Source organism: Phyllobates terribilis, unplaced genomic scaffold, assembly GCF_046119375.1.
Source record: "Phyllobates terribilis strain yellow unplaced genomic scaffold, ASM4611937v1 Scaffold_5__5_contigs__length_657084704, whole genome shotgun sequence".
Classification (NCBI taxonomy): Eukaryota; Metazoa; Chordata; class Amphibia; order Anura; family Dendrobatidae; genus Phyllobates; species Phyllobates terribilis.
This window is the reverse complement of record NW_027362765.1, coordinates 442043815-442115903: the sequence shown is the minus strand read 5'-3', so window position 1 is coordinate 442115903 and position 72089 is coordinate 442043815. Positions and strand designations below refer to the sequence as shown.

The window sequence follows — 72089 nt, the reverse complement described above, 5'->3', positions numbered from 1 at the left end:
GAAGGCCCGAGGCAGCCGGACAGAAACGAGGTCACTGGTGGGTATGACAGGCCAGAGAAAGGACACACAAAGGGGGTCCTGTGAAACGCTCCAAAGTTATCTGGGAGTTGGCCGAGCCCCTCACCTGGTGAGCACAGTGTGACGTGGGACGTTATGACCAGCTGGAGTAACGTGGATAAAGAACTGTGAGTAAATACCCTGGACTGCACTACAGGACTCTGTGTCATTACTGCTGCTCCTGCGCACCATCACCCCCAACATCCGCACTCGCTGCCCTGAGGCTATACTCCTCTGCTGCACCCACAACACCAGCCTCAGCGGTCTGTCCTGCAGCGGCGGTTCACTCTGACCGCAATCCACGGGTGGCGTAGTCAGACATTCAACATATAGACTGCCATTTGGTTTGACCGCCCTGGGCACGGACCGGGTTGCCGCCACGGAGACTACAACCCACAGCACCCACAAAAGGTCCGGTTCCGGGTATCCCCACACACACACGGCCCAGGGGGCGCGCCACTTACGTTGGGGTTTCCGTGTAAATTCACCAAAACCGCAATTCAGACAAAAAACCCAGATGGAGCCACTCACTTATGAGGCCGATGGAGTCCCTTTGGACTGGTCTTGGCGGCGTACCATCATTTTAGTCCTTTTTTAGCACACAAGTGTGGACGACCACAGATCTGTGTGCGCCTAAAAAGATGGAGACCACCGGAGCAGACGTCAAATGGACTCTAAAGTGTCTCCATCTGCCTCTTTGTGGTGGGTGGTTCCATTGGTGGTTTCGTCTGAATCACATTTTTGTGGGATTTACACAGAAACCCCGTCGAAAGTGCTCAGCATAGATTGGCGATCCAGTCTTATTCTGGAAGCAATTGAAAGTTATGTACCCCAAAATGTAACCAATAAAACCCCTAATTTATCATACACAAAACCAGTCCTCTCTCAGATCCATCATCTGTCACTGGGACTATAGGGGGTTCCCACATTACTGGTAGAACAAAGACTCTGGAAAAGCGACAGCTCCCACCCCCTCAAATAAAATCCAGTGAATTCTGCGCTCCAAAATCCACATGCCCCCCTCCTTCTGAGCCCCACAGCGCCTAAACCGCAGTAAGCGGCCACATGTTTGGCATTATTGTAGCGGGGAGAGCACTTTATTTATGGAGTGTGTGTCACCAGGAGAAATGTATGGGGGCACTACACTTTATGGGGGCACAATGTATGGGTGTTAAACTGGCATATTTGGAATTCTCCAGAATAAAGCCTGGCGTGGATGTTACATAATAGTCTCTGCAGCAGTAGATGAATTCATTGAGATGTGTAATTTCTACAATGGGGTCACTTTTGGGGTTTTTCTGCTGTTCTGGTACCTTAGGGGCTCCGCAAATGTCGCCCACAAACTATTCTACCAAAATCTTTGCTCCAAAAGCCAAATAGTGCTCCTTCCTTCTCAGCCCTGACGTGTGACCTAACAGTAATTTCTGATGACATATGGGGCATCATCGCTTTCGGGAGAAATAGAATAACAAATTATGGGGTTTGTTTTCTTCTATTATCCATTGCAAAGATTACAAATTTGGGGCTAAAACTACATTTTTGTGAAAAAAATGAAAATTTTCAGTATGACGACCTAATGTTATCAAATTCTGTGTAGTACTTGTGGGTTCAAAATGCTCACTATACCCCAGGATAAAATCCTTGAGGGGTGTAGTTTCCAAAATGGTGTCACTTGTGGGGGGTTTCCACTGTTTTGGCACATCACGGGCTCCCCAAACGCGACATGGCTTCCTCTAATTATTTAAGCAAATTTTACATTCAAAATGTCAAATGGCGCTCCTTCCCTTCCGAACCCTGCCATGCACCAAAACAGTGGTTTTCCCCCACATATGGGGTATTGGCATGCTCAAGAGAAATTGCACAAAAATTTTGTGGTCCATTTTCTCTCGTTACCCTTGTGAAAATAAAAAAATTGGGTCTGGAGTAAACTTTTTGTGAAAAAAAGTTAAATGTTCATTTTTTCTTTCCTTGTTGCTCCAGTTCCTGTGAAGCACGTGAAGGGTTAATAAACTTCTTGAATGTGGTTTTGAGCACCTTGAGGGGTGCAGTTTTTAGAATGGTGTCACTTTTGGGCATTTTGTGTCATATAGAACCCTTAAAGTAACTTCAAATGTGATGTGGTCCCTAAAAAAAATGGTTTTGTAAATTTTGTTGGAAAAATGAGAAATCGCTGGTCAACTTTTAACCCTTATAACTTCCAAACAAAAAAGAATGTAGGTTCCAAAATTGTTCTGATGTAAAGTAGACATGTGGGAAATGTTATTTATTAACTATTTTGTGTGACATATCTCTCTGATTTAAGGGCATGAAAATTCAAGGTTTGAAAATTGCTACATTTTCTACATTTCGCCAAATTTCCGTTTTTTTCACAAGTAAACGTAAGTCTTATAGAAGAAATTTTACCACAATATGTCACGAAAAAACTTTCTCAGAATCAGTTGGATCCGTTGAAGCGTTCCAGAGTAATTACCTCATAAAGTGACAGTGATCAGAATTGTAAAATTTGGCCCGGTCATTAAGGACATAATTGGCTCCGTCCTTAAGGACATCCAATTGTAGAAAATATTATTATTCCAAGATCTGTTGTTTGTGGGAAAACCCCTTTAAGTTTTTTCTGCGTCAAAATAAAATATCTGAAGTTGGTATCTTGCAGGGTCGGAGTGATCCACACAACAAGACATTTCCAAATACATCATTACATCCTCCTGTTCAGTTGAGTAGCGGTGCAACAATTGAAATTTTCAGGATTTTCCTTTTAGTATATATGAAAAATGCTTGATAGGTGAGAGCCCCACCTCTGAGACCTTTTGGCTATAGGTAAAGTCTCTGCATTAAAGAAGCACTCCTCCCATCAAAGTTTTTATCCTCTAATATGTATTGCAGTAATCATATTATCTAGCACTGTGTTCTTACAATTGCTCATTGTGGCTTTCTACCCAGTTAATTCTTCTCTTTTCCATTAGGTCTATGTCCTCACGTGATTAAAAACAGACGAGCTGAATCCTTCTAAGCTCTATGTAGAAACACGAGGTCAATTTTCTCCTGGCCCCATCAGACGCCCGGAGGCTCAGCAGCACATAGGGCCCAGCATCGCCGACACTCCAGGAAGGCCCGAGCTGCCTGCCATACGGGTGAGCACAAAGACGTTTTACTCAGGGACGAGGGCCACAGCATACCTATAAGCAGCAGGGCCAAAGAGATTAGCGCAGAGGGAAGGCCTACAACTTCACCTGGAGAGGTGGATTCCCAAGTTGCTTCCAGGCCGCCCGGACCTCTACTACCAGCTAGTACCCGTGCCCTGGTCTGCCTAACCACCGCAAGTAAAGATAAGAGGAAACCGCCATTAAGTTGTGGACTGGTCATTATGTAGCACCCTGAGGACTCGGCTGCTACAGGGGTATTGCACCTCGACCCAGAGGTGTGGTATTCCACTCCCGGGTAAGGATGGAGTGTGGGACTGAGCTCAGTAGGCTGCATGCACTACATACATCCCATTTCCGGGGGACAGAACTACGGTACTCCCACCAAGTATATGTGCAGGTACGACAGCGTCTGTCCCTGGCTGGAGTGGGAGGGGGGTGGAACATCCCAGTAGTGTAGGGGCAGATAGGGGGAGTACTCTGGGTAAAGCTAGGAGCTCATTGGGTGCTAGTCACCTGGGCTCACACATAGAGGGAGTATATAAGGTGGGCACCATCTTAGGACAGGGTCAGTCAGTCTGAGGAGGAGCAGAGCAGAGGAGCTCAGCCAGGAGGGCTGACAGGGAGCTGTGGCTCTGGCTGGGCCCAGCTCCAGAGCCAAGCCTGCAGAGGAGAGAGGAGAAAGAAAGGCCCAGAGTGGAAGACCAGAGGGAACCCTAAGAACCCAGAATCAGACCAAAAAGGGTGAAGGGTTGGCGGACACGGGTACCGGAACCCGAACTGGTGGAGGCCACTGATCCTCAGCCAGGAACCGGAGGTCGTGGTCAAGATTTGCCACGACCCTCACCAAATCCACCAGAAAGGCACACGAAGCATAGGGTCAGGGAACCCAGAGGAGGTTTGACCACTAAGAGACCCGAGGGAGCCGGCCAAAGGTGGATCCCTGGTGGGAATGGCCAGAGACAGAGAGGGAGAAGGGAGCTCAGGACCACGCTCCAGAACTGCCTGGGGGTTAGCCGAGTCCAGGACCTGGTGGACGCAGCACGGCTCGGGTGGTCACTCAAGGCCAGAGTGACTGAGAGAACACTTGTGAGTAAAACCCCTGAAACTGCATCTCCTGACTCTGACTCTTCTTACTGCACCGTCACAACCCCCCTCATCTTCACCTGCTGCCCTGAGGCCATACCCCTCCCGTTGGGGGTTATACCACCGCGCTGCACATCCTTATACACCTGGCCTCAGTGGACTGTTCTGCAGCGGCGGCTTCAAAGCCGCACTCAACGGGTGGCGTAGTCGATCAAGTTAACATCTACTGCCTTAGACTGCCACTTAGTTTGACACCCTGGGCACGGACCGGGTCACCGCCACAAGGACTACTACCCCTACCCAGATCCGGCTCCGGGTATCCCCTGAACATGGCCCAGGGGGTGCGTCAACTTTGGCGTAGTCGGCAGGATAACGTGCCCGCAACCACCGGGTACTGCGTGCCTGAAGAAAAGTTTATCTGTACCGTAGAAAGGGGTCTCCCGCCAATTCCGGAGGGTCCCCGCCATCGGACGCCATCACGGGTCGTTTCCCGTCGGTTGCCCGCCATCTGCAGCTTTTTCCCGCCATCCACGGAGTTTCCCGCCGCTGGGGGACGATTCCCGCCATCTGAGGGGATTTCCCGCCCTGGCAGAGCGGACGCCATTGTGGGCGTGCCAGAGGGTGGTAAGAGACGACCTCCCATCGTGGGCCAGGACCAAGAATGGCGCCAAAAACGAAGACCGCCCCCACCAGCAGAGGCTGCGATGCTAGCGATGTCCATCAGCGTGGGGGGTCTGCCCCTGGAACTGACAATCACCAAGTTGCCCCAGGACCGCCCTGAGTGTGGGCGGATACAGAACAAAAGAGCGAAGATGGGTGCAGCCTGGAGGAGTCTGGAGGAGCCGTACCCGGAGATGGAGGGAGAGGCAGGCAGCACCGACCCTGTGGTCAGGAGCCTGATGCAAGCCACCACCCCACAAGACCTAGTGGAGATCCTGGCCCAGCTCCCCCGAGACCGGGAGCGTGCACAGACCGCGCTGGAGGGCCTCGCACGGAGGATGGCCCAGGTGCAGCGAGAAACGCTGATGGAGTGGAGCAGGGAGATGGCCCAGCAGGCTGGAACCCGCCAGCGGAGCACACCACCCGCAACGAGGAGCACGCCTGCCCCTGAAGAGGATGCAGAAGGGACGGAGGCCGGAGACGCCGCCGCAGAGGGAGCTGAAGAGACGGAGGCAAGTAAAGGGGACGTCACTACCCCAAGCCCAGCCACCGTAAGCCTACCCCCGCTCCCCGTCGCAGAGCCCGAAGACCCACAAATCGTGCCCGTTGCCGCACCGCTACCGCTCCAGACTAGGCCCCAAGCAGGAGCCGCGACCACGCCCCCTGTGACGTCACGCGCCTCAACCCTGAGCGCGGCCAAGCAGGAGACGCCACCGGCCTGGTCGCAAGGCCGAGTGTCCCCGGGCGCCGCCGTCTTCACGGTGCCCTTTACCTTCAGGGTACCCCAAGCCTGGTCGCAAGGCCTAGTGATCCCGGGCGCCGCTGCCACCACTGCGCCCTCAACTTCCACTGTGCCGCACCTGGGTGAAGACTTGTTTGCCCAGCACACTTGCCCGGATGGGCAGCCCTTTTCGTGGCCACCGGAGTACCACCATCCCCGACTCCGGAAAGAAAGACCCCTGGATGAGCCCCTAATCCCAGCTCCGGCGCCCGTCAAGATGACCCCGTTCTCGTTAGAGGAGGCGCAGTTTGAGTGGGACCCCGCAGGAGGAGACCTCATCGGGTTCACTCAGGAGACCCGGGCGGCCGCAACTGAGCGTGCGGAGTGCTGCCGCCAGCAGTTGGAAGTCTTTGAGCGAGAACGGAGAGAGAGACGGGTCCGCGAGGAGCGGCTGCAAGTAAAGAGTGCAGAACAAAAGAGCCGGACCCGAAGGAACCCCCGTGCAGCCCACGGTCCCCGTGCCACCGGGACTGTAATCAAATTCCAACTGCAGCACGGTTGGGGCTTCATCAGAGATCATCACACCCCCGGCGACGTCTTCGTGACCAGAAGAGATGTCGAGTCCCACCTACCGGAGGGACACAGAGGTCGTGATCTTTACCTGGGTGATGAGGTCACCTTCACCCGGCACCAATGTGCCAAAGGACCCTATGCCCTTCATGTACACCGACTGACAGAGAAAGAGCTGAGGTGTCAGGAGGAGCAAGAGGACCCGGACGGGTCTGAAGAATACAGGGAGGAAGCATCAGGAGGACGCCGCTACTAAAGTACGGTAAATGGAACTGTAAAATAGTTACCCGTTAGGGTACAGGAACTGTTACCATTATAGTCCCCGTTGGGACCAGTGAACTGTTCCAGTGTGTCCCATCTCCCCACAGGCTGAGGACTGTGAGCAGCCATCCCTTTTCCCCACTGGCCGAGGACTGAGAGCGGCCATATCCCTTGTAAATAGTTGCGCTTCTTAAAGCGCCCCCTACTGGTTTTATAGGAAACTGTTTTTTCTACCAGAGACTGTGGCACTTACCTGGTCACAATTTGCACAAGTGGCCAGAGGACAAGAATGTTTATTATGAAAGAGTTTTATATGAAAGAAAAAGTTTATCTTGTTTAAATCTGATAATGTTTAATGTTTGATATGTTCTTGTATGTTTTGAAAAAAAATTGTATGTTTTTGGATATTTTATTCTTTTACAGCCCGAGGACGTGCTGTGATTTACCAGGGGGGAATGTAGCACCCTGAGGACTCGGCTGCTACAGGGGTATTGCACCTCGACCCAGAGGTGTGGTATTCCACTCCCGGGTAAGGATGGAGTGTGGGACTGAGCTCAGTAGGCTGCATGCACTACATACATCCCATTTCCGGGGGACAGAACTACGGTACTCCCACCAAGTATATGTGCAGGTACGACAGCGTCTGTCCCTGGCTGGAGTGGGAGGGGGGTGGAACATCCCAGTAGTGTAGGGGCAGATAGGGGGAGTACTCTGGGTAAAGCTAGGAGCTCATTGGGTGCTAGTCACCTGGGCTCACACATAGAGGGAGTATATAAGGTGGACACCATCTTAGGACAGGGTCAGTCAGTCTGAGGAGGAGCAGAGCAGAGGAGCTCAGCCAGGAGGGCTGACAGGGAGCTGTGGCTCTGGCTGGGCCCAGCTCCAGAGCCAAGCCTGCAGAGGAGAGAGGAGAAAGAAAGGCCCAGAGTGGAAGACCAGAGGGAACCCTAAGAACCCAGAATCAGACCAAAAAGGGTGAAGGGTTGGCGGACACGGGTACCGGAACCCGAACTGGTGGAAGCTACTTATCCTCAGCCAGGAACCGGAGGTCGTGGTCAAGATTTGCCACGACCCTCACCAAATCCACCAGAAAGGCACACCAAGCATAGGGTCAGGGAACCCAGAGGAGGTTTGACCACTAAGAGACCCGAGGGAGCCGGCCAAAGGTGGATCCCTGGTGGGAATGGCCAGAGACAGAGAGGGAGAAGGGAGCTCAGGACCACGCTCCAGAACTGCCTGGGGGTTAGCCGAGTCCAGGACCTGGTGGACGCAGCACGGCTCGGGTGGTCACTCAAGGCCAGAGTGACTGAGAGAACACTTGTGAGTAAAACCCCTGAAACTGCATCTCCTGACTCTGACTCTTCTTACTGCACCGTCACAACCCCCCTCATCTTCACCTGCTGCCCTGAGGCCATACCCCTCCCGTTGGGGGTTATACCACCACGCTGCACATCCTTATACACCTGGCCTCAGTGGACTGTTCTGCAGCGGCGGCTTCAAAGCCGCACTCAACGGGTGGCGTAGTCGATCAAGTTAACATCTACTGCCTTAGACTGCCACTTAGTTTGACACCCTGGGCACGGACCGGGTCACCGCCACAAGGACTACTACCCCTACCCAGATCCGGCTCCGGGTATTCCCTGAACATGGCCCAGGGGGTGCGTCAACTTTGGCGTAGTCGGCAGGATAACGTGCCCGCAACCACCGGGTACTGCGTGCCTGAAGAAAAGTTTATCTGTACCGTAGAAAGGGGTCTCCCGCCAATTCCGGAGGGTCCCCGCCATCGGACGCCATCACGGGTCGTTTCCCGTCGGTTGCCCGCCATCTGCAGCTTTTTCCCGCCATCCACGGAGTTTCCCGCCGCTGGGGGACGATTCCCGCCATCTGAGGGGATTTCCCGCCCTGGCAGAGCGGACGCCATTGTGGGCGTGCCAGAGGGTGGTAAGAGACGACCTCCCATCGTGGGCCAGGACCAAGAATGGCGCCAAAAACGAAGACCGCCCCCACCAGCAGAGGCTGCGATGCTAGCGATGTCCATCAGCGTGGGGGGTCTGCCCCTGGAACTGACAATCACCAAGTTGCCCCAGGACCGCCCTGAGTGTGGGCGGATACAGAACAAAAGAGCGAAGATGGGTGCAGCCTGGAGGAGTCTGGAGGAGCCGTACCCGGAGATGGAGGGAGAGGCAGGCAGCACCGACCCTGTGGTCAGGAGCCTGATGCAAGCCACCACCCCACAAGACCTAGTGGAGATCCTGGCCCAGCTCCCCCGAGACCGGGAGCGTGCACAGACCGCGCTGGAGGGCCTCGCACGGAGGATGGCCCAGGTGCAGCGAGAAACGCTGATGGAGTGGAGCAGGGAGATGGCCCAGCAGGCTGGAACCCGCCAGCGGAGCACACCACCCGCAACGAGGAGCACGCCTGCCCCTGAAGAGGATGCAGAAGGGACGGAGGCCGGAGACGCCGCCGCAGAGGGAGCTGAAGAGACGGAGGCAAGTAAAGGGGACGTCACTACCCCAAGCCCAGCCACCGTAAGCCTACCCCCGCTCCCCGTCGCAGAGCCCGAAGACCCACAAATCGTGCCCGTTGCCGCACCGCTACCGCTCCAGACTAGGCCCCAAGCAGGAGCCGCGACCACGCCCCCTGTGACGTCACGCGCCTCAACCCTGAGCGCGGCCAAGCAGGAGACGCCACCGGCCTGGTCGCAAGGCCGAGTGTCCCCGGGCGCCGCCGTCTTCACGGTGCCCTTTACCTTCAGGGTACCCCAAGCCTGGTCGCAAGGCCTAGTGATCCCGGGCGCCGCTGCCACCACTGCGCCCTCAACTTCCACTGTGCCGCACCTGGGTGAAGACTTGTTTGCCCAGCACACTTGCCCGGATGGGCAGCCCTTTTCGTGGCCACCGGAGTACCACCATCCCCGACTCCGGAAAGAAAGACCCCTGGATGAGCCCCTAATCCCAGCTCCGGCGCCCGTCAAGATGACCCCGTTCTCGTTAGAGGAGGCGCAGTTTGAGTGGGACCCCGCAGGAGGAGACCTCATCGGGTTCACTCAGGAGACCCGGGCGGCCGCAACTGAGCGTGCGGAGTGCTGCCGCCAGCAGTTGGAAGTCTTTGAGCGAGAACGGAGAGAGAGACGGGTCCGCGAGGAGCGGCTGCAAGTAAAGAGTGCAGAACAAAAGAGCCGGACCCGAAGGAACCCCCGTGCAGCCCACGGTCCCCGTGCCACCGGGACTGTAATCAAATTCCAACTGCAGCACGGTTGGGGCTTCATCAGAGATCATCACACCCCCGGCGACGTCTTCGTGACCAGAAGAGATGTCGAGTCCCACCTACCGGAGGGACACAGAGGTCGTGATCTTTACCTGGGTGATGAGGTCACCTTCACCCGGCACCAATGTGCCAAAGGACCCTATGCCCTTCATGTACACCGACTGACAGAGAAAGAGCTGAGGTGTCAGGAGGAGCAAGAGGACCCGGACGGGTCTGAAGAATACAGGGAGGAAGCATCAGGAGGACGCCGCTACTAAAGTACGGTAAATGGAACTGTAAAATAGTTACCCGTTAGGGTACAGGAACTGTTACCATTATAGTCCCCGTTGGGACCAGTGAACTGTTCCAGTGTGTCCCATCTCCCCACAGGCTGAGGACTGTGAGCAGCCATCCCTTTTCCCCACTGGCCGAGGACTGAGAGCGGCCATATCCCTTGTAAATAGTTGCGCTTCTTAAAGCGCCCCCTACTGGTTTTATAGGAAACTGTTTTTTCTACCAGAGACTGTGGCACTTACCTGGTCACAATTTGCACAAGTGGCCAGAGGACAAGAATGTTTATTATGAAAGAGTTTTATATGAAAGAAAAAGTTTATCTTGTTTAAATCTGATAATGTTTAATGTTTGATATGTTCTTGTATGTTTTGAAAAAAAATTGTATGTTTTTGGATATTTTATTCTTTTACAGCCCGAGGACGTGCTGTGATTTACCAGGGGGGAATGTAGCACCCTGAGGACTCGGCTGCTACAGGGGTATTGCACCTCGACCCAGAGGTGTGGTATTCCACTCCCGGGTAAGGATGGAGTGTGGGACTGAGCTCAGTAGGCTGCATGCACTACATACATCCCATTTCCGGGGGACAGAACTACGGTACTCCCACCAAGTATATGTGCAGGTACGACAGCGTCTGTCCCTGGCTGGAGTGGGGAGGGGGGTGGAACATCCCAGTAGTGTAGGGGCAGATAGGGGGAGTACTCTGGGTAAAGCTAGGAGCTCATTGGGTGCTAGTCACCTGGGCTCACACATAGAGGGAGTATATAAGGTGGACACCATCTTAGGACAGGGTCAGTCAGTCTGAGGAGGAGCAGAGCAGAGGAGCTCAGCCAGGAGGGCTGACAGGGAGCTGTGGCTCTGGCTGGGCCCAGCTCCAGAGCCAAGCCTGCAGAGGAGAGAGGAGAAAGAAAGGCCCAGAGTGGAAGACCAGAGGGAACCCTAAGAACCCAGAATCAGACCAAAAAGGGTGAAGGGTTGGCGGACACGGGTACCGGAACCCGAACTGGTGGAGGCCACTTATCCTCAGCCAGGAACCGGAGGTCGTGGTCAAGATTTGCCACGACCCTCACCAAATCCACCAGAAAGGCACACGAAGCATAGGGTCAGGGAACCCAGAGGAGGTTTGACCACTAAGAGACCCGAGGGAGCCAGCCAAAGGTGGATCCCTGGTGGGAATGGCCAGAGACAGAGAGGGAGAAGGGAGCTCAGGACCACGCTCCAGAACTGCCTGGGGGTTAGCCGAGTCCAGGACCTGGTGGACGCAGCACGGCTCGGGTGGTCACTCAAGGCCAGAGTGACTGAGAGAACACTTGTGAGTAAAACCCCTGAAACTGCATCTCCTGACTCTGACTCTTCTTACTGCACCGTCACAACCCCCCTCATCTTCACCTGCTGCCCTGAGGCCATACCCCTCCCGTTGGGGGTTATACCACCACGCTGCACATCCTTATACACCTGGCCTCAGTGGACTGTTCTGCAGCGGCGGCTTCAAAGCCGCACTCAACGGGTGGCGTAGTCGATCAAGTTAACATCTACTGCCTTAGACTGCCACTTAGTTTGACACCCTGGGCACGGACCGGGTCACCGCCACAAGGACTACTACCCCTACCCAGATCCGGCTCCGGGTATCCCCTGAACATGGCCCAGGGGGTGCGTCAATTATCTGCGCCATCCTTCACTACACTGCACAGCAACATCTATAACATCACCATTTCCTGCCCTGGAGCTAAGCTCTGCCAGTGGAGAACTGAACCAACTCTGCTGCGTCATCATCGGCTCCAGAGGATCTGCACCGCAGCGGCGGCTCCATATAGCCGCATACCACAGGTGGCGTCACGAACATTATATATAGAAACTCTATTCCCTTTTCTTTAAAACCCCTTTTATTGACCGCCCTGGGTCACGGACCGGGTCACTGCCACTGTGACATCCCCCAGCATCGACCCACCCGGCTACCAAGTACCCCACGGCCCAGGGGGCGCGTCACTTTTGCAAGGCAGAATCCTAAAAGTGTATAGTGCATGCGCTGTGAGAATTCAGAAGCCTGCAGTCACATAGAGTAACTGCAGACTTTCATCTCAAACCTGGACGAGCACTTTTGTTGTAAAATGAAGCCCTGTAGCCGATCCTAACAGGGGGTAATATAATCACTGTCAGGATTAAGCTCTGCTTGCTATTTCCATCAGTCATCACATGACCACTTCACTCATATGCGATTTTCATACTGACGGTCACCTGACAACTAGCTTCTCTTTCTGCTTCCCTCTGTTTTCCACTGAACATTGAGAGAATTAGGGAGAGCAGCTTGTCGGCACGTGACTAAGTGTGCAAATCGCATATGAGCTTGGGAGAAGGGGGAGTGCCAAACTGAACTCTTGCCCCGGGTGCCAGATGACCTAGACACTCCTCTACCATTGATTTTACCATATAATTCACTGGAAAGCGAGGAAAGAATTCCAAGTGCATTGAAATTGCAAAAAAGAGCAATTCCACAATTGGTTTTTGTTTTTTATTCACCATGTTCACTATATGCTAAAACTAACCTGCCAATATCATTTTCCAGGTCAGTAAGAGTACGCAGATACCAAACATGTAAAGTTTTTTTTAAGTGGTGAAAAAAATTCAGAAATTTGTAAATTAAAATTTTTTTGATTGTGTCGCCATTCTCCGAGACCCATAACGTTTTCAATTTCCGGGATATGGGACTGCATGAGGGCTTATTTTTTGCGCCCTGAGCAGACATTTTTACTGATACCATGTTGGAGTAGATATGATGTTTTCATCGGCCTTTATTGCATTTTATTTCAATATTGTGATGGGCTAAAATCTGTAATAATAAATTATATTTTGATAGATCGGACTTTTACAAATGCAGCGATACCAAATGAGTAATTTTTAATTATTTTTCAATTGTTTTTATTATTAATGGGGGGGGGGCGATTTATATTTTTGTGTTTTTTTAATTATTTTCATATTTTGAAAAACATTTGTTTTTCTCTTTGCAATATTTAATAGTCCCCTTAGGGGACTTGAAGCTGTGATTGTCTGATTGCTTGTACTATACATGGCAGTGCATCTGGTTTAGAGGACCTATAAAAGGTATATACACCAATCAGCCTTTCAACATCCTTTACAACATTTGCCTAATCGCATTGGACCCCCTCATGGTACCAAAGCAGATTTCACCTATTATGACATGGATTCCACAAGATCTCTATAGGAAAGGTCAACAATTTTATCTTTTTGTCAAGTTCCTCAAACCAGTCGGAAATAATTTTTGCAGAAACATTAGAAAAGCTACTGCCTTTAGAAAATACAGATGCCATAAAGCGTTGAACTTGAACTGCAACACTATGTAGGTAGGTGGTAAATGTCAAAATAACATTTAAAATAATGCCAGGACCCAAGTTTTCCCAGCAGAATATTATCCAGTGCAGTACACTGTCTCCATTTGCTCACCTTCTTCCCCAAATACATACAGGTGCCTTGTCTTCCCCAGTAAAACAACTCACGCACCCATGGTTGTCCATGTAATATAGATGAAAACATGATTCATTACACAAGGCCACCTTATTCCTTTGTTCCATGGTCCAATTCTATAGCTCACACATTGGTGCTTTCAGTTGTGGACATGCCTCAGAATGAGCCTCTGACTATTTTATGGCTATGCTGCTGTCCTCTGTCTGCTCGGACATCTTACTAGCACTTATTTTTCAGCAATTTGTGCTTTACTCCTTTTCAGGATCAAACAAGACAGCCCTAACCTGTTTTCCGGTTGTCTTTCTTTATATTATTTTCAGTAATTACATTAGCAGTGAATAAAGGAAACCCCCAACCAGAACTGTCGTTTTGGAGGTGATCTGACCCAATATGGTCCTTTTCAAATTCGCTAATATCTTAAAATGCCCATTTTTCTGCTTCCAACACATCAACTTTATAAATGGACTGTTCACTTGTGGCTTAAAGAGGTTGTATGAGACTTTAACGTTGATGGGCTATCTTTAGGATAGGTCATCAATGTCTGATCGGTAGGGGTGCAACACCACCGATCAGCCGTTCCCAGTGTCGGTGTCGGGAACGGCTCACTTACGGAGCTGCACAATACGGCTTTGTGGCCACTATGCAGTTGATGGAGTAGTGCTGTGCAACACCGTAACTGAGCAGTTCCGGCCTCCGCCGCTACCAGGAACAGTTGATTGCCAGGGATGTCACAAAGCCACCGATCAGACATTGACGACCTACCCTAAGAATAGCCCATCAATGTTAAAGTCCTGGACAAGCACTTTAACGTATTGCCTTCGATAGTGGGTATCACTGTAACAAGATAACCAATGTTATTCCCTTCACCTGTCACTGGTTTCAATGTTATAGTTGATTGTATATGTATCCATTATTAGTAAATACTTGGGGTTTGACACAGATTGCAATGTTTTTCCAGCTATACCTGGATCATCATTATGGCATTTAGATGATATACTGCTATTAAGCCAGAACATTCTTCATGTAATACTGAATTCTCAAATTTGCAGAACTGAACAACTAGGTGTTCCCCATGAATAACTATAATAATGAGGGATACAGTAAGTAATGCATAATAATACATCGTGACCATTGACAGATGGGATCATTCTTTTTTGTCCTATTTTGCATTTTATTCTTATATCATGGCACATGCTTGACAGTGCTAAAGAGGACTTTTGTTGAAGCTGTCAATATGGTCCATTCATTGCAATACTGACTCCATTGTTATATCTCTCCAAGAAAGCTTGGTTTACAATGGAGCAGTGTTCTAGCTACACATTGCATGAATCTATCATGCATCTGAGAGTAACGTGGGTGCAGTCCCCTTTTCTTCAGATTTATAACATTTGACGTCTTACTGCAGAATAGCCTAAAGTAAGAAAGATGAAGTTACGTCAAATATTTGCTAACTACAAACATCCTTAAAGTGACCAAACACTTCAAATAAAAGTTCGATAGCTGTGGCCAAACTGTCTTCACTTCACTAATAGTCTTCCAAAATAAGAGCAGACATCTTGACAATAGAGCAAAAGGAGCAATGGATCCCCAAAAGCTGAGCATTCATCTAGATAATATGGGCTTCCATTGACAGCAGTCTGGGTTTTGTTTAATCCCTTCACCCCCCAAGCCAGTTTTCACGTTCATGACCAAATCAAATTTTACAATTCTGACCAATGTCACTTTATGTGGTAATAACTTTGGAACATTTGAAGAGACTTTGAGGGGCCTATATGACAGAAAATACCCAAAAGTGACACCATTCTAAAAACTGCACCAGTCAAAGTACTCAAAACCACATTCAAGAAGTTTATTAACCCTTCAGGTGCTTCACAGGAATTAAAGCAATGTTTTAGGAAAAAATGAACATTTTACTTTTTTTTCACAAAAATGTTACTTTAGCTCCAAATTTTTTATTTTCACAAGGGTAACAGTAGAAAATGGACCCCAAAATTTGTTGTGCAATTTCTCCTGAGTATATCGATACCCCATATGTGGGGAAAACTACTGTTGGCTGGAATTGAGAGCGGACGCCATGTGGCATTTATAGAGCCCCTGATGTGGCTAAACAGTAGAAACCTCCCTCAAGTGACCCCATTTTGGTAGCTAAACCAATCAAGAAATTTATCTAGATATGTGGTGAGCAGTTTGAACCCTAAAGTGCCTCACAGAAGTTTATAACGTTGAGAGGTGAAAATAAAAAAATACATTTTAACCACAAAAATGTTGTGTTAACCCCAAAGTTTTCATTTTAACAAGGGTAACAGGAAAAAATGAACCCCAAAATTTATTGTGCAATTTCTCCTGAGTACGCCGATACTCCATGTGTGGGGGAGAACTACAGTTTAGGCACATAGCAGGGCTTGAAAGGGAAGGAGCACCATTTGACTTTTTGAACGCAAAATTGGCTGGAATTAAAAGCAGACGCCATGTTGCATTTGAAGAGCCCCTGATGTGCCTAAACAGTGGAAACTCCTCCACAAGTGACCCCATTTTGGAAACTAAACCCCTCAAAGAATTTATCTAGATGTGTGGTGAGCACCTTCACAGAAGTTTATAACGTAGTACCATGAAAATTAAAAATCACATTTTAACCACAAAAATTTTGTTTTAGCCCTTAATTTTTCATTTTCCCAAGGGTAACAGGAGAAAATGGACCCCAAAATTTCTTCTGAGTATGCCAATACCCCATATGTTGGGGAAAACTATTGTTTGGGTACATGGCAGGGATCGGAAAGAAAGGAGTGACGTTTTGGAACGCAGACTTTGATGGCATGGTCTGCAGACGTCATGTCGTGTTTGGAGAGCCCCTTGTGTGCCTAAACAGTGGAAACCCCCCACAAGTGACCCTATTTTGGAAACTAGACCCCTCAAGGAATTTATCTACACATGTGGTGAGCACCTTGAACCCACAGGTGCTTCACATAAGTTTATAATGTTTAGCCGTGAAAATAAAAAAAATCTAATTTTTCCCACAAAAATGTTTTCTAGCCACAAATTTTGTATTTTCACAAGGGTAACTTCAGACAATGGACCCCAAAATTTGTTGTGCAATTTCTCCTGACTACAGCGATAGCCCATATGTGGTCTAAAACTTATTTTGGAGGTACAGTGCAAAGCTCAGAAGGGAAGAAGTGCCATATTGGAGTTCATATTTTGGTGGAATGGTTTTTAGGGTGCCATGTCACATTGGCAGAGCCCCTGAGGTGAAAAAACAGCTGAAGCCCCCCATAAGTGACTTATTTTAAAAGCTACACTCCAATGAATTCATCAAGGTGTGCAGTGAGCATGTTGACCCCACACGTGCCTCACAGAATTTTATACCTTTGGACGGTGAAAAAAGAATAATTACATTTTACCACTAAAATGTTGTATTAGCCCCAAGTTTTTAATTTTTACAGGGCCTGATAGGAAAAAATGGACCTCTCAGTTTGTTGTGCAATTTCTCCTGCGTACGCCAATACCCTACATGTAATTGAGAAATACTTTTCAGGCACTGTACAAAGCTCAGAAAGAAAGGAGCGCCATATTATAGTGCAGATTTTACTGCTATAGTTTGCCGGTGCCATGACCTTCTGAGAGAGCCCCTGAGGTGCCAGAACAACAAAACCCCCATAAGTGACCCTATTTTACAAACTACATCAGAAGGGAGGGGGGCATTTGGATTTGGGAGTGCAGAATTTGCTGAATTTCTTTTGGTTGGTGAGGAGCCATTTCGCTTTTTCAGAGATTTTGTACTACTAGTAACGTGGAAGCCCCCTATATTTCCATTGACAGATGACAGACCTTAGTGGGGAGTTGCTTTTTCTGTGGATTGAGTTGAAGCTTTTGTTGGGAACATTTTACCTAACATTTTGGATCACATTTTATCCTGCGCTCTACGCTGAGCACTTACCTTGGGGTTTCCATATAAATCTCAGAGTGACGCAATGAAATCTCTCATGGATCCATTCACTATAATGAGGCAGCAGAGTTACTCTGGACTTTGTCTGGCCTCAATTCAACAGTGTCCTTCTTTTCAGAAGTGTATAACACTGTGGTCAACCGCACTTTTATGCACACTTCAAAAAACGGACACCGCTGTATCATACAGAAAAACAACCTGGCACTCAGAAGACTCATGGGTTCTTTCAGTGATTTTTAATAAAGTAATGTAGTAAATAACAAATAAACAGACGTTTCGGTCACAATAGACCTACAAAAGCAAAAAAATATAATAGTGAGTACCACATAGAAATATGCAATTCATATAACATAGGTTTGACAGAATGAGATCAAAGTTCAATTGGTCATGGATAATGTACATACAGAAAATACAACATCGGGAAAAAATAATAATATAGTAGAGGATCTGGGGAAAGGGGATGGGAAGGAGAACTAGGTTAGGAGGGAAAGGGAAAAATAAAAAGTGACATACCGGTTTTATTAAAGGCGTGATGCATTTGGGCCGCTGTCTGTAGAAATTTGTAAACTAAGGGAACACATATAAAAAAATTTAAAAAAAAATTTTTTGTAAAAACATTTTTTTTAGAGGTCTAGAACAATGTGAGATGTGTGATGACACTTAGTATAATCGGTGGCTATGAGGTTAGAGATACCCCGATAGGTGCTATGGGATGAAGAACAATGAAGAGCACATAAAGTGTGAGGGCAGGGGATGAAAAAAACGTACCCGTTGCTTGCGGTAGGTACTTAAAGGTAATGGCCTGGTCGGTGCCGTAGGCTGTATAGAGGATGGAGTAAATAAATTAATATCTATGGGATATAGGGGCATTAAGTATAGTAGGAGCCAAAAAAGAAAAAAGAAAAACATACCCGTAGGAGAAAATGAATAACCAGAGGCAGTAGCCCGCTAGGAAGTTGTATGCTAAGGGAAAGAAAAAGGGCACATTAAATGAAGCCCCAATAAGTATTAAGGATAAGGGGACCAGTGTAGGAAACGTACCTGAATTGTAAAGGACGCAGGACGCGGTATCCACCGTTTGTCCAGAAGCATGTGGCAGGATAAGGCACCAGGGGGCTTTAAATAGGGGATAGGAGGGGTGAAAGGTTGTAATAGGAACCAATCATTGGTGGTAGTGGTGTGGGAACGCGCTTTACTAGCTTCTGGGATAGGACCTGAAAACCGGAAGTAGCGTCAAATGACGTTATTCAGGTCCTGTAAGGAAAAAACCGGTCACGTGACCGGAAGTGACGTGTGTATGCGTTCCACACAGTGTTCTATGCGTTCCACTGAGCGAGGGGAGCGCTGTAATACTTCTAACAGTGCTGTAGAGCAGAGGAGGCCCACTAATAGATGTGTGGTTGCGTTCCACACAGGTACCATGCGTTCCACAGAGCGGTGGGAACGCTATATTACTTGTGACGGCATAGTAGAACAAGGGAAAGCCAGGATAGGAGTCCAGGAAGGATGGGGATCAGGAGGAGGGATGCCATATTAGGATGGGATCTGGAGAAACAGATAATGACAGCATAAGTTATTTAGGCAGAAAACACGGTGTATATCATAAAAACCACAATAGAGTGTAGTCATATCATCAGGACCCCCCAAGTAACAAATAAAAGAGGTTCCAACAAATATACCTGTGGTCTTGGTAATGAATACATGTATATATGTAATCCGTGTTGTGTGGCAAGAATCAGTCAAAGTGGAAGAACTTTATTTTGTTAGGAGGCACACACCCATAAACACACATATACATTTGTATATATCCACATGCGCATATGCACACCCATACTGAGGTGGCTCTAGTCGTTTAGGTAAAGGAGCTGAGATCGTATTCCTTATTTAAGCCCCTTGGGGATAACGACTGTAACTCGTGGATCCAAAAAGCCTCTCTATATTTAAGAAGGCGAATACGGTCGCCTCCCCGTCTGGGAGGGGGTACGTGTTCAATCACTTGGAATTTAAGCTGTGCCACTGAATGGCCAGCTGATGCAAAATGTGATGGAACCGGAAGAAGAAGGTTTTTACAACGTATGGTCGATTTGTGTTTCGAGATCCTATCTTTAACACACTGGGTGGTTTCCCCCACGTAAATGAGACCACAAGGACATTTAAGGATGTAAACAACATAGGAGGAGTTGCAGGTAAAGTAGTCCTTAATTTTGTACTGTTTCCCCGAGTGTGGGTGGTAAAACGTGTCGCCTCGGATGATATTGTTGCATTGGTAGCATTGAAGACATGGGAATGTCCCGTTTTTGGGTGTGGACAGAAATCTTTGTCTAGGTTTAGTGATGGGGGTGCCTACGTCGGAATGGACGAGGCGGTCACGGATGTTAGTGGGTCTCTTGTAGCATGGTAAAAATGGAGCTTTGAACTCTTGAACTGTGGGATAGGCTGTTTGGAGTATGTTCCAATGTTGTCGTATTTTCTTGTATATTATCGAGACTACAGGATGGTAGGTATGGACAAACGGTATACGGTTATTGGTGGAAGGTCTGGGTCTGTTGATGGGTTCTAGGGCTCGAGATAATGTATCAGGTGAGTAACCTCTGTTGAGGAACTTCTCTTTCATCTCGGTGATCCTGATGTCCCGTGTGGTAGGATTGCTAACAATTCATTCAACGCGGTGGAATTGGGACTTGGGTACCGAGGTGAAGATGGATTTGGGGTGGAGGCTGGTATAATGTAAGAGGCCGTTTCTGTCTGTGGGTTTAACATAAAGGTCCGATGAGAGGTGTCCCAGATTATCTTTTAAAATGGTAGTGTCGAGGAAGTTTATGGATTCCCTGCTAGAGGAAATGGTGAACTGTAGGCCCTCCCAGGATGAGTTAAGGGTCTCAAAGAATCGTGATAGGGTTTCAATGGGTCCCGCCCAGATGCAAAAAATGTCATCAATATAGCGTTTCCACATCCTGGAATAGGTTTGGAAGAGTGGGTTCGTATATACCACCTCTTCTTCAAACGATGACATGAAGCAGTTTGCATACGGTGGGGCTACATTGGATCCCATGGCGGTACCCTGTTTCTGTAAGTAGAAGGTATCCTGGAAGAGGAAGAAGTTTTTGGACAGGACCAAACGTAAAAGGTCTAGACAGAGGTGACTAATTTCAGGTGGTGTTTGGGACAACTCCAATAGATTTTTGACGCAAATGATACCCTTTTCATGTGGGATCGAGGTATATAAGTTGTTTACATCTAAAGTGACCAGTAGGGAGTCTGGGTGGACCTGTTTGATTTCTCTAATAATGGTAAGAAAAGCTCCTGTATCTAGAATAAAGGATGCAGTTTGTTTAACCAGAGGGGTCAGAACTTTCTCCAGAAAAATGGCTAATGGTGAAAGAATAGAATCAGTGGCGGCGACGATGGGACGTCCCGGGGGATTATCCATGTTCTTGTGTATTTTAGGTAGTATATAGAACACTGGAGTAATTGGGAATTTGTTAGTTAAAAACTCACAGGTTTTGATATCTATCGTCCCGTTTAGGGAATGGTGTTTCAATGTTTCGGAAATGGCCCCCCTGATCGTGGAAGTTGGATCATGTGAGAGCTTCTGATAAACTGAGCTGTCATTCAGTTGTCTCTGGATCTCACCCAGGTAGAAGGATGTGTCCATCACCACTATCGCTCCCCCCTTGTCTGCCGGTTTTATGGTAATTGAGGGGTCGGACTGAAGTGTTTTGAGTGCCTGTCATTCCAAAGAAGATAGATTCTGGTGGTAGTGTAACCGGCCCAGGTCAATGTCCGACCGTGGTTTTAGAAAGGATTGATTAATAAAATCGATAAAGGTCTCTGGTGCGTGATAATGTTGAGGGGGTCGATATGTGCTTTTGTTTCTCAAGCCTAAACTGGTTGCTGTGATGCTAACGGAGTTGTTAGTGGGTATAGTGGTGTCCGTAATAGTTGTCTGGGAGAAATGTGTCTTCAGTCTGATGGACCTAAAGAACCTCTGCAATTCCATTTCTAAGACAAATGTATTACATTTATATGATGGGCAAAAGGACAGGCCTTTTTGTAATACCATTAGTTCCGCTATACTAAGCGATCGAGAAGAAATGTTCACAACCAATGGGGTCGTACCTGGGAACGTGTGACTCTGGTGAAGTTCCTGTCCCCTCCTGTTGGTGCCGCCTCTCCTCGTCCTCCTCCTCTTCTGTTGTATTTCTTCCGGTAACCTAAAAAATGATGGGTAGAGGTGGAAGGTTGATCCCGTCTGTCCGTCTCCGAGCCGGAGGAGGATAGATCGGTTGAGGAGCGTCCAGGATACCCCGGTCCATGTTTTATGGTAGAAAAGTCGCGCCATTTGTAAACTCGATTTTTCTGGTAGTCCTCCGTATCACGGATAAATTTCAGCCTTTTCCTGTTTTCTGTATCTCGACGATGCTGTTCAAGGTTCTGGTTCACCTTGATCTTTAAGGAGCTTAACTCTTCCGCGGAGGTCGTAGATGTCAGTTGGGATTCAATGTTAGAGATTTGTTCCTTCGATATGACTATTTCCTTCTGTAAAGATTCAATTGTTAGGGTCATCAAATCAAACGAGCATTTGTTCAAAATACGTTCAAATTTTAGACAGTAGTCTTCTTGGTTGCTAAAAAGAGTGGGGCGTAATGGGACCCTAAGTCCCCTTGGAATACGTTGAACTCGAACGTATTCAGAAAGAGTCGCACAGTGTAATTCAAGATTGGTGCAATGGCGTAGTTCCTTCTCCCAATCCCTGCTTCTTGTTTCCCTGGGCGGTATTTTCAGAAAGTCACAAGAAAAATTGGAGTTGGAGATGATATTGGAAGTTTCCTCGGCGTTGTAGAAGAAGGTGTTGGTTGTCATGACACCACAGGGTGCTGGTATATAGAAACCAAATATATAAAAAAGAAGAAAAAGAAAAAAAGAAACTACGGCACTCCTGGAGTGGTGGTGGTGCCCAGGTAGGGTTACAAGCCCGTATAGATACAGAAAAACAACCTGGCACTCAGAAGACTCATGGGTTCTTTTAGTGATTTTTAATAAAGTAATGTAGTAAATAACAAATAAACAGACGTTTCGGTCACAATAGACCTTCATCGGTGTACTACAAAAGCAAAAAAATATAATAGTGAGTACCACATAGAAATATGCTGTCTGTAGACAGCGGCCCAAATGCATCACGCCTTTAATAAAACCGGTATGTCACTTTTTTTATTTTTCCCTTTCCCTCCTAACCTAGTTCTCCTTCCCATCCCCTTTCCCCAGATCCTCTACTATATTATTATTTTTTCCCGATGTTGTATTTTCTGTATGTACATTATCCATGACCAATTGAACTTTGATCTCATTCTGTCAAACCTATGTTATATGAATTGCATATTTCTATGTGGTACTCACTATTATATTTTTTTGCTTTTGTAGTACACCGATGAAGGTCTATTGTGACCGAAACGTCTGTTTATTTGTTATTTACTACATTACTTTATTAAAAATCACTAAAAGAACCCATGAGTCTTCTGAGTGCCAGGTTGTTTTTCTGTATCTATACGGGCTTGTAACCCTACCTGGGCACCACCACCACTCCAGGAGTGCCGTAGTTTCTTTTTTATACCGCTGTATCATAGGCCTAGATTGCGTCCACAGTGCCTCCATCTGCCTCATTATAGGGAATCTTCCGCCTGGGGGTCTGAATCACATATTTGAGTGATTTACACGGAAAACCCGGTGTAAGTGTAGCGCCCCGAGGACTTGGTCGCTACAGAGGTATTGCACCTCAGCCAGAGGTGTGATATCCCACTCCCGGGTAAGGATGGAGTATGGATCAAGGCTCAGTAGGCTGCATGCACCACACACACCCCATTTCCGCGGGACAGCTCAACGGTGCTCCCACTAGACAGAAGTGCAGGCACGACAGCATCTGTCCCTGGCTGGAGTGGGGAGGGGAAAGTACACCCAGTGATGTAGGAGCAGATAGGGGTTGGGTCTCTGGGCATAGGTAGGAGCCCATTGGTTGCTAGTCACCTGGGCTTACACATAGAGGGAGGTATTTAAGGTGGGCACCATCTTAGAACAGTGTTCAGTTCAGTCAGGAGTTCAGCCAGAGAGGGCTGACAGGGAGCTGTGGCTCAGTCTGGGCCCAGCTCCAGAGGCAGGCCTGGAGTGGAGGCCAGAAACAGCAGAAAGAGAGAGAAGAAAGAACAGAAAGGAAAGTAAGAAAGGAAACAAGGAACAGGAACACAGAGAAAGGCCCAGAGACACGAGGACAGAGGGAACCCTAAGGACCCAGGAGACTGCGGGTGACGGGTTGGCAGAACAGGGTACCGGAACCCAAATTGGTGGAGGCAACAAATTCCTCAGCCAAAGACCGGAGGTTGAGACCACATCTTGGTGCAACCCCTCACTACATCCACCAGGAAAGCATACCGCATAGGGTCAGGGAAACCGGAGATAGGTTTCGCCAACAGAAGGCCCGAGGAAGCTGGACAAAGGTGGGTCACGGTGGTGACAAATGGTGGGGACGGCCAGAGAAAGGTAGAGAAGGGAGCCCTGAGCCACGCTCTGGAATTGCCTGGGAGTTGACCGAGTCCCTCACCTGGTGGACGCAGCACGGCTTGGGCCGTCATCGCCTGCAGGATTGACCGAATAACAACTGTGAGTAAAGCATTGGAAACTGCAATTACAAGTCTCTGTGTTTCATCGCCGCACCAGCACCATTAGGACTGGGACGCTCACACCATTACTCCCATCATCCACATTAGCTGCCCTGAGGCAATACTTCTCCCGTGGGGAGTTATCCCATACTTGACAGCGCATACAACACCAGCGTCAGCGGTCTGCAGCGCAGCGGCGGTCCCCACTGACCGCAATCCACGGGTGGCGTAGTCAGACACTTGTTACAACATTAAGGCTGCCACTGAATTGACCACCCTGGGCACGGACCGGGTCGCCGCCACACGGAGACTACAACCCCCAGCATCTTACAGAAGGCCCGGCTACGGGTATCCCCTGCACAACACAGGCCCAGGGGGCGCGTCATAAGCGCTCAGTGTAGATCGCATGATAAATGTGAGCTGAGCCTTACTGCAATATTTGGGAGACAGAATGAACAAATCATCAGCAGGTGAAGAATTGGTTTTATTTATTTTTCCTTTTGCGGTATAAGTGATTAGACGACTTTATTCTTCGGGTCGGTGTGATTACAGCAATACCAGATTTATATCAGTTTTTTATGTTTGGCTGCTGTCACACACTAAAAGACACTGTTTTTTTTATCAAAAAAAGTTTTTGCATGGCAAAAATGTTGCAACTTTTCCATATTTTTCGTCTGACAGGGTTATGTAAGGGCTTTTTTTTTGTGGGTTGAGTTGACGTTTTTATTGGTACCATTTTAGAGCACATCACATTTTTTGATCGCTTTCTATTCCGATTTTTGGGAGACAGAATGAACAAAAACCAGCAATTTAGGAATTGTTTTTTTTTGGGGGAGGGGGGGTGGGTAGAGGTTTATGCCGTTCTGCGTGTTTAAAAATTGATAAGGCAGCTTTATTCTTCGGGTCAGTACGTTTACAGTGATCCCACATTTATATCTCTTTTTATTGTTTGGCGCATTTAGACAATAAAAACTTTTATAAAAAAAAAAATTATTTTTGCATCGCTTTATTCTGAGAGATATAACTTTTTTATTTTTCGGGTGATGGAGCTGTATGGTGGCTTGTTTTTTTTTGCGGGACAAGATGACGTCTTTAGAATACCATTTTTATTTACATTTATCTTTTTGATAGCGTTTTATTCCACTTTTCATTCGGTGGTATGATAAAAAACATTGTTTTTTGCCTCGCTTTTTATTTAAATTTTTTACTGAAGAGATTAACTAGTGTGACAATTTTATAGGTCGGGTCGTTACGGACACGGCGATTCCAAACTTGTATTTTTTTGTTTATTTTTTTATGTAAAAATACGTATTTAGGAGTATAATATATATATATATATATATATATATATATATATATATATATATATATACAGTGCCTACAAGTAGTATTCAACCCCCTGCAGATTTAGCTGGTTGACACATGCGGAATTAACTTGGCATTGTGACATTTGTACTGTAGATCAGCCTGGAAGTGGGAAATGCACTGCAGCAAATTTTTTTTTTTTTTTTTTTTAAAACTTAAAAAGTTAATTCAGAGTGTCATTTATTATTCAACCCCTCAAACCACAAGAATTCTGTTTGGTCCCCCTAAAGTATTAAGAAGTAGTTCAGGCACCAAGAATAATGAGCTTCACATGTGTGGATTAAAGATCTCTTTTGCCAGCCTTTTCTGACTATTTAAGACCCTCCCCAAACTTGTGAACAGCACTCAGACATGGTCAACATGGGAAAGACAAAGGAGCATTCCAAGGCCATCAGAGACAAGATCGTGGAGGGTCACAAGGCTGGCAAGGGGTAGAAAACCCTTTCCAAGGAGTTGGGCCTACCTGTCTCCACTGTTGGGAGCATCATCCATAAGTGGAAGGCTTATGGAACTGCTGTTAGCCTTCCACGGCCAGGACAGCCTTTGAAAGTGTCCTCCCGTGCCGAGGCCAGGCTTGTCCGAAGAGTCAAGGCTAACCCAAGGACAACAAGGAAGGAGCTCCGGGAAGATCTCATGGCAGTGGGGACATTGGTTTCAGTCAATACCATAAGTAACGTACTCCACCGCAACGGTCTCCGTTCCAGACGAGCCCGTAAGGTACCTTTACTTTCAAAGCGTCATGTCAAGGCTCGTCTACAGTTTGCTCATGATCACTTGGAGGACTCTGAGACAGACTGGTTCAAGGTTCTATGGTCTGATGAGACCAAGATCGAGATCTTTGGTGCCAACCACACACGTGACGTTTGGAGACTGGATGGCACTGCATACGACCCCAAGAATACCATCCCTACAGTCAAGCATGGTGGTGGCAGCATCATGCTGTGGGGCTGTTTCTCTGCCAAGGGGCCTGGCCATCTGGTCCGCATTCATGGGAAGATGGATAGCACGGCCTACCTGGAGATTTTGGCCAAGAACCTCCGCTCCTCCATCAAGGATCTTAAGATGGGTCGTAATTTCATCTTCCAACAAGACAACGACCCAAAGCACACAGCCAAGAAAACCAAGGCCTGGTTCAATAGGGAAAAAGTCAAGGTGTTGGAGTGGCCTAGTCAGTCTCCTGACCTTAACCCAATTGAAAACTTGTGGAAGGAGCTCAAGAATAAAGTCCACATGAGACACCCAAAGAACCTAGATAACTTGGAGAAGATCTGCATGGAGGAGTGGGCCAAGATAACTCCACAGACCTGTGCCGGCCTGATCAGGTCTTATAAAAGACGATTATTAGCTGTAATTGCAAACAAGGGTTATTCCACAAAATATTAAACATAGGGGTTGTATAATAATTGACCCACACTTTTATGTTTACAATTTAATAAAATTCAACTGAGCAACATAACTTTTTGGTTTGTAAGATTTATGCTTCTGTTCATAAAACCTACTCTCGTTTGCAGTTTGAAGGCTCTAACTTATTTGCATCTTATCAAACCAGCTAAATCTGCCGGGGGTTGAATACTACTTGTAGGCACTGTATATATTTATTTATTTTGTGATCTTATTTTAAAAAATGTTTTTACAATTTTTTTTTTTTTAACTTTTTTACCAAGTGCCTTTATGGAACTTTCACTTTTAACACTCTGATTGCTGGTATTGAGCATTCAAATGCACGAGCATTGCAATGCTTTATACCTGTCAGTGCTGTATTGACAGAAGCCTGTTAGACCATGCTCTGAGAATGGTCTAACAGACTTTCCATAGCCTGGTGACCCGGATGTCATCATGATGACCTCGGTTCACCATGGCAACGATTGGGCCCTCATGATGATGTCGTGGGGGTGCAGATTGGAGGGAAGCGGGAGACCGCTCCCTCTCTGTGCCTTCTAACTGCTGTGATCAATATCGATCGCAGCATGTAGGGAGTTAAACAGCAGGGGCAGTGCAGGCACCGCTCCTGGCAGTGAGAGCCGTTTGTCAGCTTTCATGATAGCTCCTGTGCGCGAGCAATAGCCAGGACGTATACCCTTCCTAGCCAGGACATATGGATACATCTAAGGTCGTGAAGGAGTTAAAGATTGTCAGGGCTGAATACAGGGTGTCACAGTGTGATATGATGCAGTGATGTTATCACGCTGCCTGCGCCGAGCCCACTTTGCAGAATTTAACATTTATATTGAAGTCGGCTGATGCAAGTTGAGATTTTAATACCAGAGATAGGACCGTCCCAATTGGGTAGTCCTTGTTGCGGTGTGATGGCTTTTATGCTTTTCTGATCAAAATAGTGTTAACTAAGCACCCTGTTATTTACATGTACTATTACTATTTATTTACTTACTACAGGGTATTTGCTCATTTTGTTTTTGTCTTAGGTTTTGTTTGTTAAGTGGCCACAGTGTGAACATACTCCTACTCATTGCACTTATACCAACTTATGTTCCGGCTCATTTCTTTGGTTTTGATGATTTGCAGGATGTTAGAACAGGATTAGTTGAGTATTTGCTTTTATTATGTTTTAGACACTTTTATTGTATGGTGGACACAAAGAGAAAGTTGTAACTGTGTGGAGGCACTGATACTGTGGGACACAATCAGGATTATTAGTTTGGGGAAGAACTATTGGTATCCGTTCACTTTGGGGGGGGGCGTAAAAGGGTTTGCAAATGTTAACTAGGAAAGTGAAATGTGGCACTAATACTTTTTGGAGGCCTCAAAGGGTATTACTTAGGGAGCACAAAGGAGATTATTACTTTGTCGGTGACATAAAAGATGAATTATTAATGTGTGCAGGCGCTAATAATTTGTGTGGCATTAATTCGGTCCCTATTACCCTGTGTGGGGTAGTGATTATCTTTATTGTACTCACCAGAGACATATATAAAAGTCATGGCGCTCCATATTAAAAAGTCCAAATTTTCTCACTCCCAAAAAACAGAATAATAGGTCACCTCGTGTAGACGTGACCACAGAAGAGCACAACTCCCAACTTTTAAAAACAGGAAAGACATTTTTATTCTGTGGCACATCCCTAATCAGTTCTTGTTGTGCCGCCACACATATAGAGTGCCCCTAAGTGTTTCCACCCATTATGATACCCCTTTCTTTGCTCCATACAGTATGATGACCCTATGCAGTATGACACCCCATGATGCCCCAAGAGATGCTCCCCACACATTATGATTCCCCCTTAGTGCCCCTACACATGATGCATATCACAATGCCACAAACACAGTATGATTCCCCCACAGTGCCACCAACAAAGTATGATGCCCCAACAGTATAATGCTTCACGTATGATGCCAACACAGTACCCTCCCATGGTATGATGCCATCCACACTACTCCCCTTCGAGAGTTTTATACTTCCATAGCTTGATACCCTTCCTCCCCACTCATGGTAGTGCACTGGCTAAATTAAAAAAATATACTCACCTAGCGCCTTTCCCACAATGACTGCTCCGCTCTGTGCTGAGTGGCTCTGCGCAGCATGAGTGCTGTAGTGACACCATTGTGCCAGCTGCGCTAATACTAAAATGCACATCTGATGACTGCCCTTTCCACCATGGTATTTAATTGTACTTGTGTCTTGAGAATGCAGATACCATTGAAATTAAGATACCGGGCAGGGCTGTATGGCATTGGGCCCCCTCCACTCACAGGTCCCAAAGCTGCTGTGTGGTCTGCCTCAGTGGTATTCACTATGTAGAATTGTTATATGGCCATTATTTGTTGACTGTTTATGTAACGTGCAGCGGGTTCACACCATGAGATGGATCCTCTAAGCCCAAGATCCCGGATGTACACACGGGGAGCGGGTGTCAGCGCAGCAGCCAGATGGAGCACGCAGAACATGACACGTAAAATTCAAACTGGAAGTTTAATATAGTCTTGGAAACCACAGACAGATAGCAGAGTTTCTGGACACCATGGACAAGTTGCAGAGTTACTGAAGACCTCGGACAGATTGCAGAGTTACTGAAGACCTTGGAAAGATTGCAGAGCAAGGCTGTGTGCCCACGATGCGTTTTTTAAGCGTTTCCGCTGTGGGTTATCATTGCGGAAAAAAACGCAGCACTACCAATTATTTTGCGGAAGCACTGCGTTTTAGCCGCCATTGACTTGCATTGGAACGCATGGAATCCACATCACTGCATCTGTACATGCGGAATCCAAGCGTTTCAATGTGCGGATGGTACCCGGGTCTGGAGGACAGGAGACTCTCCTCCGGACCTGGGTACCATAGAACCTGTAAAAAAAAGAATAAAATAAAAAATATATATTATATTTACCTTCTGATTGCCCCCGGTCTCCTTGTCTTCACTTGCCGGCAGATCACGGTGGACTCAAGGACCTGCGCTGACGTCATTTAGTCATGTGACGGCAGGTCCTTCAGTGTAGTGTACCGCGAGCTGCCGGCAGCCAGGACCGAGCGAAGGAAGACTCCAGGGCCATCAGAAGGTAAGTATAGATTTATTTTTTTATTTTTTGACATTCTTTGGGGTCACACTATATAAATCCGTTGCCGTTTGCATGGATTTATATAGTGTGACCAAGTTGTCAAGCACTTTCCAAGTGATGCTAAAATCGCTTGGAAAGCGCTTGTCAACCCGCATGTGGAAATGCAAGTGAAGAACGCTTCACATCCGCATGTTCCTGGCAGGAAAAACGCATGTACAATCCGCATGCATTTTTTCTGCCAGGGAGATGCAGAAACGCTCAGGAAAAAATCCGGAGCATTTCTGCATCGTGGGCACATAGCCTTACTGAAGACCTCGGAAAGATTGCAGAGTTACTGAAGACCTCGGAAAGATTGCAGAGTTACTGAAGACCTCGGAAAGATTGCAAAGTTACTGAAGACCTCTGCAGATTGCAGAGTTACTGAAGACCTCAGAAAAATTGCAGAGTTATTGAATACTTCGGAAAGATTGCAGAGTTACTGAAGACCTCGGAAAGATTGCAGAGTTACTGAAGACCTCGGAAAGATTGCAGAGTTACTGAAGAACGTAGGCAAACAGGAGGCATCTTGGAGACGCAGTCAGGTAGCAGACAAAACTCGGAGCAAAAAGAAAGCCCAAACAAAGCTCCGGAGTGACCAGAAAGTCGAATACCTTGCAAACTGCAGGCAGGTTAGTAGCGATACTGGAAACCGCAGGGGAGTAGGTTAGGTCCTCCACTGACAGAGAGCCGGGTTACTTGAAACTCCAGACAAGCAGGCAAAGCCCTCCACTGACAGGTAGCAAGGATATTGAAATCCGCAGATAAGTAACTCATGGAGAGGGCACCACAGAAAGCCAGAAGACGTTCTGATGAATCTGGACTGGAACTGTGCACAGACAAAAACTTAGAACAATATCAAGACATAGGTGTGTCTCAAGGGAGTCTTTATATAGGCCTTTGGAATACCACACATGGATCACACTGTGCTACTCGCAAAGCCCGATGTGGAGCACCAGGTAATCAAACGGACCGGGGCATGTGCGTAACACATTATTCAAAGGTATACTGTTGTTATACATGGCGCTGGGCCATAGGAACTAAAGGTGGCTAGACAAATTACAATGGTGGCCAAAAGTATTGGCACCCCTGCAATTCTGTCAGATAATACTCAGTTTCATTCCTGAAAATGATTGCAATCACAAATTCTTTGGTCTTATTATCTTCATTTAATTTGCTTGCAAGGAAAAAACACAAAAGAGAATGAAGCAAAAATCAAATCATTGATCATTTCACACAAAACTCCAAAAATGGGCCAGACAAAAGTATTGGCACCCTCAGCCTAATACTTGGTTGCACAACCTTTAGCCAAAATAACTGCGAACAACCGCTTCCGGTAACCATCAATGAGTTTCTTACAATGCTCTGCTGGAATTGTAGACCATTCTTCTTTGGCAAACTGCTCCAGGTCCCTGATATTTGAAGGGTGCCTTCTCCAAACTGCCATTTTGAGATCTCTCCACAGGTGTTCTATGGGATTCAGGTCTGGACTCATTGCTGGCCACCTTAGAAGTCTCCAGTGCTTTCTCTCAAACCATTTTATAGTGCTTTTGGAAGTGTGTTTTGGGTCATTGTCCTGCTGGAAGACCCATGACCTCTGAGGGAGACCCAGCTTTCTCACACTGGGCCCTACATTATGCTGCAAAATTTGTTGCTAGTCTTCAGACTTCATACAGCCATGCACACGGTCAAGCAGTCCAGTGCCAGAGGCAGCAAAGCAACCCCAAAACATCAGGGAACCTCCGCCATGTTTGACTGTAGGGACCGTGTTCTTTTCTTTGAATGCCTCTTTTTTTTTCCTGTACACTCTATGTTGATGCTTTTTCCCAAAAAGCTCTACTTTTGTCTCACCTGACCAGAGAACATTCTTCCAAAACGTTTTAGGCTTTCTCAGGTAAGTTTTGGCAAACTCCAGCCTGGCTTTTTTATGTCTCGGGGTAAGAAGTGGGGTCTTCCTGGGTATCCTACCATACAGTCCCTTTTCATTCAGACGCCGACGGATAGTACGTGTTGACACTGTTGTACCCTCGGACTGCAGGGCAGCTTGAACTTGTTTGGATGTTAGTCGAGGTTCTTTATCCACCATCCGCACAATCTTGCGTTGAAATCTCTCGTCAATTTTTCTTTTCCGTCCACATCTAGGGAGGTTAGCCACAGTGCCATGGGCTTTAAACTTCTTGATGACACTGCGCACGGAAGACACTGGAACATTCAGGTCTTTGGAGATGGACTTGTAGCCTTGAGATTGCTTATGCTTCCTCACAATTTGGTTTCTCAAGTCCTCAGACAGTTCTTTGGTCTTCTTTCTTTTCCCCATGCTCAATGTGGTACACACAAGGACACAGGACAGAGGTTGAGTCAACTTTAATCCATGTTAACTGGCTACAAGTGTGATTTAGTAATTGCCAACACCTGTTAGGTGCCACAGGTGAGTTACAGGTGCTGTTAATTACACGAATTAGAGAAGCATCACATGATTTTTCAAACAGTGCCAATACTTTTGTCCACCCCCTTTTTTAGGTTTGGTGTGGAATTATATCCAATTTGGCTTTAGGACAATTCTTTTTGTGTTTTTTCATTGAAGACAAATTAAATGAAGATAATAATACCAAAGAATTTGTGATTGCAATCATTTTCAGGAAGAAACTGAGTATTATCTAACAGAATTGCAGGGGTGCCAATACTTTTGGCCACCACTGTAGGTGTAGACAAACCCTCCATTTCTGGAGGAACATGGCTACCAAATAATGAATATTAGATGTTTAGTCAACGTTCATTTGGCAGCTGTAGGGGGAAATATAATCAAGTGTATTACAAATTCTGGACTGTTGTCAATTATGGGAGGGAGAAATGCAAGATTCTACATCTGGGCAAGAAAAGCAAAAATTGCATTTACAGAATGGAAGGAATAGAACTAAGCAACAGCACATGTGAAAAAGACTTGGATATACAAATAGATCACAGACTGCACATGAGTCAACAGCGTGACACAGCAGCAAAAAGGCAAACACAGCTCTGGGATGTATTAAGAGAAGCATACAGTCTAGATCAGGGGTCCCCAAACTACGGAGGATTTTTAACCGGCCCGCCGGGCTGTGGGCGGAGGAGTGCGGTGTCAGCTCCCGCTCCCTCCCGCTTTCTCAGGGCCCCGGCAGCCGGATACTTACCTCTCCCCGTGCCTCTGCAGATCCGCTGTCTTCCTTCTGTGCGCTCCCTGTGACGTCTCAGGTCAGAGGGTGCGATGACGTCTTTCCACCGCGCCCTCCCCTGAGCTGTCACAGGCAGCGCAGAGCGGGAAGACGCCGGCGACGCTGGAGTCCGGACCCGAGCAGCGGCAGCAGGTGAGAAGTGAGGTGAGTATTTTTTTTTTTTTTAATGTATGGAGGCATGGGGCATAATATTAGGGGTGACATCCTGCATGGGGCATAATATGGGGGGGGTGACATCCTGCATGGGGCATTATATGGGGGAGTGACATGTTGCATGGGGCATTATAAAGAGAGGGGGGTGATATCCTGCATGGGGCATTATATGGGGGGTGACATCCTGAATGGGGCATTATAATGACAGGGGAGTGATATCCTGCATGGGGCATTATATGGGGGGTGACATTCTGAATGGGGCATTATATGGGGGGGTGACATGCTGCATGAAGCATTATATGGGGGGTGACATCCAGCATGGGGCATTATTTGGGGGGGTGACATCATGAATGGGGCATTATAAAGACAGGGGAGTGATATCCTGCATGAGGCATTATATGGGGGGGTGACATCCAGCATGGGGCATTATATGGTGGGGTGACATCCTGAATGGGGCATTATAAAGACAGGGGAGTGATATCCTGCATGGGGCATTATATGGGGGGTGACATCCTGCATGGAGCATTATATGGGGGGTGACATCCTGCATGGGGCATTATATGGGGGGTGACATCCTGCATGGGGCATTATAAAGACAGGGGAGTGATATCTTGCATGGGGCATTATATGGTGGGAGAAAGGGACATCCTGCATGGGGCATTATATGGGGGGTGACATCCTGCATGGGGCATTATAAGGGGGGAACAGCCTGCATGGGGCATTATAAGGGGGGAACAGCCTGCATAGGGCATTATAAGGGGGAAACAGCCTGCCTATTGAGGACCTATGCTGCCTATTGGGGACATTTATCTGCCCATTGAGGACCTATGCTGCCTATTGGGGACATTTACCTCCCCATTGAGGACCTATGCTGCCTATTGGGGACTTTTACCTGCCTATTGGGGACATTTACCTGCCTATTGGGGACATTTACCTGCCTATTGGGGACCTATGCTGCCTATTGGGGACATTTACCTGCCAATTGAGGACCTATGCTGCCTATTGGGGACATTTACCTGCCTATTGGGGACCTATGCTGCCTATTGGGGACATTTACCTGCCTATTGAGGACCTATACTGCCTATTGGGGACATTTACCTGCCTATTGGGGACTTATGCTGCCTATTGAGGACCTATGCTGCCTATTGGGGACATTTACCTGCCTATTGGGGACATTTACCTGCCTATTGGGGACTTATGCTGCCTATTGAAATACCGGTTGATTTAACTTTACTTGTTCTTCATTTTAAATATTGTATTTGTTCCTGTATTGTTTTTTTACTTCAAAATAAGATATGTGCAGTGTACATAGGAATTTGTTCATAGTTTTTAAAAAAAAATTATATTCCGGCCCTCCAATGGTCTGAGGGACAGTGAACTGGCCCCCTGTTTAAAAAGTTTGAGGACACCTGGTCTAGATCATGTGAAGTAATTATCCCTCTCTTCTCCTTCTTGGTCAGACCTCATCTGGAATGTCCAGCTATGGGCACCACATTTTAAAAAATACATTGGAAAACTGGAGCAAGTTCAGAGAAGAGCTACCAGTATGGTGTGCGGACTGCAAACTATGTCCTACGAGGAACGGTTAGAGAATTTGGGAATGTTTAGCTTGCAAAACAGTAGGTTAAGAGGAGACTTAATAGCTGTCTACAAATACCTGAAGGGCAGTCACACTGTAGAGGGATCATCCTTATTCTCATTTGCACATGGAAACACAAGAAGCAATGGAATGAAACTGAAAGGGACAATGTACAGATTAGATATTAAAAAAACTTTTAGACAGTGAGGGTGATCAATGAGTGGAACAGGCGGCCACGAGAGGTGGTGAGTTCTCCTTCAATGGAAGTCTTCAAAAACAGGCTGGACAGACATCTGTCTGAGGTGGTTTAGTGAATCCTGCATTGGGCAGGGGGTTGGACACGATGACCCTGGAGGTCACTTCCAACTCTAACATTCTATGATTCTATGATATGGCTGATATATATATATATATATACATATATATATATTTTTTTTAATTTATTTATTTATTTTTTGGGTGGTTGTGGGAGGAGGGGGATAGTAAATCAACGGATTTGGATCTTGTGGCCCTAGCAATGCATTAGGTTTAAACAGTGAGTGAATTCACGGGTCCCGGCTCTTGAAGATGTCCCACAAGTAGGAAGACAGGTGACAAGAAGAACCATGGCAGAAGACAAATGAGGGCCAAAGGGGTCACTGTCAACATATCAGGGTTAAAGCACAGGAGCTTAAGTGTAAGTGGAGAATAAGCCAAGATCAGTCACAGGTAGAAGGTGAACATCAGGTTACAAAAAACAAGAATGGACAGAGGGATTTAAATAGTTCCCGTGTTTCAGAAGTAGACAAGTTGAATTACTAAGAGTGAGGAAGTGGGACGTGGACTGTGAGGTTAGATGAGCACATGGTGACATACGTTTAAAGAGGGATGAGGCACCAGGACAAGTAAGTGACACTAAATCCTACATTCACATAGACACCAGTGATGACAAAACACAATATAACTGCAATAAAAGCAGCGTTCTTACAATAAGTAGGTCAGTAAGTGTGCCATCAATGTCAGGTCCGGGAACATTCTCGCGAATGACAGGGGATAATCATTGTTTTAAGTCTGTTTTATGTGTTATGACAGCACATCTGCAAATCACTTCAATCAAGTAATTGTCCCATTGTCAGATGAGTCATGTTTGGATTATAGTATGTATTTTGCCGGATTATGTGCTGCATTTCTTCGCTGTTCTAAGAAGTACAGTAAATAGATTTTTGTTTTTAGCTATTTTGCTAAACCAGAATTCTCCACATTGTGTTCAGGGCAGCACCTGTAGAATTACAGAGAGTTGATAAGTCTGAAGATCATTTACTCCTTTACTTACAGGCCCAGCAGAGGTGGGAGCAACGGGATATGTAGGGTGGGCAAATGTTATCTCCTCTTAGAGTGCAAAGACACAAAAATAATTTACTGATTGACATTTTGTACTGTGGGACAAGATTCATGATTTTATTTTACAAACCAAAAACAGAAGAATATCTATTCCCTTCTTGGAACACTGAGCTAAAATACCCTCCGAACATTGTATTTTAATATAATTACAGCTAAAGTCATTTTACTGGCAATGACGACAATTTTATATAACTTAATGCAACTATTGTAGTCGAATCTGGCAAAGACAATGCAGTTCCTCTGGAGAAGAACTCCGGGGAGTGCCATTTTTATCCTCCCCACAAGCTGTATTATCTGTGATCTTTGGAAATCTAGCAAATGGCGCTCCTTCCTGTCCGGGCATGTGCAATGCATCAAGGTGTACTCCTCCTTGTGTCATCAATGCACCACACATGTCCAGGCAGGCTGGCGTGCGCATGTGTGAGATTTCTGCTGGTCTGGAGAGGATATAGCTTGTGGGGAGAACATCAATCATATCCCTCTTGGTGTGATTATAGGATTTGAGGCTGGAGTAGTCTGGCGAAAATGTCACTCTGCTGGACTAGTCTTGGCTAATTAGCATATTATGAGGGCGCATTAAAGGGTTGCACCACTAATTTTATATTGATGACCTATGATAAGGATCAGTGGGTGTCCGACTCCCAGGACCCTTACCATTCAGTTGTTCTCAGTGCCGACAACCAGTTATTAGCAGTTGTGGAGCTGTGAACAGTACAGCTATGTCAAACCAGTAGTGACCACTGTTTGGTACTGTATAACTGCTCCTATTCATTCGAACTGGGGCGGATCTGCAGTACCCGGCTGCGGCTGACGCGCCCCCAGGACCGTGGGGTACTCGGCAGCCGAGCCTATGGATGCCGGTCTGGGGAATATCACGGTGGCTGGCCCGGTCCGTGACCCAGGGCGGTCAGTGCAAAAGGGGGGATATTTTTATATGGGGTTTTTGGGATTGTTCGTGACGCCACCTGTGGAATGCGGCAAAAGGGGTTGCAGCCACTGCGGAGCAGTCCTCCGGAGCTGGTGTTACGGCAGCAGGGATGGTGTGGCTCTCCACAGGTAGAGCTTGCTCCAGGGCAGTGTAAGGCGGTGAAGGTTGCGCTGGGTGTTTAGTGCAGGGAGGGAAAGATAGCGCAGATAAAGAATGGACGCAGGCAGTGCGGTGCAGTCATCCGAGTTTTTACTCACAGTTCTTAAGGCAGTTCCACTGGTGCACTGTACAGTTGTCGGCCTCCCACGTTGCGCTGCGTTCACCAGGCAGGGGTTCAGCACTTCCTCAGGTATATTAGGAGTACCTGACAGAACCCCACTTTCTCGTGTTCCTAGCTAGACCGTCTTCACGTTGGGTCTTTCTCCCTCCTGCCCTGCACTTCCCACTCTCAATCCCGCTCGGGTGCTCTGAAGTCCCTCCTGTCCGTCGGAGTTCACAGACCTACTTGACCCTCACGGGGATTAGAATGAGGCTTCAACAACTGACTATATAAGCTAGAAGCCTCCGGTTTTCCCAGCTGAGACCTGGAGTAACACGGCTGGACCAGGGGCCGGTCCCCTTCTTGCGGCCTACGATCCCTCTGTCTTCTGACAGATGCGGGGCGTACAGGTGCCGTCCTGCACTCGCCGTACCCCCTAAGATCCCTTCTTAGAACGGAGCTTACTCCTCTGCTCCCTACCTGGACCTCTAGCACTAGGCCCCAACTTGTGGAGCAGAGCTCCTAAATAGACTCTGCTCCCAGACTGTCTTCCACTGACTGTCCTACTGTCTGAACTGCCACCCTAAGATGGCTTCCCATTATATATCTCCTACCATGGTGCTCCACTAAACTGCTTCCTCCACCCACACCCACTACTGGTTCCCCCTACCTTTGGTTCCCCCCACTCCAGCCAGGGACAGGACTCAGCAGGAAAACACATTGCATCTTGCCCTTCCAGCCGGCCTGGAGCAGTGTAGTGTTGGATGCAGGTGTTGGGGTTCCAGGCAGCACTCCTTCCTTACCTGAGAGAAGGAGACACCACACCTCTGGGTGAGGTGCAGTACCTCTGTGGCGACTGAACCCTCAGGGGCGCCACACGGCCACTACACAGTAGATGGAACTGTAGTTTTCAGCTTCGCAACTTTTATCATCTGGCCACCGATACCGAGAACAGGGGGTGTCGGGATTCAGACCCTCACCGATCTGATATTGATGACCTGTTCTCAGGATAAGTCAACAATATAAAAGCAGTGGCGCAACCCTTTAAAGGTTGATAGAAACATTTGTGTAGGCGAGACCTCAAGGAGCCGACTTTCTTTGGTGTCGGCATTTTGACAAATACACATTTAATGCTTTCCAATCCTTAATTTTTGGAGGGGGTGCCATTTTACTATTTAGCTCTGACTGAAAAAGAAATAGAGGATTTCATTAGTAGTAGATAAAGAAGACATCACAAACACCAAGTAATCAATGAGGAATTATTCTAAATAGAATGAATTACAAGGAGCAGGATCATCTCACCTTATAAATAAAGCACAGTGTGCAATCTGTCCTATATTAGAGTAAATTATGTGACCTGTGCTATGTGTATCATTATATTTGACAATTCGCCTGCTTAAATGCCATGAAACATTCATCCAACATCTGTAAAACGGAGCTCCTTCTGTTTCCTCCATTGTAATCCTCAACTGAACCCAATGTCTCCATTTTCATCTGCAGCCCCACGATCCTCCCTACATATCAGGTCCAATGAGTTGAAGTTTTACTGGATTCTGATCTGTTGTGCTCCTTCTTCCTCACATACATTGTCACATCTTACCGTACCTAAAAACCTGTCTCTATCAGAGTGAACTTTCTGTCCAGAAGTTATATTAACGCCCCTTCTCCAGTGTCATATCCACCTACTAAATAATTAATACTGTTCTGGTAGCTACTGATCTACGATGCTTTTCTTACATTAGATTATCATCTTAAAACTTTCTGCAGAACTTCTCCCGTGCTGCACCTGTGGCACCCTGCTGTGCACAGGTACCACAGGACCAAGGGTGCATGGATGGACTTCTCCACAAGAGGCCCTCATTACATACAAACACCTCCACCCTTCCACCTCACACCACCAGAGGGAGCCCGTTAGGGATATATATATATGGAGGGTGGAGCCAGGCAGGAGGAGTCAGACTGCGAGAGAGTCTGAGAGCGTGCTGACGCTGAGAGCAGCGAAGACGCAGCGCTTCTGCTGCTGAGTTCTGAGGGCCCCGAGTGTGGCCGAAGGCAAGAGGAGAAAGGAGAGAGGAGTTGAAAGGGGCAGAGGAGCATCATAGGCTCACCACGATATACAAACCGGACACCGGGTCCGTGCCTACAGGGTCCCTTTATACCCAGTAGGGATCACCAGCATTCCAGGAGGACTACAAGTCCCAGGCTGACCTGAAGCTAGACCCACACAGGACCAGGAACCACGGGGGCCCCGACGCCCAGGGATAGCGGTTGCCAACAGAAGGTCCTACTGACTCACCCCCTGGGCCTTGGGGCACTCGGAACCGGGCTTCAGTGTAATGATGGGGGTAGTAGTGGCAACCCGGTCTGTGGCTCAGGGTGGTCAGACCAGTGGTAGTCTACTATGTGCTTTGCAATGTCCGACTACGCCACCCGTGGATTGCGGCTATTATGAACCGCCGCTGCAAGGCAGTCCACTGAGTCTGATGGTGTGTGCAGCTGAGGTAGTATAACTCCCCACGGAAAGAGTGTAACCTCAGGGCAGTGAGCGCAAATGGTGGGGATTGAAGTGCAGGGCGTCCCAGTACCGTTAGTGCTGGCGAAGTAAGAAGCACAAAGACAACGTGTGGCAGTCCAGGGTCTTTTACTCACAGTTCGTATACTCCAAGTCACTTCTGTACAGGTAGTGACTGCCCAAGCCGTGCTGCATCCACCAGGTGAGGGACTCGGTCAACCCCCAGGCAATTCAGGAGTATAGCACAGGACACCCTTCTATCCTTCCTCTGGCTCGTGCCCCACCAGTGACCAAGCTTTTGTCCAGCTGCCGCGGATCTATGCGGGTAAACGTGGGCCCCGTTTCCCGCTATCCTATATGGTGCCTTCCTAGCAAGGTTTAGCAGGGGGTCGCACCAAGTGATGATCACGACCTCCGGTTCTTGGCTGAGGGATAATTTACCTCCACCAATTTGGGATCCGGTACCCTTTTCTTGCCTGACCCGTCATCCGATTTCACGTTGGTCCTTAGGGTCCCCTCTGCCTTCTTGTTTCTGAGCCCTTCTGTTTCTCTGTCACTTCTTCTCCTTTCCTGTTCCTTCTTCTCCTCCTTCCCTCGGCCTCTTCTCTAGGCCTACTTCTCCTTCTCCTCCCATGCTCCCGCCTTCACCCTAGGCCTGCCTTTGAGCAGAGCTCCTACAGAGCCTCCACTCCCTGTCTTCCCCTCTCACTCTGAACTGACTCCTGTCCTAAGATGGTGACCACCTTTTATACCTCCCCTCTGAGTGTGAGCTCAGGTGACCAGCACTCAATGAGCTCCTACCTATGCTCAGAAACCGTCCCCTTCTGCTCCTACATCACTGGGTTTTCCTCCCCCCTCCCCACTCCAGCCGGGGACATGGTCTGTCGTGCCTGCATTACTGTATAAATGGGAGCACCGTTGAGCTGTCCCCCGGAAATGGGGTGTGTGTGATGCATGCAGCTAACTGAGCCCTGGTCCATACTCCATCCTTACCCGGGAGTGGAATATCACACCTCTGGCAGAGGTGCAATACCCCTGTAGCGGCCGAACCCTCGGGGCGCCACATTCCCCTCCGGTAAACCACAGCACGTCCTCGGGCAGGAAAAGAGTAAAGACATTTGATTACAAGACATGCACAACTTTTTCAAAACTTTTCACATTAGAAAACGGACGCCATTGTTCAATTCCCTTTATGGGAAACACTTTTCTTTGTCACTGTTAATACTACCGGAACTCTTTTGTCACATAAAACATTCTCATTATCATATAGCAGCATATAAAACTCTTCATATAAAACATTTTTAAGTAAAACATATTCTTGGGTACTGGCCGCGGTGCAACTTGCGACCAGCTGTTCATTCTTCTTAAAGGTACAACACTCTAGCAAACTTGTCTTGAGGTAGACGTTGCAGTTCTTTTATAAAACCAATAGGGGGCGCTTTAGGAAGCGCAACTATTTACAGGGGCAGCCGTTCTCAGTCCTCGGCCAGTTTTAGGAAGGGGATGGCTGCTCTCAGTCCTCAGCCAGGTTAAGGAAAAGGGGTGGCTGTTCTCAGTCCTCAGCCAGGTAACTTGGGGAAGAGGACAACTTTAGCAGGTAACAGTCCCATAACAGTCCCAACAGGGACCACACTCAAATCTGAAACAGTCCCACGTACTCTGTCGGGTAACTATATACAATGGTATGCCACTGTTAGCGATACCCTCCAGCCGCGCCTTGCTCCTCATGGTGACGATCTTCAGACCTGTCCGGGTCCTCTTGGTACTCTGGATCTGAGTAGTGCTGTTCCTCCTCCTCTACTACTCTATGGACGTGGAGAGCGTACCACCCCTTCACGCCTTGGTGTCGGGTGTAGGACACCACGTCTCCCGGATACAAATCCCGTCCACGATGACCCTCCGGCAGGTGGCTTTTCACGTCCCTTCGGGTCACGAACACATCACTGATTGTGTCCGGGTCCCTGATGAATCCCCAGCCGTGCTCCATTTGAAATTTTACGACAGTGCCGGTGGCTCGGGGACCGCGGGCAGCTCGGGGGTCTCGCCGGGTTCGCATCTTTTGTTCTGCGCTTCGGGCCTGTAGCTGCTCTTGCCGGACACGCCGTTCCCGCTGCTCCCTCTCGAACATCGCGAAGTGTTGGCGACAAGACTCCCGTCGGTGGGCTGCGTCCGCCCGTGTCTCCTGGGTGAACCCCATTAGATTTTCTCCGGTCGGATCCCTCTCAAACTGGGCGTCCTGCATCGGGGGCTGGGAGATTTCCAGAGGCTCCGGATCAGGTATCAGAGGTTCAGGCGGGGCTCCGGCCTCCGCGGACAGGCTCCTCTGAAGGCGGGGGTTAACATATCCGGGGGGCTAGATGAAAGGGAGCCCATCCGGACCGGTGTGCTGGGCGAACAGATCCGCGCCCAGGGGTGGTATCGTAGAGGCCGGGGGCGCGAGCGGATTAGCGGCGCCCGGAGGAATTCGGCCTTGCGACCAGGCCTGCGGTGGTCGTTTTCTGGCCGCACCCGGGGGTGGCACAGCAGAGGCAGGGGGCGCTGGCGGAGCAGCGTCGCCCGGGGGCACTAGGCCTTGCGACCAGGCCTGCGATGGTTGTCTCCTGATCGCGCCCGGGGTCAGAGGACACGGCTCGGGGTGGGGCTTGCTGGCGGTGTCGACGGCCTGGGGACCGGTTGGTAGCGGTGGAGGCGCGGTGACGGTGGCAGTTTCAGGTGCTTCGGGCTCCGCAACAGGACGCAGGGGCAGGTCGGCGGCCCCAGGACTCGGGGTAAGGGCGTCTCCGTTACCTGCCTCCGCTGTTGCGGCCTCCTCCGCGGCGTCGTCCTCGGCCTCCATTCTGTTTTCACCGCCCTCGGAGGCAGGCGTACTGCTGGGTGCCGGCGGCGCCTCCTGCTGCTGGATCACGGCCCGCCGGGCCATCTCTTCCTTCCACCCGGCAATCACATCCCGCTGCGCCCGGACCATCCTCTGGTCCAGCTCCTCCAGCGCAGCCCGCACATACTCGGGGTCTTCCTTGGGGAGGTGTGCAGTTGCATGGCGGTTTGGCCTGCAGCAGGCCCCTCGCCAAGGTGTTGGAGCTGGCTCCTCTCTCCATCTCCGGGTGTGGCCTGGTGAGACTGATCCAAACCACACCCGGCCCCGCAGTTTTCTTCTCTTTCCGCCCCCATTGGGGGTGGTCTTGGGGCAATCTGCTGACAATCACTTTCAGGGGCAGCCCCCCCACCTTGATGGACATCTCCACAGCCGCACTCATGGCTGTTGGGGGTGGGCTCCTTCTTTGGCGCCATTCTGGGACCCAGCCCACGATGGGAGGTGGCTTCCTGTTGTCTTTTGGCGCACATTATGGCGTCCGTTCTTCTGGGGCGGGCGCCATTTTTAATACAGTGAAACAGTCTCTTTTCAGGCGCGCAATACCCATTTGTGGCGGGTTGGTCACGATCCTGCCGACTACGCCAAAGCTGACTCGCCCTCTGGGCCTTGGGGCACTCGGAACCGGGCTTCAGTGTAATGATGGGGGTAGTAGTGGCAACCCGGTCCGTGGCTCAGGGTGGTCAGACCAGTGGTAGTCTACTATGTGCTTTGCAATGTCCGACTACGCCACCCGTGGATTGCGGCTATTATGAACCGCCGATGCAAGGCAGTCCACTGAGGCTGATGGTGTGTGCAGCTGAGGTAGTATAACGCCCCACGGGAAGAGTGTAGCCTCAGGGCAGTGAGCGCAAATGGTGGGGATTGAAGTGCAGGGCGTCCCAGTACCGAAGTAAGAAGCACAAAGACAACGTGTGGCAGTCCAGGGTCTTTTACTCACAGTTCGTATACTCCAAGCCACTTCTGTACAGGTAGTGAGTGCCCAAGCCATGCTGCGTTCACCAGGTGAGGGACTCGGTCAACCCCCAGGCAATTCAGGAGTATGGCACAGGACTCACTTCTATCCTTCCTCTGGCTCGTGCCCCACCAGTGACCAAGCTTTTGTCCAGCTGCAGCCGATCTCTGCAGGTAAACGTGGGCCCCGTTTCCCGCTATCCTATATGGTGCCTTCCTAGCAAGGTTTAGCAGGGGGTCGCACCAAGTGATGATCACGACCTCCGGTTCTTGGCTGAGGGATAATTTACCTCCACCAATTTGGGATCCGGTACCCTTTTCTTGCCTGACCCGTCACCCGATTTCACGTTGGTCCTTAGGGTCCCCTCTGGCTTCTTGTTTCTGAGCCCTTCTGTTTCTCTGTCACTTCTTCTCCTTTCCTGTTCCTTCTTCTCCTCCTTCCCTCGGCCTCTTCTCTAGGCCTACTTCTCCTTCTCCTCCCAGGCTCCGGCCTTCACCCTAGGCCTGCCTTTGAGCATCCAGCCATCCCCCTCTTAGTGACCTGGCGACGTCTCCGAGTTGGCCCACCAGGGATTCGACGGACGCCATCTCTGGTAATTACTCTGCTGCTCCTCAGGGAATGGCGGTTTTCCCGCACTATTCCCTATATATGCACCTCTCCCACTACCCGCCCCCAACTTCCCCTTATCCAATCCCAAGATCGCTTTATTCAAAAAGGGGGGGGGGGGGTGAAACCTCCAGGCCAACCCCGGTCATGGGTGGCTTCCCCCTAGCTGTGCTGTCTCCAGCCCCCTCCTAGAAACGTTTGGAAGCTGTCATCAATGCCAAAGGGTGTGCAACCAAGTATTATTTAGGGGTGCCTTTATTGCTGCACATGCTATTTATTCTGTTTCTTCTTTGAAATTGCAACATGGAAGTTGAAAAGCAATGTTTTATCGTTGTATTACTTTGGACCACTAATTAAAAAATCCTGAGGATATAAGTTTAGTACATTTCCATTTATTTCTGAAGATATTGTACAGTCTATGAAAAAAATGAAGGGGTGCCAATAATGGTGAGCAGCACTGTAAGTTTGTCCAGGTGAACAGACCCGTTGTGTTGGCATAGGGAATATGAATAAAGACACCTGGACTCTTCACAAAAATCAGTATCTAAAACCAAACGAGGATATAGCACTGCAGTGGTTTCTGTGCTATTCACGCACTGCAGCGCTGTAGTCCTGGGACAATATCTGCAAGGAGTTTAAATGTTCTTCCCATGTTTGCGTGGGTTTCCTCTGGGTTCTCCGATTTCGTCTCACACTCCAAAGACATACTGATAGGGAATTTAGATTGTGAGCCCCGATGGGGACAGTGCCAATATTGTCTGTGAAGCTCTGTGGAATTAATGGCGCTATATAAGTGAGTAAAATAAATAAATAAATATAAAGTATATGCAACAAGGGTTATGCAATTAGTGGAGTGGAGGAGAAATATTTGTGAACAGGGCAGGTCTTCTACTGGTCAAGGAGTATAGTTATAATAGACCTTCTTCAAGAAATTAGTTTTCATGACACACATAAAACTGAGAAAGTTCAAAGCAAGTCCAATGGTCCAAGGCAGTGAGTTCCACAGGATTGGTGTGACGCGCCCAAGGGCAGTGGGGTACTCGGTGTCCGGGCCTATGGATGCTGGGGGGGATATGTCACAGTGGCTGGCCCGGTCCGTGGCCCAGGGCGGTCAACCAAAAAGGGGATTATAACTTGGATAGAAAAATAAAAATAAAGTAAATAGTTTGTGATGCCACCTGTGGTACCTGGTAAGGTTTACCAGCACTGCTTCAGACCTCCGGGGGTGTTGGGATGGCAGCGGAGGTGTTTCTGCTCCCCACAGGTGGAGCGGGCCCCCGGGGCAGTGTGGAGTTTGATGGTGGTGATGCTGGGACTTGTAGTGCAGGCGGAAGGCATAGCAGGAGTAACTGACAGAGACAGGGGATTCGCTTCAATACCTTTACTGGTGCGGATGTCAGGTACGGTCCAGGGTACTCAGTAGGATGGGTGCACTTCAGGACTTCTCCCCAGTGAGCGGGTATAAGGTCTCCTGGTCCGTATCTGCCTCTCTGTATGCTCCTGGCCAGCCTGCAACTGGGCCTAGCTTATGTGTCGTGCTGTTCCTTCACCTGTCGCTCGGTAGTAGTGTGGCGCCCCGAGGGTTCGGCCGCTACAGGGGTATTGCACCTCTGCCAGAGGTGTGATATTCCACTCCCGGGTAAGGATGGCGTATGGACCAGGGCTCAGTTAGCTGCATGCATCACACACACCCCATTTCCGGGGGACAGCTCAACGGTGCTCCCATTAGACAGTAATGCAGGCACGACAGAATCTGTCCCTGGCTGGAGTGGGGAGGGGGGAGGAAAACCCAGTGATGTAGGAGCAGGAGGGGACGGTCTCTGGGCATAGGTAGGAGCCCATTGGTTGCAAGTCACCTGGGCTCGTACACAGAGAGGGAGGTATATAAGGTGGGCACCATCTTAGGACAGTAGTTAGTTCAGTGAGAGAAGGAGTTCAGCCAGGAGGGCTGACAGGGAGCTGTGGCTCAGCCTGGGCCCAGCTCCACGAGACAGGCCTGGAGTGAAGGCCAGAAACAGCAGAGAGGACAGGACCAGCAGAGAGGAACAGAAAGGAGAGGACGAAAGGAACGGAACACTAAGAGAGGCCCAGAGACACGAAGGCAGAAGGAACCCCAAAGGCCCAGGAGATTGCGGGTGACGGGTTGGCAGAACAGGGTACCGGATCCCAAGTAGGTGGAGGCCACTAATCCTCAGCCAAGGACCGGCGGTCGTGATCACATCTTGGTGCGACCCCTCACTACACGTACTAGAAAGGCATACCACATAGGGTCAGGGAAGTGGACATCCAACATCCCAAGAGAAGGCCCGAGGCAGCTGGACAAAAGTAGTGTCACTGGTGGGGCACGGCCAGAGAAAGGAATCGAAGGGAGTCCTGTGCCACACTCTGGAATTGCCTGGGGGTTGACCGAGCACCTTGCCTGGTGGACGTAGCACGGCTTGGGCAGTCACTACCGGTACCGAAGTGATTTGGAATATAAAGAACTGTGAGTAAAGCCTTTGAACTGCAATCCCACGTCTCTGTGCTTCATCGCTGCGCCAGCACTACTAGTGCTGGGACGCTCGCACCATCACTCCCATCATCTACTACACTGCCCTGGGGCTCCACTCTTCCCGTGGGGAGTCACACTACCTCAGCTGCACACACCATCGGCCCCAGCGATCAGCCTTGCAGCGGCGGTCCGCGCTGACCGCAATCCACGGGTGGCGTAGTCGGACAATTAACCATAAAAATCCCATAAATAGACTGCCACTGGTTTGACCACCCTGAGCCACGGGACCGGGTCGCCGCCACAGAGACTACAACCCCCCAGAGACCTGGTTCCGGGTAACCCACACACGTGCGCAAACGCGGCCCAGGGGGCGAGTCAACTTTGGCGTAGTCGGCAGGATCGTTACCAGCCCGCCACTAATGGGTATTGCGTGCCTGAAAGAGACTTTGCACTTACCTGAGAGAAGTTTCCCGCCATCCGGAGTCGTTTCCCGCCATCGGACGCCATCTTCAGCCGTTTTTCCCACCCCGGCAGAGCGGACGCCATTATGTGCGCACCAAAAGACAGCAGGAGGCCACCTCCCATCATGGGCCAGGTCCCAGAGTGGCGCCAAAGAAGGAGCCCGCCCCCCACCGCCATGAGTACAACTGTGGAGATGTCCATGAACGTGGGGGGGCTGCCCCTAAAAGTGATTGTCAGCAGGTGGCCCCAAGACCACCCCCCATGGGGGCGGACAGGAAAGAAAACTGTGGGGACGGGTGCGGCCTGGGTCAGTCTGGACATACCGCACCCGGAGATGGAAGGAGCAGCGAACCCCACCACACCCTGGCCCGCAGCCTGCTGCAGGCTGAGCCACCGTGCAGCCTAACGGAGTTGCTGGCACAGCTGCCCAGAGACCCGGAGTGTGCGCGGGCTGCGCTGGAAGATTTAAATCGGAGGATGGTACGGGCTCAGCGAGATGTGTTTGCCGGGTGGAAGGAGGAGTTGGCCCAGCAGCACGTAACCCGCCAACAGGAGACTTCACCAGGGCCGAGCAGCACACCTGCCTCCGAGGGCGGTGAAGGTGGACCGGCGGCCGCGGACGATGCCGCGGAGGAGGCCATAGAGACTGAGGCAGGTAACGGGGGCGTCATCACCCCAAGCCCTGAGACCACCAGCCTGCCCCCACCTTCCGCTGCGGGACCCGAAGCCCCGGGGACCGTGCCAGACACCACGCCTCCACCGCCGCCAGCTAGGCCTCAGGCTGCAACCGTCGCTGTCACGCCCCGCCCCGCGCTGTGCCCTTTGAACCCGGGCGCAGTAAAGAAGGAGACGCCACAGGCCGAGACGCAAGGCCTAGTGCACCAGGGCGCCGCTGCCTCACCAGCGCACCCTACCTTGGCTGCGCCACTCCCGGGCACGACCAGCAGACGACCACCGGCCTGGTCGCAAGGCCGAGTGCCCCCGGGCGCTGCTCCCTGACTGGGGTCCCCTGCCATACCACCGCTGGGCGTGTACCTGTTTGCCCATCATACTGGTCCGGATGGACTGCTGCTGGAATGGCTGGCTGAACTGACCAGCGGTCAGCCCTGGAAAACCCAGCCCCAGCGTGAGCCTCTGATACCGGCTCCGGAGCCCGTAGAGGACACCCCGCTCCCGCTAGAAGACGCCCAATTTGAGTGGGACCCCACTGGCGAAAATCTAATGGGGTTCCCCCAAGAAACCCGGGCGGACGCAGCCCGTCGCCTGGAGTCCTGCCGTCAGCAGCTGGCCACCTTCGAGAGAGAGCGGCGGCAGAGACGCATCAGGGAGGAGCGACTCCAAGCCCGGAGCGCAGAACAAAGGTGGAGAGCCCGTCAGGACCCCCACGCCGTCCGCGGTCCCCGAGCCACCGGGACCGTAGTAAAGTTCCAGCTGGAGCACGGCTGGGGCTTCATTAGCGACGTCTTCGTGACCAGAAGGGACGTCGAAAGTCACCTGCCAGAGGGACATCACGGACGTGACCTGTACCCTGGTGACGTGGTCACTTACACCCGGCACAAAGGAGCCAAAGGACTGTACGCCCTCCACGTCCACCGTTTTACCGAGGAGGAACTGCAGTACCGCCCAGACACTGAGTACCCAGAGGGTCCGGACGGACCTGAAGATTACCCGGAGGAGCAAGGAGCATCAGGAGGACGCCGTTACCAATAAACGGTAAAGTGGAACTTTATATAGTTACCCATCAGGGTATGAGAATTGATGTTGGAACTGTTACTGGACTGAAGTGTGGTCCCCGTTGGGACTAATGTGGACTGTTACCTGCCACAGTTACCTCCTATATCCCTTACCTGGCTGGGGACTGAGAACAGCCATCCCTTTCCCTGACCTGGCCGAGGACTGAGAGCGGCCATCCTGTAAATAGTTGCGCTTCTTAAAGCGCCCCCTACTGGTTTTACAAAAGACTGCAACGTCTACCTCAGAACAGATTAATTGGACTGTTGCACCTTTAAGAAGAAGGAACACCTGGTAGCAAGTTGCACCGCGGCCAGAACTCAAGAATGTGCTTTTGAAAAGAATGTTTTACTTGAAAATGTCTTATGTGAAGAAGTTTAATATGCTGCTAAAATAGTAATGCAAAAGTTTTATATAGTGTTTTATAAAAGAGTTCCGGTGGCATTAGCAGGATGTTTTATGAAAGTGTAACCAGTAACGTTAAAAAGAGAAGAATACCTCCCATAAAGGGATGAGTTAATAGTTAATGTCTTATATGCAAGTGCACTCTAAAATTGTGTATGTTTTAAATTGTTTTCAACTCTTTTCCAGCCCGAGGACGTGCTGTGATTTACCAGGGGGGAATGTAGCGCCCCAAGGGTTCGGCCGCTACAGGGGTATTGCACCTCAGACCAGAGGTGTGATATTCCACTCCCGGGTAAGGATGGAGTGTGGACCAAGACTCAGTAAGCTGCATGCATCACACACACCCCATTTCCGGGGGACAGCTCAACGGTGCTCCCATTAGACAGTAATGCAGGCACGACAGAATCTGTCCCTGGCTGGTGTGGGGAGGGGGGAGGAAAACACAGTGATGTAGGAGCAGGAGGGGACGGTCTCTGGGCATAGGTAGGAGCCCATTGGTTGAAAGTCACCTGGGCTCGTACACAGAGAGGGAGGTATATAAGGTGGGCACCATCTTAGGACAGTAGTTAGTTCAGTGAGAGAAGGAGCTCAGCCAGAGAGGGCTGACAGGGAGCTGTGGCTCAGCCTGGGCCCAGCTCCACGAGGCAGGCCTGGAGTGAAGGCCAGAAACAGCAGAGAGGACAGGACTAGCAGAGAGGAACAGAAAGGAGAGGAAGAAAGGAACGGAACACTAAGAGAGGCCCAGAGACACGAAGGCAGAAGGAACCCCAAAGGCCCAGGAGATTGCGGGTGATGGGTTGGCAGAACAGGGTACCGGATCCCAAGTTGGAGGAGGCGACTAATCCTCAGCCAAGGACCGGCGGTCGTGATCACATCTTGGTGCGACCCCTCACTACACGTACTAGAAAGGCATACCACATAGGGTCAGGGAAGTGGACATCCAACGTCCCAAGAGAAGGCCCGAGGCAGCTGGACAAAAGTAGTGTCACTGGTGGGGCACGGCCAGAGAAAGGAATCGAAGGGAGTCCTGTGCCACACTCTGGAATTGCCTGGGGGTTGACCGAGCCCCTTGCCTGGTGGACGCAGCACGGCTTGGGCAGTCACTACCGGTACCGAAGTGATTTGGAGTATAAAGAACTGTGAGTAAAGCCTTTGAACTGCAATCCCACGTCTCTGTGCTTCATCGCTGCGCCAGCACTACTAGTGCTGGGACGCTCGCACCACCCTGGGGCTCCACTCTTCCCGTGGGGAGTCACACTACCTCAACTGCACACACCATCGGCCCCAGCGGTCTGCCTTGCAGCGGCGGTCCGCGCTGACCGCAATCCACGGGTGGCGTAGTCGGACAATTAACCATAAAAATCCCATAAATAGACTGCCACTGGTTTGACCACCCTGAGCCACGGGACCGGGTCGCCGCCACGGAGACTACAACCCCCCAGAGACCTGGTTCCGGGTAACCCACACACGTGCGCAAACGCGGCCCAGGGGGCGAGTCACTTGATCCCTCAGACTTTTGCAAATTGGCTTCAAGCATTTGCTATATTGGCCGGTGTCTTTTTTGAAAAGTTTCCTGAAAATTGATCTGGTTTATTCTGTTACTTACGCAATTGGGGAAGCGCATCATACTTACGGGGGACAAACATGGCTGAGGTACGACGAGCAATTCACGCAGAGGAAGGCGGTGCGGCCTGAGATTTAGTGGGATCAGAAAGATATTGGCCTTTGGTTAAAAGGGATGGCCCCTGCTAGATACGGGCAGTCCTTTCACGGGAGCGGAGGAAGCGGGAGTCAATCTTCGGGAACGGGTGGAGGTAGTCAGGGAGCACAGGCAGGAAAAGAGAAGTCGGGAACGTGCTGGCAATTTAATGATGGCCAGTGCAAATATGGGAACGGCTGTAAGTTCAAGCACGTTTGTTCCCATTGCAACGGGAGCTCCCATGGGGCTGCAAAATGCTTCAAAAAAGGAAAAGGAAGGATGTCTGTAGGTACCCGTCAAGGGGGTGACTCCAGTGAATCTGCAAGGGATGGCCCCCTTTCTAAGTAGATATCCTGATCAATCGAAGGCCAGGTTTATTAATGATGGTTTTTTGGAAGGTTTCAGGATCCCGCCTCCTGACCATACGGTTCCTTTTTCTGTTAAGAATTTGAGGTCTGCTTTGTTGCATCCAGAGGTAGTCGGTGTTAAGTTGGCGAAGGAAGTGGAGTTAGGTCGTATGGCGGGGCCTTTTGATAGTCTACCGGTTGAAGGTGTGATTATTTCTCCTTTGGGGATGGTGCCTAAGAAGGAGCCAAATAAATTTCGCCTGATCCAGCATTTGTCGTACCCGAAAGGTTGTTCGGTCAATGACGGTATAGCGTCGGAATTATGTTCGGTTGTATACACATCATTTGATGCGGCTGTGTCATGGGTTCGTAGGTATGGGCTTGGGTCATTGTTAGCGAAAACTGACACTGAATCAGCTTTTAGGCTACTTCCGGTTCACCAGGCTAGCATTCCACTTTTGGGTTGTTTTTGGAACAAAGGTTATTACCTGGATAGGTGTTTGCCTATGGGTTGTTCTATTTCATGTTCCTTGTTTGAAACTTTCAGTACTTTTCTGGAATGGGTGGTCAGGTATGTTGCAGGTGTGCAGTCCGTTATCCACTACCTGGATGATTTTTTGTTCATAAGTCCCCCAGATTCGTTTGTCTGTGGTAATTTGTTAGCAGCCATGGTGTGGGTTGCGGAACGTTTTGGGGTCCCTTTGGCTAAAGAGAAAACCGAAGGTCCTTTTACTGTATTGAGTTTTTTGGGAATATTGATTGATACGGAACGCATGGAGTGTTGATTGCCCGAGGATAAATTGTTGTTACTCAGGCAGGAGGTCGAGCGAATTGTTAAATTGCGTAAGGTGACATTGAAGGAGCTCCAGTCGCTGCTAGGGAGATTGAACTTTGCTTGTAGGATCATGCCTATGGGCAGAATATTTTGTCGCAGGTTGTCAAGGGCAACTGCGGGAGAGCAGGCATCGCATCACTTTATTCGTTTGAATAGAGAGCACAGAGAGGATTTGTTGGTGTGGAAGCGTTTTTTGGAAAATTACAACGGCAGGTCATTGATTCAGCAGGAGTTTTTGAGCATCTTTGATTGCGAGATTTACACGGACACGGCAGGCGGTGCTGGATACGGAGTTTTTTGTAAGGGAAAGTGGAGCATGGGACAATGGCCCGATTCATGGAAAGAGAGGGGTCTTACAAAGAATCTCGCTCTGTTGGAATTATTCCCAATTGTAGTTGCAGTCTCGATTTGGGGTGAGTTCTTTTTGAATCGGAGAGTCAGGTTTCACTGTGATAATATGGGTGTGGTGACGGTGATTAATAGCTTGTCAGCTTCGTCTCCTCCGGTTATTAAGCTGGTCAGGGAACTGGTACTCCGGTGTTTGGAGTTGAATGCATGGATTTCGGCGGTACATGTGCCAGGTGTCCAAAATTCTATAGCGGATGCTTTGTCTCGTTTCCAGTGAGAGCGTTTCCGTGCTCTGGCACCAGAGGCAGAAGTCGCAGGAGTGGAATGCCCTTCGCAGTTGTGGCAGCTGATTACGGACAAGCTGGAAGATTGATCCAGGAGTCAGTGGCGAGTTCAACCTGGTCTGCTTACGAGGCATCGTGGTGAGTATGGCAAAGCTGGGTGTCGCATTGGGGGGGCAATAGAGAGTGACGAGGATAGGACGTTGGCGGTTTTGTTTTTGGTTGGTAAAGCTGCGGACTTAGGGTGGTCGGTATCTAGAATTGGTAAATTTGTTGCTGGCCTCGCATTCGGTTTCAAGTTACAGGGTTTGACTGATGTTACTAAATCCTTTTTGGTAAAGCAGACACTTAGAGGTTTTCGAAATGGTAGCAAGAGTGTGGATAAGCGTAGGCCAGTCACGTTTAGTATGTTGGAAAGGTTAGGTCTGGTTTTGGAAAGGATTTGTTGTTCTACTTTTGAGGTGGCTCTGTTTAAGTTAGCTTTTTCTTTAGCTTTTTTTGGGGCAATGAGAGTGGGCGAGTTGGTCGCCCCCAGCAGGAATAGGGAAGGAGGTTTATTAGCCAAAGACATGAGTTGTTGGGCCTGGGGTATCGATTTTTGGATTAGACGCTCAAAAACTGATCAATTGGGTAGAGGTAAGCGCGTCATTTTGGGTAGAGTGGACGGGGCTCTGATGTGTCCAAGAAGGTGCTTGGAGGTTTATTGGCAAGTGTGGTCAGATAGATCCGGCCCACTGTTATGTCATTGCGACGGGTCATTTCTTTCCCGTTTCCAGTTTATAGCGGTCCTAAAAAAGGGGGTGCAGGAGTTGGGCCTTAGCCCAGGTGTTTATGGTTCGCATTCCTTTAGGATTGGCGCAGCGTCTGAGGCTGATAGGCGCGGTTTAGGGGCGGAGGTGATAAAGCGGATTGGAAGGTGGAGTTCGGACCGTTATTTGACGTATGTTCGTTGTTAAATACCGCAGGACCTTGTTTCATTTGTGAGTTGTTGGATAGTTGTTGAATATGCTTGTTTATTATTCTTTTAGGTGGCGTTCCCTCGTTAGCTTGGATTTTCGGACATTCGTATGTGCATTGGGGGGCGCTGCGTGCTGACGTAAGGCGTGATGGTAGGCAATTGGGCTTTCCGAGGGTACAAGTGGTTATAAGGTGGCTAGGTTTTAGGGGGATGGTATGGAGCCGGTTTTTGTCGGAATTTCATAAAGCAGCAAGATTGGACAGAACACCGGATATTCTGGTTGTGCATTTGGGAGGGAACGATTTGGGGGGGAAGGCCCGTGAGAGAGTTGATTCGGGATATCCGTTTCGATTTTTTGAGATTGCGGACTTCGTTCCCGGGGGTTCTGACGGTTTGGTCGGATATAGTGCCCAGGAAGAAATGGTGGGCGGTCAGATCGGAAAAAGGTATAAATAGAGCGAGAGTGAAATTAAATAGGGCCGTATCCAGTTTTGTGTCAAGGAATGGTGGCATAAGTGTTAGGCACTTTGAGTTGGAATCGGGGGTTGGTAATTTTTGGTTGAAGGATGGTGTTCATCTCAATGATATCGGTATGGATCTGTGGGCACTTGCAATACAGGAGGGGATTGAAAGGGCGTTGGTGGCTTTGGGGCACTCACGAGCCTAAGGTTTCAGGGCTGTTCGTGGTTGGCGGGGGGTGGGGTTCTTGGAGTTGGTACCGAATTGTCGGTGGAAGGAATTGGGAAAAAAATTCCAGGTCATTTAAATTGAGTGGGGGGTGATCTGGCAGTCGGTTCTGGGCTCTGGACGGGGTTTTAACTCGGGAGCATTTAGTTGGTTGGTCTTTCACGGAATGTGGAGGTTTTGGTGCCCTCGAGCTGGTGCTGAATGGCTGAGGGTAACATGGCGGTTGATTTTTATAGTTAATTTAAAGCCAGATCTATTAGCTCCAAGAACCCTCCCTCCATATATTTATATATATATATTTATTTCATTGTTATTTTGTTTGTTATTTGTTGTTTGTTAATAAACGGCCGCTGTGGCCAAATTTATCCAACGAATAACAGGTTGTAGAGTCTTTATTTCAGGGACGGGATCATGGGATCCCGGGGTATGTGGAAAGTGGGAAGCCATCAGGTAGGAAACCACATTGGCCGTAACAGGTCATGTAGCCATCTCTAAGCTTCTTATACTTCTCAGCTGGAATTTTCTCCTACTCTTCCTTTGCACATTGTTCAAGCTCTTGAATGTTTGCAGGTTTTTTTTCCCGATGGCAGATTTCAGCTCACCCCAAAGATTTTCAATGGGAGTGAGGTCAGAACTCATTACTGGCCATTTTAAAACAGTCCATTTTTCATTTTCAACCATTCCTGTGTACTTTTGGAAGTGTGCTTTGTGTCATTGTCTTGATGGAGGACCTATGATCTTCACCTCAAGCCAAATTTTCTTACATTGGGTAGGACATTACACTCTAAAATCTCTTGATAATTCTCTGATTTCATGATTCCTGTGATACGGTCAAGGCCTCCAGTACCGGATGCAGCAAAGCAACCCCACAGCATTATGGATCCTACACCATGCTTAAATGTTGATAAGGTGCTTCATTGCACCGTCTGTAAACAAACTGTTGCTTTGCATTGCCAAAAAGCTCTATTTTTGTTTCATCTGTCCACAGAACATTTTCCCATAAGGACTGTGGTTTGTCAAGGTACTCTTTGGCAGAGATCAGTTGCTCCTTTAAATGCATTTTCTTCAGCAGTGGTTTCTTCCTTGAACTTTGCACATAAAGCGCTGCTTGGTTTAGTGTGTGGCATATGGTACTTGTTGAAACCATGACCGCAGACTGTTCCAGGTTGACCTTCAGGTCTTTGGATGTTTGACATGGTGTTTTTTTCCACCATTTGCATCAACCTTTGAACACATCTCTTGTCAATTTTCCTCTTTCCCCCACCTCCAGGGAGGTTCTTAATGATTCCATGCTTGGCAAACTTCTTAATAACATTGCGCACTGTTGAAACTGGGCTACCAAGGCCTTTGGAGATGGCCTTATACCCTTTAGAAGTCTTGTGTTTGCTAATAATAGCAGTTCTGATGTCCTCAGACAGGTCCTTTGTCTTCACCATTGTGACAAAGGAACAAAGCCTACCATGTGGCTTTTTAAAATAGTGAAGTCATCATTCATTGGCTAATTCATGTCACATGAGCACCGACAATTAATCACAGGAGAATATCTTTTGTGATTTACCACAAGTGAGTCAAAATGTGTTTCCTTACTAAATTAATGTAAGGGGTGCCAATACCAGTGACACATCAAGCTTTAGGTTTTTCTGTTTTTCCCTCCCATTGTTTTTTGCTTTAAATTATTGTTTATCATTTGCTCTTTTGTATGTAACAAGAGTGCTCTATACAAAAAAACTGTTTCACTTGATTCATTTTTTTCAGGAGATATTCCACATTATGTACTTAAACTTCATGGGTGCCAATAATGATGAGCAGGACTATAGCACATTATAACTATTGTGTCTTGCTCAATCTCATTTTGATTGTAAGCTCTTAAGACCAAGGACCTCTCCTTTCGTCTCATTGCCTGTTCACTTGTTTTGAATACTTATTTTACTTTTTCTATTTTCAAAATTGTAAAGCACTATGGAATATATTGCCGCTGTATAAAATATTATTTATTTAAAAAGAAAGTGATAATTCCACAAACAATTGATTGTATTATTTTACTTTTAACTATTATTATATCATTAACCTGTAAGTCTGTATCTGTTATTCATACAGAATCTGCAATGATTAAATAGTTCCTGTATAACTACCACGGTCACAAGCCGGCAATCTTCTTTCCTTTAATCTCTTTGATCACATTTTTCCTCATTTGATTAATCTAATAAAATACTCATAATGTTGTATTTTTGCTCCATGAATCTTTCCTGGAATTCTCATAAGGATAATAAAGTAGTAAAAAACATAATTAGATTCATATTATTGTTTTGGCCCAGAAGAAAGTCAGGAAGGGGGTGTCTGGTGGACCATGTGAATGTCAGGAAGACTCTCGGTAATGAGAGGAACATCTGCACTTTCTATTAGTGTAACCTTGTCTGATGATGAACGGAACATATCAAGATGTTTCACCGAACCAGAGAACAACTTGCTCTGACTTCTAGTTGATTTAAAATTGTGGTTTTAGATGTATTAAGTTTCCTTGACATTATAGTCTTAAGTTGGCCAGTCAGCCGAACCTACCAATATTGACGGGTTTGGGTGACGGTCTAATGTGTATGGAGGCGCTGGCCAAATGATAGTTGGGAGTGATGTTGATGGCGCATGTCCCATTTCAGACTGCTGATCCTACTGTTCTACCTGAGATAAGCCGTCGGCCAACGTGTCAGTCAGTGGCTGTCTCATAGAGAACGTAAGAGCGATTGGCTGAGAGAGCGCTACTGTGTATGGGAGAGTTGGCTGAGATGGCCGTTGGCCAAACGATCTATTAGTCAACAGTCATCTAATGTGTATGGCCGGCCCTAGTTAAAAATTGATTCTGAAAGACTAGGATTCAGACATCAATATCTTTTGTAAAAACAGAAAATGGACAGTTGACATATCGGAGACAGTCTGGTTTCTGGGAATACACTAACACTCTGTTCACAGGTCCTTGTTGAATTTGTTTTAGGAACAGACAAATGGAATAAGCAACCCATTGCATCAGTTATACAAACGGAAGCAGAGGGGCCCCATTGATATCATTGATTATTATGGGGTAAGCGTTACTTCGCTTTTTTCATGCAGAAACTTTTTTCCCATTCTAAAAAACGGAACCTATAATAACCAATGGGCCTCTCTGCTTCTGTTTGCAGAACTGATGCAACGGATCACTTATTCCGTTTGTCTTTTTTTAGAACAGAGAAATGGAATGTTTGACTTGTGACAAGTGCGCAGAGCCTAACCAGGGCAGAGAAGAGAGGGGGCTGGCTGGGCCTCTGGACGCCAGAGGGAGTGGGCTTGGCAATAGTAGCTCACTAAATCATTGTCCCAGGTAAAGTAAAGCTTAGTCATGACTCTGGCCTAACAGTACAAAGGCTTGATCACATCTGAAAGTTTTTTTTGAATTTTAAATGTACAAAATTCTTAAAAAAGACTTTTGTATACTCGCCTACTGATCCCTTGCTGGTCTTTTCCCAGTGCTGCATGGGTTCTCTGCCAGTCTCTGCCTCCTGTCACAGAAGCATGCGCAGATGGGGGTGTTGGCATCATTAAAGGAGGATAGAGAGAAATCCCCAGGATAAATGACCCGCCCCCAGGGCCGTGGGGTACTCGGCAGCCGGGCCTCTGGGTGCCGGGGGATATCACGGTGGCTGGCCCAGTCCGTGACCCAGGGCGGTCAGTGCAAAAGGGGGGGGCACTTTTATATGGGATTTTTGGGATTGTTCGTGATGCCACCTGTGGAATGCGGCCAAAGGGTAGCCGCCACTGCGGAGCAGTCCCCTGGAGCTGGTGTTACGGCAGCAGGGATGGCGTGGCTCTCCACAGGTAGAGCTGGCTCCAGGGCAGTGTAGTAAGATGGTGGTTGCGCTGGGCGTTGTAGTGCATTGAGGGAAAGGTGGCGCAGATAAAGAATGGATGGAGGCAGTGCTGTGCAGTCATCCGAGTTTTTACTCATAGTTCTTATGACAGTTCCACTGGTGCACTGTACAGTTGTCGGCCTCCCACGCCGCGCTGCGTTCACCAGGCAGGGGTTCAGCACTTCCTTAGGCAGATTAGGAGTACCTGGCAGAACCCCACTTTCTCGTGTTCCTAACTAGACCGTCTTCACGCTGGGTCTTTCTCCCTCCTGCCCTGCGCTGCCCACTCTCAATCCCGCTCGGGTGCTCTGAAGTCCCTCCTGTGCGTCGGAGTTCCCGAACCTGCTTGACCCTCCTGGCGATTAGAATGCGGCTTCGGCAACTGACTATATAAGCCAGAAGCCTCTGGTTTTTCCAGCCAAGACCTGGAGTACATGCCTTGGCCAGGGGCCGGTCCCCCTTCTTGCGGCCTACGATCCCTCTGTCTTCTGACAGATTCGGGGCGTACGGGTGCCTTCCTGCACTCGCCGTACCCCCTAGGATCCCTTCTTAGAAAGGAGCCTACTCCTTTGCTCCCCTCCTGGGCCTCTATCACTAGGCCCCTACTTGTGGAGCAGAGCTCCTACTGAGACTCTGCTCCCAGACTGTTCTTCTGAACTGTCCAGGCTGATCTCTCCTGCCACCCTAAGATGGCTTTCCTTTATATATACCTACTACCATAGTGCTCCCTTAAACTACTTCCTCCACCCACACCCACTACTGGTTCCCCCTACCTCTGGGTTCCCCCCACTCCAGCCAGGGACAGGGCTCAGCAGGAAAACACATTGCATCTTGCCCTTCCGGCCGGCCTGGAGCAGTGTAGCGTTGGATGCAGGTGTTGGGGTTCTGGGCAGCACTCCCTCCTTACCTGAAAGAAGGAGACACCACACCTCTGGGTGAGGTGGAGTACCTCTGTGGCGACTGAACCCTCAGGGGCGCCACATAAATATTTTATTTTATTATTTTAGTGACTTTTTATGTTTTTTTTTTCTTTTTAAATCATGGGTGGATAGCTGCCTTAAAGGGGTTGTCCAGGCTTGGGGTTCAAGTCTGCAGTCACTATATGTGACTGCAGATTTTTTACACCTTTACAGTACGTGCTACCTGGGTTCCCCGATGCCAGCGCCGAGAGCGGGTGGTCATGTGACAGCAAGTATGTGATTTGCATACTTCTGGCTACATTCCGACTAGACATGTCTGGTGTCACTCAATTCACTTGTATTGAGCGAGGCTGCAAATGTCTAGTCGGTAAGTGACCGCATGTATGCAAATCGTCACCAACTCCCAGCGCCAGAACCAGAGAATCATGACAGCGTGCACACTGCTTGCTGTGAGGATTCGCAAATCTGCAGTCACATACAGTGACTGCAGCCTTGATTTCCAAGGCTGGACTACCCCTTTAACATTATTTTTTTAATAAAGTTATCTGCCAGCACATTTTAGCTCAAGGCCAAGTTGGCAATGAGCTAAGGACAGGATGTGGAAGGCATACTTGCCAACAGTACAAATTTTACTGGTACAATTTGGGAAAAAGGGCTCCAATAGGCATAGGTTTATGGAATTAATACATTCAGAGTCCAACTACACCAACCTGAAAACGTGGCAAACCTCCGATGGATTTCATCTTTGTGTGCTCACCATACCATATACTGCTGCTTCATAGGCCGAATGACATCACTAAATGCTACCTCTCTACAGAATGGTGCGACTGTATGGACATAATCCTCAGACAACTCCCAGTGCTCTGATCATGAATAACGCTGTCAATTCACAAGTTCTTGTGCTGGAAGCCTGAAGATTAACATGAATAAAACATAGGGCTTTATAGTAAATCCTAATCCAGGTTCTGGGGCTCTATTAACTGGACAACTTTATCACTGAGTCAGCTTCCTGGATTTACTGAATTTCTCAGATATTTCAATTTTCAGCATGTTTAATTTGTCACCTTCACAAAGATTTATCTTCTATAATTCAACTACACTACATGTTTCTCCTTATGCTAATTATCTTTATTATGTATAGTGTCAACATTTTCCGCAGCGCTGTTGAGGACGTAACAAACAAGAAAAATGACAAGTGATTAGTGATGAGCGAGCACTAAAATGCTCGGGTACTCGTTGCTCGGGTCGAGCAAATTGGAATACTTGGGTGCTCGACACGAGCAACGAGCCCAATGTAAGTCTATAGGAAACTCGAGCATTTTTCAGGCGGCTCCCCCTGGCGGTCTGCAGAGGGCCTAAAAATTGCCCAAATCGATGGGAACAGTGCTCAAATTATATGGGAACAGCATGTGGAAGACCCCTGGAAGCATTTCTGACTCCCAGTTCACTGCTGTCAACAACGTTGTCAGAGGTATTACAGCACTTTTACGGACTCACAATAAAACATACAAAAACGAAGCCAAAATGGATTTTCCTGGGAAATATGTTAAAGAACATCCTTTCCAGGGTAATGACTTGTAAATAAGGCAAAATAAATAACCGAAAACAAAAATACTCCTCCACAACTTGGGCTATGTTCACACGTAGCGTTTTTGGTGTGTTTTTGCACTTTTGAATTGCTTTCAACTAAGACAAATGCATTCATCGGGAAATGTCATTTTAACATTTTACAACCTTATCTGGCCATGTGGTGTGTGACACATCATCAGACACATGTATACAGTGCTGAAAGTCATGGGAACAGCATGGGGAAGACCCCTGGAAGCATTTCTGACTCCCAGGTGGTCACTGCCTAAAAGTGTGCCCATCATAAGTGATCCTTGGCGCATGCGAAGATGCCTTCCGCCATGCACCTGTCATTGCAGACTTGCAACAATCACCGTCCACGTCCATGTCCCACTGCAGCGTTCAGTTGTCCTTACCCCATTCGTTGGAATGCAAGCGCAAGTATGCAGGCAGCCACCCACCCACCCACAGGCTGCAATACTATACTGCCAAATTTTTGACAGCTGCTTGCACTTGAAATGTGGCCTTTTAGGCTCGTGGAGGCGGAAGCTTTTCACAACCTCATGCCGGCGGCGGCCAAGTGTCCATACTTGGTCCCCAGCCGCCACTATATTTCCCGGTATCGCCTCCGCCTTCCACAAGCATGGGTCCCACAACATTACCCGTGCCCTCCCCAGTGCACTTACTGGGAAGGACCGCCTAACCACAAACACGTGGACAGGGAATGTGGCCAGGGACGGTACGGAGCCAATCACAACTTTTTTTGCTAAGAGTTGTATTTAGCTCGGTGAAAAGACTAGCATAGAGGGAAACCGTATGTACCCTGCGTGTTATTTCTCCCAGGACGTCCTGTAATTGAGCTTGTTGCAGAAGCAATGGCAGCCCATCCAACATCAACTCGCACTTGTCGGTGGTGCTTTGACACACACACACATCTTTCTTTACGCATTTAATTTCTTGAATACAGAGTTGGACAATGGCCTGATCTGTAATGCGTTTTGAGAAATAACATGCATAAGCATGGCCGATCCACATTAAAAAAGCAGCCATAGAGTGTCCGGGAACCTTCCCCCACACTTTTCTTAGCCAGGGCTGCTTTTCGGCAGGGTAGGACGGGCTCACCAGAGAACCGGAGACTCCGGGAAACCGTATCTACCCTGCGTGTCATTTCTCCCAGGAAGTCCTCTAAAGCTGTTTGCACTTGAATTGTGGCCTGAACATTACTGCTGGTACTTTTCTGTGGGAATTTACTTGCCTCCTACCAGCCTGGAATATTTCCAGCAAACTATGGTACGACGCCACGGTATTAGCACTGCCCCCAGTACCAGTAGTGAAGCCATCCCCAATTTCCTTCTGAGGAATTCTTTTTGGCAGACTGAATAGCTGCCCAAATACATTTTCTCACAAAGGAGCTGAACATAGAGTGGCAGTAGGTGCAAGTTTCTCAAGCCTGTTAGATATTAGAGGGTGAACGGCAGCACATTGGATCAGTGGTTAGCACTGAAGCCTTGCAGCGCTGGGATCCTGGGTTCAAATCCCAGCAAGGACAACATCTGCAAGGACTTTGTATGTTCTCCCTGTGTTTGCATGTGTTTCCTCCTCAGTAAAAAAGCAGCCATAGAGTGTCCAGGAACCTTCCCACACACTTTTCTTAGCCAGGACTGCTTCTTTGCAGCTGCTATGGGGCTCTTGAGCGGGGAGAAAGGTTAGCCCTCAGAATCAAATCCTCTGATGGGCACAATGTTTTTCAATCTGAAACCGCTTCTCAGTGGGGGTTGTATTTCACCACAGCCATAGTCTTTAGCTCGGTGAAAGGACTGGCATAGAGGGAAACCGTATCTACCCCGGCTGTCATTTCTCCGTCACCAGGTTCCGCCCATTGTTACACATGACCATGCTTGGTTGTATGTTCAGCAGTGAGAGCCACAGATCAGGCTGCTGTGTTACAGCTTTCAACAACTCTGCAGCGCTGGGCGGTTTGTCAATTAAGCATTAAGCATGTTATCTTCATCACAGCCTGTTGCCGCTTGGCCAAGGCAGTGCTGCAGTGCTGTCAGATTGTGACTGATGTGATCATTTCGGAGATGGAGGAGGAGATGCATGAGCTGAACAATGTGATTACATTGAGGTTAAATTGGTGACGCTGTTTTTTATACTAAAGAAAGATCCTATTGTTTTGTTTTTTTTACGTTATTTTTTAAGACAAATGCATTCACCGGCAAATGTCATTTTAACATTTTACAACCTTATCTGGCAATGTGGTGTCTGACACATCATCAGACACATCCTTTTTTATTTATGATGGAGGGCCTATTTTTACAGGAACATCAGACAGCCCTTACTATTCTTAAAAGGCCAGCAGTCGGCCGTAGCTATTGTTAGAGAGCCATCAGCCGGCTATGCTTTGTTGTTCCAATTATTAACAAGTGGGTCTCCTATACTGTTATTGCATATCCAGTGACTGCAAGGGCTGCCAAAATTTGGACGCAACCCAATACCCAATACCTTTGAAGAGACATAGAGGAGGGTCTCAGTAAAAAAAATTTTCCCATTATAAAGGAGCGGGTCTCATATAGTGGTAATGTAATGACCGGAGGTCCGAGAGAGATCCAGTGAGTCACAAACTGAGACAGAGACAGAAATAAACAACACTTTCTTTACTAAAACAGGGATTAGACTAAAATTCAGTATTAAATGAATCAGTCTCTGGGTAAAATCTCTGGGTAAAATCATAGAGGGCGATGAGGGTAAAGCAAACCTACTCAATATCTTCTTCTCCGCTGTTTTCACAAAAGAAAACAATTTATCGGAGGAAATGCAGAGTGATAATGTAAACCCTCCGCTAAATATCACCCACCTAACCCAGGAGTAAGTTCAGAAACACCTAAATAATATCAAAATAGACAAGTCACCAGGCCCAGATGACATACACCCCCGGGTACTAAAAGAATTAAGTAATGTGATAGACAGACCGCTGTATCTTATATTCAAGCACTCTTTATGGACAGGGACTGTCCCACTAGACTGGAGCCAAGCAAATGTGGTACCAATATTCAAAAAGGGGTCTAAAAGTGACCCTGGGAACTATAGACCAGTAAGCTTAACGTCTGTTGTGGGTAAATTGTTTGAAGGATTTCTTAGAGATGCTATTGTAGAATATCTTAATGATAATAACTGTCTAACTGCATATCAACATGGATTCATGAGGGATCGCTCCTGCCAAACAAACCTGATCGCTTTCTACGAGGAGGTGAGCTCACAGCTGGACCGGGGAGAGTCAGTGGATGTTGTATACCTTGACTTCTCCAAAGCGTTTGATACCGTGCCACACAAAAGGTTGGTATATAAAATGAGAATGCTTGGTCTGGGGGATAATGTGTGCAAGTGGGTAAATAGCTGGCTGAGTGATAGAAAGCAGAGGGTGGTTACTGACGCGCCCCTGGGCCTGTGTCGCGCTGCGTTGCGCACGCGGGAGCTTACCCGGAGCCGGATCTGTTGAGGGTTGTAGTCTCGTGGCGGTGACCCGGTCCGTGCCCAGGGAGTCAAACTGAGCGGCGATGTATCAGCGGTAGATGTTGGACGACTACGCCACCCGTTGAGTACAGCTAAGGAGCTGCTGCTGCAGGGCAGACCGCTGAGGCCGGTGGTAGGATTGTGCAGCGTGATAGTATAACCCCCAACGGGAGGGGTATGGCCTCAGGGCAGCCGACGTGGATGATGGGGGTAGCAGGAACCACTCGGAGACGGTACGGTGTAGTTCAGGGTCTTTACTGGTGACAAAGATAGACCCTCCCGGAGTACTGGCTAGCGACTGGGGCCTGGTCAGTCCTTGAGCAGATGGGATCTCCCCTGGCCAGGCGGAGTTGTAGGCCTCCCAAACTAACTGTACTCTTCTGGCTACCTTGCTAGAGGCGGGTATAAGTAGCCCACGTCCCTGAGTGTACCGTGTGGTGCTCACCCGTATGGCCGGTGACTCGGGGCCTTCGGGTTTCTTGGCCAGAGGACCTGGAATCCCCTGCCTGACGGATTCTGCTGCTGGGTAGGAGTTAGTCCCCACAGCCTCGGACTCCGGGTCCGGTAAGAAATCTTCTCAGTCAGGGCGAGCTCTGCAGCTGCCAGCCCCTGACTCCTTGTAACACTGCTCCCACAGAGCTCCTGATGTTCTGTTCCTATATTTGCTTCTTTTCTCTGTCTCTACTTCTTCTCTACTCACTAACCCTGCCTCAGCCCTAGGTTTATATAGGGGAAGTTCTTCCCCTCCCAGGACTGGGCAGGAGGTGTGGCATGCATAGGATTCCTGACCAAGAGCCCTCCCACCTGCTCTCAGACGTAATATCTCTATCACTGTGGCAACCAGACCCCTGGGGTGTCACATTCCCCCCTAGTGAAATTTAGTACTCCGGGACTAAACATATTTTAGAAAAACATAACAAGATATAACAATAACAATACAATAAAGAAACACATAAAGGTGGTCACGGCATGTCCGTAACCGGGTGCAGTCTTTGAAGAAAGCAAGGTGTCCATTTCACCAAAACAGGGAGACGTAACCAGGTAGGGGTCTGTCCTGCCCCGAGTCCTTAACAGTCTTTAGTCCGTCCTGGGTTACGCTCCAACTATGTACACAGGATTCCCGGTAAATCCACCAAAGACTCCTATAAACAACTAGAAACACATAATTATACACAAGCAACAAGAAAAACAGGTAACCACAAATAAAACAATTTATACACTTCAAATCCTCCAACGTGCGGGTAACTGGCCTCTAGTGGCCCTAGTGGACCTACGGAGCTGACTGTCTGGCCCTGAACTACAGGGTGTAGGAGCTGTCAAGGGTAAATTGGGCAGCTGTCTACGGGCCCTTTGGCTCACTAGGGATATGGCAGGCTCACTGCAAGCAGAGGGTTGATCCCCCTGATCTGCTGGTGTGGGATCTTCTGCCTCCTGGACCGGCTGTTCTTCCAGCTCTACCTGTTGCTCCGTAGGTGCTTGGGATGCTGGTTGGAGGAAGGTGAGTACGGGTACCACAACTGCACCATTGACTTGAGTCCAAGACCGAGGGAAGTCTCCGAGCACAGTACTAACCATATCTTCCCTTTCCTCTACGGGTCGATGGTCTTCTTGTTCCTCTTCAGGGTTCCGTAGCTGTTCAGGACACTTCTTCAGGTGATCCCGGGATACAATGGCTGTGGTCTCCCCTCCGTCTTTACTGATGGTACAGACCTTCGGGTTCTCGTGGCTTGAGGGCAGTACGGTGTACGGGTCCTTCTCCCACTGGTCGTCCAACTTGTGGAGCCGTCTTTTCCTCTTCAAGACCTGCTCTCCGGGCACCAGGGGAACAGCGGGAGCATACTGGTTGTAAGTTTTCTCTTGTCTCTCCCTAGCCTGACAGAGACTTCGCTCCACGCTCTCCTGTACTTTCCGGTACTGCTGCTGCCTCTCTGTGTCCCAGTCTGCTTCTGGTGAAGTGTCCTCGGGTGTCAGGACTCCCATTTCCAGGTCAACAGGTAACTTACCAGGTCTCGCCCTCATTAGGTAAGCCGGGGTACAGTTGGTGGAACCTACCGGGATGTGGTTGTATAGGTCCACCAGATCGGGCAGCTTCTCAGGCCACAGACTGCGTTCTTCCAGGGGCAACGTTTTCAGAAGATCCATTACCACCTGGTTCATTTTCTCACAAAGTCCATTAGTTTGCGGATGATAGGATGTCGTCCATATCTTCCGGCAGCCATACAGATTGCAGAATTCCTGGAAGACCTCCGCTTCAAAGGCAGGTCCCTGGTCCGTCAGCACTTGGTCCGGGTACCCGTGTGGACGGCAGAAGTGCTGCTGGAAGGCTCTAGCTGCTGTTTGAGCCGTTAAGTCCTTGACGGGGACGACAACCAAGAACCGGGAGTAATGATCCACGATGGTTAACGCGTAGATGTAGCCACTTCTGCTTGGGGTCAGTTTTACATGATCCAAGGCTACCAGTTCCAACGGCTGCCGGGTGACGATGGACTGCAGGGGAGTCTTCTGGCTGGCACGGTCCTTCCTCCTCAGGTTGCACGGGCCACAGTCTCTGCACCACCTCTCGATGGTTCCCCTCATGCCTACCCAATGGAACCGCCCGCGCAGCAGGAACTCCAGCTTCTTCCATCCGAAATGCCCAGCTCCATCGTGGTATGCCTTCATCACCATGGCTGCGTCTCGTCGTGGCACCACTACTTGCCAGATTAGTTCATGCTTCCGGGAGTTAACCATCCTGCGGCACAACTTCCCCTTGTAAAGGAACAGTCTACTCTTTTCTGCCCACAGTTGCTTGGCTTCCTCCGGAGCGTCTGGGTCAAGGCGAGCCTCTGGCCGAGTCAGCATCTCCTTCACCAGCCGGACGGCAGGGTCACTGTCTTGCGTTTCCGCCCAGTTGCAGTGAGGTAAGGGGTTAAGCGTAGCGCCTTGCTTACTCCTTACCCGATGGGAATACTGGATAGTCCCATGACGGTGAAACGAGGGGAGTTCGACTTCTTCCAGTCCCTCTGGATCTTCTCCTACGTCCGGTAGGTTTGGCATCCTGGACAGGGCGTCCGCGTTGGTATTGGAGCGTCCTGCCCGGTATTTGATGGTGAACTCGTAGTTGGACAGGCGGGCCATCCATCTCTGCTCTAGGGCACCGAGTCTTGCCGTGTCCAGGTGTGTCAACGGGTTGTTATCCGTGTACACGACGAACCGGGAAGAAGCGAGGTAGTGCTTAAAGCGTTCGGTGACTGCCCACACCACTGCCAGGAACTGTAGCTTAAATGTGCTGTAATTCTCAGGGTTTCTTTCGGTGGGTCGCAGTTTTCGGCTGGCGTAAGCGATTACTCACTCTTTCCCCTGCTGGATCTGGGACAGCACGGCTCCTAGCCCGATGTTACTTGCGTCGGTGTAGAGGATAAAGGGCTGGCTGTAATCCGGGTACGCCAGGATTTCATCCCCCGTGAGGGCCATCATCAGCTGGCGGAAGGACTCTTCTTCCAACTTCTCCCATCTGAAGGGCGGCTTCTGGTTCTTGGCCTTCCGGGACTGGCCTATCAGGAGGTCCTGCATAGGAGCTGCCTTTTTGGTGAAACCGGGGATGAACCTGCGGTAGTAGCCTACCAACCCGAGGAACTGCCGCACTTCCTTTACACTGGAGGGACTTGGCCATTCCTTAATTGCGGTGATCTTATCAGGGTCGGGAGCCACTCCGTCAGCGCTCACCACGTGTCCCAGGTACTGCACCTTTGGTTTCAGGAGGTGACACTTGGAGGGTTTCACCTTTAGGCCGTAGCTTGCCAGAGCTTCGAACACTTCCGCCAGGTGTTTCAGGTGGTCCTCATAAGTCTTAGAATATACGATGACATCGTCCAGGTACAACAGGACCGTCTCGAAGTTTCTGTGGCCCAGACAGCACTCCATTAATCGTTGGAAGGTTCCTGGTGCGTTGCAGAGTCCGAACGGCATACAGGTAAACTCGCTAAGTCCCATCGGGGTGGTGAATGCGGTCTTCTCCCGGTCCGCCTCTGCTACAGGAACCTGCCAGTACCCACTAGTGAGATCCAAGGTAGAGAAGAAGTTAGCAGATCTTAAAGCAGCCAAAGACTCCTCTATCCTTGGTAAGGGGTACGCATCCTTGTGTGTGATACGGTTGATTTTCCGGTAATCTACACACATCCTCATGGTGTTGTCTTTCTTTTTGACTAAGACTAGTGGAGCTGCCCAGGGGCTACAGCTATCCCTGATCACCCCAGCCTCCTTCATGTCTCTAAGCATCCCCTTGGCGTGTTGGTAGTGTGCAGGGGGTACGGGTCGATACCTCTCTTTTATGGGAGGATGGTCTCCCGTGGGGATGTGGTGTTCTACCCCCTTGATTCACCCGAAGTCTAACGGGTGTTTACTAAACACTCTCTCGTACTCTTGAACCACCCGATAGACTCCCTGTTTCTGGTGTGAGGGAGTGGAGTCAGTACCCAAATGTAGTTGCTGACACCAGTCCTCCATTGCTTTCTTAGAGCCGTTACCTTCCTCCGGGTGAGATGGAGGCAAGGGTTCCACAGATTGTATAGCATTTTGGTTAATGGTATATAATTTGGCTAGCGTGGCATACCGGGGCAGGTACACTTCCCTCTTCCCGATATTGATTATGCGAACGGGCACCCTCCCATGGCGTACATTAACCACCCCCCGTGCTGTCAAGATGGTGGGCCTACTGTCTGAGTAAACTGGTTCTACCATTGCCTGGTAATCTCTACCTCTCAGACCAATAGCTGCCCGGCACCAAATCATCATTTCACTTTTTGGGGGCATGGCAATAGGGAAAGGGTCACACATTCTCACGCTACCAATCTCACCGCCGGAGAGTTCCACCTGTTGCCGTCGCATCAGTGCCCGGATCTCTTTTTGGAGCACTCGCTGCTCGCCGGAGCTGGCGTTCTTGGCAACATGCTGTAAAAGGAAAATCACCTCTGCAAGACAATTTTCAATTACATTAGTTCCTAGAGTTATCTTTGGGTGACTCTCGTGTTTGTCAATGTCTACAATGATCAGTCCCTGTGCTGCCAGTTCAACTCTACCGATTTTAATGGTCACCTCTTTAAATCCAATCTGTGGCACGGGCTGACCATTGCTGGCGATGATACTCAAGTCGTCGTCAGGGTAGCGGGTGATATCCGAGTCATTCCAGTACTGCTTGAAGAGCACGTACGGGATGGTGGTGACCTGTGACCCGGTGTCCAGTAGGGCACTCATAGGAATGCCATCCAGTACCACGGGTAAGACTGGACGTCCTCCCACATATTTGTCGCGCCAGTTCGATGGGCCTGGTGATCTTTTTCCTGGGGGTTGGCCCTCTACCCCAGGTTGTGCCAGTTTAAAGGACAGTACCTTGCCATATGTCCGGGTTGATTGCAGCGGCGGCAGATGGGTCGTCCGTCCTCGTTGTATCGGTCGCTGGGTCTTCCTCTGGCCGGTGGGGTCCTCCTTGGTCGACGCCACGGGATGTCCTCCGGTCCGGATGCCAGCTGGATCTTCCCTGGAGTGGAAACCTGTAAAGACTGCACAGTTCGGGTTAGCGCAGCAACGCTTTTAGCTAGCTCTTGGACCTGATGGTGCAGGTCTGGAGCCGGGTCATTGTTCAAAGCCTGCGCATCAGCTCTCACAGGCCCTGCCGACAAGGGCGCCGCCTCCTGGTGGTAAGTGGTAGTGGGGCGTCTGGGGGTCACAACGCCACTTGGTGCCGGTTCTCGAAGCACCCGGATGGCTCTGTCCTTGAACTGTGCAAATCCCAGATGAGGGTCCTGTAAGGCCATTGCCCGCAACTGGGTTCGGTGGGCATTGCAATATAAACCCTCTATAAATTGTTCAGTCAACAGCCTGTCCTCGTCTCCCACGCCGTCAGGGTCGGTCTGCTTAATGGCTCTCAGGGCCTCTTGTAGGTTCAGGGCATAGTCCCTTATACTCTCGTATGCCCGCTGTTTGCACCCGTAGAATCTAAGCTTGATCTCGGCTGAGGTGCGGGTATCAAAGGTGTCCCTCAGCCGGGTTAGTATCCCTGCGACAGTCCTCCCCCCAGGTGGCCAGGACTTTACCTCCCTTCGGGCTGCCCCAGTTAATTGGGCCACCAGGATGCTCACTTTTTGCTCTTCTGTGAGGGGGTACACCTGGAAGAGGCTATCCAGCTTTTCTCTAAAGTCATGCAGGGTATGTGACTCCCCTGAGTACTGGGGTAGCCAGGCCGCTCCCGGGATATAGGGCATGGTGAAAGGCATGACTACAGCAGCGGTGGCGCTGGCGGGGGTTGAGGCAGTGAAGCTCTCCTCCGTATCCGACATCCTCCTCCCCCCTAGTGGACCGTGGCCTACCTTGCGATGATCCTCTTCCGTAGGCCGCGGCTCCGCAGTAGATCGTCAGGGTTGAGGACCTTCCGTCGCGCTCCTGTGACGTCGGCGTCTGCTGGGCTCCTTCCAGGACCTTACGCGACGTCCGGACGTGAGGCGGGGCTTCAGTTCTCGCGCGCTTTCGGAGTCCACGCCCCTCTTCTTCCCGCGCGACGTCTTCAAGATGGCGTCCAACGGCGGGAAAACTTCACGGAAGGCGGGAAGAAGGCTGGAAATGGCGCCGGATGGCGGGAATCTTCACCGATGGCGGGAAGAAGGCTGAAGATGGCGCCGGATGGCGGGAATCTTCACCACAGGTAAGTTTGAACAGTCTTTTTCAGGCACGCAGTACCCGGTGGTTGCGGGCACGAGATCCTGCCGACTACGCCAAAAGTTGACGCGCCCCTGGGCCTGTGTCGCGCTGCGTTGCGCACGCGGGAGCTTACCCAGAGCCGGATCTGTTGAGGGTTGTAGTCTCGTGGCGGTGACCCGGTCCGTGCCCAGGGAGTCAAACTGAGCGGCGATGTATCAGCGGTAGATGTTGGACGACTACGCCACCCGTTGAGTACAGCTAAGGAGCTGCTGCTGCAGGGCAGACCGCTGAGGCCGGTGGTAGGATTGTGCAGCGTGATAGTATAACCCCCAACGGGAGGGGTATGGCCTCAGGGCAGCCGACGTGGATGATGGGGGTAGCTCAGGTGTGTAGTTCAGGGTTTTTACTGGTGACAAAGATAGACCCTCCCGGAGTACTGGCTAGCGACTGGGGCCTGGTCAGTCCTTGAGCAGATGGGATCTCCCCTGGCCAGGCGGAGTTGTAGGCCTCCCAAACTAACTGTACTCTTCTGGCTACCTTGCTAGAGGCGGGTGTAAGTAGCCCACGTCCCTGAGTGTACCGTGTGGTGCTCACCCGTATGGCCGGTGACTCGGGGCCTTCGGGTTTCTTGGCCAGAGGACCTGGAATCCCCTGCCTGACGGATTCTGCTGCTGGGTAGGAGTTAGTCCCCACAGCCTCGGACTCCGGGTCCGGTAAGAAATCTTCTCAGTCAGGGCGAGCTCTGCAGCTGCCAGCCCCTGACTCCTTGTAACACTGCTCCCACAGAGCTCCTGATGTTCTGTTCCTATATTTGCTTCTTTTCTCTGTCTTTAC

The 72089-nt window shown here is 49.2% G+C and overlaps 1 protein-coding gene across 1 annotated transcript; it reads right to left on the bottom strand.

The window, feature by feature from the left end:
* Positions 1–18908: 18908 nt before the first annotated feature.
* Positions 18909–22319, bottom strand: LOC141271628 (uncharacterized). The gene is made up of 2 exons (XM_073681670.1): positions 21576–22319; positions 18909–19001 (listed from the first exon to the last, which is right to left on the bottom strand). The coding sequence occupies exons 1-2, from the start codon at positions 22317–22319 to the stop codon at positions 18990–18992; spliced, it is 756 nt and encodes a 251-aa protein (XP_073537771.1). The 3' UTR covers positions 18909–18989.
* Positions 22320–72089: the final 49770 nt, after the last annotated feature.

Bases quoted from the DNA above. Each gene is read 5' to 3' on its own strand.
- LOC141271628 (XM_073681670.1), bottom strand. From the start codon at position 22,319: ATGACAACCAACACCTTCTTCTACAACGCCGAGGAAACTTCCAATATC.